General features: G+C 38.9%; 1 protein-coding gene and 1 pseudogene across 2 annotated transcripts; one reads left to right on the top strand and one right to left on the bottom strand.

The window, feature by feature from the left end:
* Nucleotides 1–2,583: 2,583 nt before the first annotated feature.
* LOC138807644 (large ribosomal subunit protein uL23 pseudogene) lies at nucleotides 2,584–3,086 on the bottom strand (annotated as a pseudogene).
* Nucleotides 3,087–19,610: 16,524 nt separating this feature from the next.
* Nucleotides 19,611–71,715, top strand: Hif1a (hypoxia inducible factor 1 subunit alpha). Of its 2 annotated transcripts, none has more exons than XM_070032190.1 (15): nucleotides 19,611–19,932; nucleotides 45,910–46,100; nucleotides 48,675–48,820; nucleotides 48,904–48,988; nucleotides 53,132–53,244; nucleotides 54,091–54,293; nucleotides 59,189–59,295; nucleotides 60,789–60,936; nucleotides 62,334–62,554; nucleotides 63,123–63,409; nucleotides 64,329–64,439; nucleotides 64,547–64,977; nucleotides 68,355–68,463; nucleotides 68,893–69,019; nucleotides 70,382–71,715. In XM_070032190.1, the coding sequence occupies exons 1-15, from the start codon at nucleotides 19,898–19,900 to the stop codon at nucleotides 70,531–70,533; spliced, it is 2,466 nt and encodes an 821-aa protein (XP_069888291.1). In that variant the 5' UTR covers nucleotides 19,611–19,897; the 3' UTR covers nucleotides 70,534–71,715. The 2 variants fall into 2 exon arrangements, with proteins under 2 accessions (XP_069888291.1, XP_069888281.1); XM_070032180.1 differs by having other exon boundaries at nucleotides 45,907–46,100.
* Nucleotides 71,716–72,089: the final 374 nt, after the last annotated feature.

Genomic DNA, 72,089 nt, shown 5'->3' with positions numbered 1-72,089 from the left:
AGTAGACCTATAACATAAATTTAAGTTTTTTAAAAACAAAAATGTGTAATGATGTCATTGTTTTTAGACTACCATAAACGTGGCAGGGTTGTATCACCCTGTAATCCCAACAATTGAGAAGTATAGGAGGACTGTGATGAGTTCAAGGCCAGTGCAGGCTACATAGTGAGTTCCAGACCAGCCTAGGTTATGAGGCCCTATCTCTAAAACAAATAAACAAAAGACTATCATAAAAGGGGCATGGTAGCACACCCTTAGCTCAGTGCTAAGGAGCTAACGCCAAAAATGCACTGGGGATTTCATTATGTCCTTGGGTAGCAGAGCCAACCTTCTGACCACAAAAATCAAAACAGGGATGGGAAAGTGCAGATTTCTCAAATGGATTTCTGGGAGTGGGGATATATAAGGATATTTCCATTCCACGGTTGTCAATCCCTGTGTCTTCTCCGTTAAGAATATAGAAGCATCATATAATACCCTGGGAGATGGTACTGATTTCAAGGGTATTATTTCCAAGATGCATCTTGTATCTGGGGAAGGAGGTACTGGAGCTTGAACTCAGGGCCTAGGTGCTGTCCCTTAGCTGTTCTGCTCTAGGCCAGGACTCTACCACTTGAGTTATACCTCCACTTCTGGCTTTTTGGTTGTGAATTGGAGATAAGTGTTTCATGGACTTTCCTACTCAAGCTGGCTTCAAACCTCAATCCTTAGATCTCAGCCTCCTGAGTCACTAGGATTACAAGCACAAGCTGCCTATATCTGGCCTCAGATGCATCTTGCGGAGTTTGTTCTCCATCCAGAGGGATGTAGGAGTGATAGAACAGTGGCCCCCATGGCCATGTGCCACAGCTTCCCCCTTCAGATATAAAATATGTCTCCAAGTGAGTGAAAGACTCAATATCATGGTGGGCAGCTCTAGCTACAAGCCTACTCTTTGTCTCATGGTCAGATACTCTCCCTTCCATGGCCCATTAGCCTGCTTTATAGATTTATTTTGCAGAAGAAGGCATGACCTTAAGTGAGAACTCCCAGAGTCTCTTGTGATTTTTCCTTTAAAGACTTGCTATGAACTTCAAAGATTATTTTTTACCACATATCTCAAATACATCCCCCCCTTCTTTTTTTTTGGTCAGTCCTGGGGCTTGAACTCAGGGCCTGGGCACTGCCCCTGAGCTTCTATTGCTCAAGGCTAGTACTCTACTGCTTGAGCCACAATGCCACTTCTGGCTTTTTCTGTTTATGTGGTACTGAGGAATCGAACCCAGGGCTACATGCATGCTAGGCAAGCACTCTACCACTGAGCCACATTCCCAGCCCCAGCCCTCCCCTGCTTTTTTTGTGAGTGATTGTGATATTGCCCACTATTTAAAAAAAAATTTTCAAGTATTTATGGGTTTTCCAAAGTTCAAGTTCATCTGACAAAACCTTATTCCTTCGTGTTTGACATGTATTACTAGGCTTTTTTGGGCATCACATGAACAACACCAGCACTGACTTCATAGAACATGCACAAAGGTATATAAGATCAGTTATGCCAATATGTGGCAAATAAATCATAGTGACTGGCAGACTTTCTCTCCATTACTGCTCTGTCTTGAAGTTTTCGCGAGAAGGCTACATTGGGGGATGTTCTCTGTGTTTAATTCTGTGTGCTCTCCTGGGTGAACTGGATATTTAGAATGAAGTAAAAACCATTTGAAGTTATTATTTAAGTCTACAAAAATCATTTAACCTATGTGCTGAAAAGACCTATTGAAAATATCTGAGTCTATAGTCTAATGCAAAACCCTTTCAACTCAAGATAGTCTCTATGTAGTTCATACTGTGATAGATTGTTGGCTTTGTGTTTTGTAATGTGGTAGTCCTTTTCCAATGGAAACTGGTATACTATTGAGACTTTGGGAGCTTTGAAATGGAAACATCCCAATAAGATAGGAAAATAAGGAGACAAGTGTTTCAAAAAATGTTAAGAAAATTGTATAGTATAAGGCTGATAGTTAAGGATACAAAATAAGGGCAGAAAAACTGGATACTCTAGATACTGAGAAACCTTTGTAAAGCTTGGTTATGGTCATATAGTTCCTGAGATTGTCATATGAATGTAGAATCTGTGATTTCAATAGCAATGAGAAAAAAATCCAGTGTCTTAAAAGAAATGTCATCATGCAATGACTTAATTTAGAGAGGTGTCCCAGCGGTGTGGGATAACATTGAAAAGCAGCTTATTGGCACATTAAAAATGAAATTTTCTGCCAGGCACTGATAGCTTACACTTGTAATACTAGCTACTTAGAGGATATCTGAGATCTGAGTGTTGTGGTTTTAAAATGGCCCTGGTAGAAAGTCCACAAGATTCTTATAGCCAGTTGGCGAGCAAAAAGCCAAAAGTAGAACTGTGGCTCAAGTCCAGACAGACTTGAGTGAAAGAGCTAAGAAATAACTCTCAGCTGTGTCCAGTACCAGCACACACACACACACACACACACACACACACACACACACACAACCTTGAGAATGATTAAATCACAGACAACATCTTTCTTTTTTTTTCTTTTTCTTTTTTTTTTAATTGGTGGGAAAAATGTATATTTATAATTTGCCAGCTTGATTCAGCTTAGATGATTCCAATTTTGTTGGCAACATCTAAAGCATCGTAATCAGGAGCCAGTCGAACATATGCCTTCTTCTCTCCATCAGGTCTGATCAGGGTATTGACCTTGGCCACATCAATGTCATAGAGCTTCTTCACAGCCTGTTTGATCTGATGCTTGTTGGCCTTAACATCCACAATGAACACCAGTGTGTTGTTGTCTTCTGTTTTCTTCATGGCTGACTCAGTGGTCAGGGGGAACTTGATGACAGCATAGTGGTCAAGCTTGTTTCTCCTCGGAGCACTCTTCCGAGGATATTTGGGCTGTCTTCGGAGCCGTAGCGTCTTGGGCCGCCGGAAGGTGGGTGAAGTGCGGATCTTCTTCTTTTTTGTGGCTGTGGAAACCTTTCAGCACTGCCTTCTTGGCCTTCAAAGCCTTTTCCTTGGCTTCGGCTTTAAGAGGGGCAGGAGCTCCCTTCTTCGCTTTCGGCGCCATCTTGGTGAAAAGCAGACAACATCTTTCTAACAGCTGTATTTTCTTGTTTTTTTGGTTGGTCGTAGGGCTTGAACTCTGGGCCTGGGCGCTGTCCCTGCGCTCTTCAGATCAAGGCGAGCGCTCTACCGCTTGAGCCACAGTGCCACTTCCCCATAAATCTTTCTAAATGCAATGGTTTATCTCACTGATGATTGTAAATTTCAAGAAAGGACGTAAATAAAAGCTTTACAAACTAATTATATTACAGCATTTTACTTGTTGCTGCTGCAAAATTTTGGTTTGATAAATCAAAAGTACCATCAAAGAATTCAGTGCTTTGTGTTTCTGAGAGTAAGTTCCAAGGTTAGAAGTACACATAAACTATCAGCAGTTCACACCTAACATCCTAGCTACTCAGGAGTCTGAAATATGAAGATCATAGTTCAAAGCCAGCCCAGGCAGGAAACTCCATGAGACTCTTAACTCCAATTAACCACCAGAAAACTGGAAGTGGCACTAGGCTTAAAGTGGTAGAGTGCAAGCCCTGAGTGAAAATGCTCAGGGACAATGCTCAGGCCCTCAGTTCAAGCCCCATGACTAACCAAAAAAAGCAGCAGCAGCAGTGGCAGCAGAGGAGGAGAAAAAGAAGGAGGAGGGGAGGAGGAGGAGGAGGAGGAAGGATGATGACGACATAAAAGTTTGTAGCTCACTGGGCATTGGTGGCTCACACCTGTAATCCTAGCTACTCAGAAAGCTGAGATCTGAGGACCACAGTTCAAAGCCAGCCTGGGCAGGAAAGTCAATAGTTTTATCTACAATTGATTACCAAGAAAGGAAAGGAAAGGAAAGGAAAGGAAGGAAGGAAGGAAGGAAGGAAGGAAGGAAGGAAGGAAGGAAGGAAGGAAGGAAGGAAGGAAGGAAGGAAGGAAGGAAAGAAGCCAACCAAAACTGGAGCTGTGGCTCAAGAGTGATAACTTTGAACATAGAGCTCATAGACAATGCCCAGGTGCTGAGTTCAAGCCCCAGGACCATAATCAAAAAGAAAAGAAGAAGAAAGTTTGTGGCTTTACCTAAAGGAAATAGGTCCTTTGTTTTGTTTTGTTTTGTTACCAGAAACTGCATTGTGGATCACCTAGTTCAAAAATTGTTACTCTAGATCTTTATCTTTTTTGTGTTACACTAATTAAAACTTTTTAAAGATCACATATCAAATCTAATAGCCTTTTCAGAAAATTTAAACTTGATAACTCTATAAACTTCCTCTATATACAGAAGAAAAGTGAAGTGATTTTCTGAAGGACATGTCAATAAGATCTGTTAAACCTTTTGATACAATGCTTTTTTTTTTTTTTTTTCTGTTTTTCTTTAGCCAGTCCTAGATCTTGAACTCTGGGCCTGGGTGCTGTCACCGAGCTTCTTTTGCTCAAGGCTAGCGCTCTACCATTTAAGCCTCAGAGCCACTTCCAGCTTTATCTAATTTATTTTTGGAGAAAAGAATCTCACAACCTTTCCTGCCCAGGCTGGCTTCAAACTGTGATCCTCAGATCTCAGCCTCTTAAGTAGCTAGGATTACAAGCATGAGCCACAGGTGCCTGGCAAAATAAAATTCATATCATTCCTATTGCTTTTTTTTTTTGGTCAGTCATGGGGGCCTGAGCTCTTTTGCTCAAGGCTGGCACTCTACCACATGAGCTACAGCCACACTTCCCAATTCATTTTTCATAAAGCAAAGGACACATAGATTTAGTATGAGATTAAGAAACACAAATTATTATTTATGCTTATAATTTGCTTTCTTGATAAATTTAGTTAAATGCTATTTCAATTTCAAGCAAAATTAATTTTTGACAAAATGCATAATTGCTATCTTCACTGGAAATATTTTAAAGCAATTTCATGAGAAATGTTTCCAGGTATACAGGAGCTAGCTGAAATCAATAGATCATTCACTGAGAACTAGCTTAAAGATTACTCAGTTTAGGAAGTCAAACTTCTAATCAGAAAGCATTCTTGAGCAGCAAGACTTAAGAACCCAAACTAGAAAAGAATACTCATTATCTTGAATCCCAATATGACCTTTCCCCCAAATAGAAGTCCCCACTTCATTTAGATAGGAACTCCAATTCCCCAATGTATTTCTGAGAATCCCAAAGGAGTATCTCACATGTATTAATTAATGAGTCTAAGGCATTCATTTTCCTAATGATGTCAGGCCTTCGCCACACTGGTGAACTCAAATGTCAGCTGGCAAATTATTTCAATGTTGTTGGCTGTGCTGGATGTAGTGGTACACACACTTATGATCCTAATACTTGGGCGGCTGCGGTAGAAGGATGCAATTTTGAGTCCAATCTGAGCTAGCAATTTTCAGACTAGCTTAGGCTCAAGGCTGGCAAGACTCTATAATAAATAAATACATAAATACATACATACATAGTGTATGTATGTATTGCTTGCCACTGCCACATTCTGTACCAGGTATAGATCCTTAGTCGCTCCAGCTGTCACTCAACCTTTGGGACATTGTAACTGCTAAGCAGTAGTGACTGCTAATGGCAAGCGAAAATGTCTTACCGCTTTTGTATTATACTATGTTAGAGGGTTCCACCACAATATTTTTTGGGGGGAAGGAGTATTAAAACCTTTCGTTTAGGCACTAGGAATGTGTCATAGGGGTAGAGTGCTTGCCTAGTATGCATGAGATCCTGGGGTCAATTCCTCAGTACCACATAAACAAAAAATAATAATAAAGAAATTTAATTTTTTGAACATTTTAGTTAAAGATTTTTAGTATAAAAATAAACAAATACAAATTACATTATAGTAGCTCAAGGCAGTATTCTACATAACAAAAATTTAAAAAAAATTATAAAGTAAATGTACTAGGATTGAAGAAGCATCATACTTAACATCCAATCCTGCCTGCATGGGTATAAAATAATCTGACCACATGCTTATGCAAAATAGGTTACACAACATTTCTTAAACTCCAAAAGTGTCTTAAACGAAAATCTCCCAAACCAGAATGATTCTCTTCAGGCCTTATCTCTCATGGCTAACTCAAATCCATACCAGGACAAATTGCCTTTGAGATTCATCAGTGTGTTCCCACTAGGTTCTTTATCATCTGTAAGTGTCTATCTATGCCTGAGATTGACTAATTAACATTATTCCATGGTCTTCCCAGAAGGCTTATCAACATCTGTATAAATCAAATCAAATGGGATAGGGCTGGGAAGGTGGCTCAGTGGTAAAGCACTTGCCCTGCATGCATGAGGCCTTGGGTTCGATTCCTTAGCACCACATAAGCAGAAAAAAAAAAAAAAAACTTATGAAAAAAATTTAAAAAAAAATCAAATGGGATAAATGCAAATATATTTTGCTGCAAAGGAAGTTGTTTTTATCTTTCTCTATTAGTATTGGAATTTCACGATGGCCAAGGTGCCCTGGTACATTCTCACAGTAATTGTAAATGTTTTTAGCTTGGACTTTAAAAGTATCATTGTTTAGAAGGGGGAACAACTAAAACACATATTTTAGAGATCTGGACTCTGCTCTTACATCTATCTTCAGTCTTCTGTTTCTGTGCTATGAACCCATTACTTAGTACAGGATAACAAGTACTTTTTCAAGGTTGCTTTGAAAGTAAAACAGGTGATGGGTATGGAGGTGAGTTGAAAATACTACACATTCTATTCTCATGGGAAAAACTTTATAATGCTTAATACATTAAGTGTTTCACAATAATTTTCAACCTATTTAGTTGAAAAGTTATTTACTGGTGTTGTTTTTTCCTGTTGTATTTCTTGGGGTGGGAGCTGTGTAAGATAAGTTATATTTATTTATTTAGCTAGTTCTTCAGAGATACTGGGGATTGAATCCAGGGCTTCATGCATGCTAGGCAAGCACTTCACTATTAAGCTACAGCCTCAGCCCAAGACAAGTAATTTTAGAGGAGTTTTGTCATAAGGGACTTTGAGATTATTTAGCTTAAATTCCTTATTTTTCAGATGCATTACTAAAGATCAGGTAGACCAGGATCAGTGGGCAGGCCAGGAACACCAGATCTATATATGCACATAGAGCTTTTTCACTCATAGAAGAATGTTTTTGAGGGCGTTATTTCTCAAAGATTATTATTTATTTACATTATTCTTTGTTTTCAGAGTGCCTACAGTATTCATGGGGATAGGTTTTTAGAACAGCAACAAAATTATATTATTGAACTCCTTTTGTGTGAGGCTGGATTTGAGATACTACAGATACAACATTTAACTAAAACAGACAAATCATTGCATGATAGAGTTTATCTTCTGTTGAAATTATGGTCATAAGAGCACTATAATATGTGTGTTAAAAGTAACCTAGTTTTTAGCCGGGCATGGTGGCTCATACCTGTAATCCTAGCTACTCAGAAGGCTTTGATCTGAGGATCAAAGTTCAAAGCCAGAGCGGGCAGGAAAGACCATGAGACTCTTATCTCCAATAATCCACTCAGAAAACAGGAAGTGGTACTGTGGCTCAAGTGGTAGAGCACTAGCCTTAAGCTGAAGAGCTGAGGGACAGCACCTAGGCCTAGAGTTCAAGCCCCACCACCAATGAAAGAAAAAAAAATAACCTAGTTTTAAAATATTTTTATTAAGTAATTGTACAAAGGAGTTGTCATTCAACAAAGCAGTTTATGAATACAATGCATCTTGATCAGTGTCACCCGTTTCAATACTATTACTCATCCCTCCCAACCCACCCTTTCCCTCGATTTTCCTAAACTGTGTAGGATATACATTGAATTTTTGACTGCTACTCACCCCTTCCTGCTTCTTCTCTTCATTCATCTACGCCACCCCCCCCAACTTGTACCCAACCCCATTCCCTTTCAAGTACCTGTTTCCTGGTGTTCATTATATTGAAATACAGTTTTGGCCTTTCTAAGGAATTACACTGCTGGAATTCTCTTCTACATCTACTGTATTTCAATGAACACATGTATGTACACTTGCATACCAACCAATGTATTTACTTATATATTTGTAAAACAATTCTAGCTTCCACATACTGAGAGAAAACATCCAACCTCTGTGTCTGATTTTCTTAAGTTTATAGGACACACAACTAACACTCTCATTGGCAATGTATTTCTTTAGTTGGAAGGCGCTCTTGGAATGTTTCTTTACCATCTTGAAGTCATATTCAAGCTTTAGGTTTCCTATATGCTATTTCCAAGTTCTTAAGCCATTTAAGAATACATATAGCTAAGCCAAGCATGATGGTACATGCCTACAGTTCCAAGACTTAGGAAATAGGAAGATTGAGAGTTTGACTCCAGCTACATAGTGAGGATTTGCTTTTTAAAAATAAGTTCAAAAAGAAAGGAAAGAAAAGGAAGAGAAGGGAAAGGGAGTGGTAGAGGGGAGGGGAGGGAAAAGGAGGAGGAAGGAAAGAAGGAAAGACAATATGCATCTCTATAGATGACTACAGACAATATAAGAACCACTTATATATCTCAGTATCTGCCACATTTTCAATGACACATATATAAGTTAGCAGGATTTATTCCTTAGACATATGGCAAACTAGTTGAGCCAGGAAGAGCAAGGAACAAGCTTTCAACATCTATACCTGACCGTTTTATTTCTCATCCACATATTTGAGTGGTGAGAATTCATTCCGTTTTTCTATCCTCCCCAATTCTCCTCCTTTGGGTATGCTGACAATCAGCTACTATATGCATGTTCCTGCTTGAAGTCATGGGAAAAGGATGCGTAACGCTCTAAAAAAAATGAAAATGAGATTCAGAAGTCAATGATCCAGAGACAGAACCAAGAAGATCCACTCAAGTCTATGGTGTAGAGAAAGTCTGGGTGATCAATCATGGATAATTATAGCCTGGTAGGGAAGAGCAAAATAGGAGACTGGCACCTTAAACAAGTGGCAAGGCTATTTATGACAGTGCCATTTCTGATCAACTTCTGGAGGTGTAAATTATGTACAAGAACATACTTTTTGCTTTATATGAGTTTGATATGTTTTGAAATACACTAGTGTATCCATTGGTATACTATTTTGATAGCGTTTTAGGATGATCTTCCATTTTTCTTTTACATATTCTTTGAGCAATTATCCTGGAAGTCTGCTAGCCAAACTTGGGCTTTTGTCTTTGTTTCAGCAGAAATTATCAATGAAGTGCCCACATCAATGAGATCTGGAGGCAAACACTTGACCTTGAATCTAGTTGCCACAGATCTTGCCAAGAGAATCTGAAAGAGGGGTTGGAGAATTATCACACTGCAAGGCTCAGGGACACTCGGCTGCCTGGCCACTGGACAGGTATGGACATAGAAAGAACAGGCCCTTCAAGGATCCACACAAATACAAAAGATCTGCCAAATACAAAACCTTTTAACAACTCACTGATGCTCTTCCTTTATGTCTTGCAATCCCAGAAAAATGGGTAAAAGTTGGGACTGGGTGGGTAGAGATGTAGTCAGAACTTAGAAAACGTGTTTAAAGTAACAATAGAGAATGTCTATAGTTCTCCAAGATCCACCTGTAAGCTTAGCATATAGTACATGTTTCATATTATGATTCCTCAATAATAAAGATAATCCAGTGAGACTCGGGCCTTCTTGGTGCTTCCATGTAAGTTTCATTTACCCAGGAGAGGAGCTAACCTGTCTTTGCAAGTCCAAAGTGTAAAATTAATCAACTTCATGTGACCGACTGTGGTTCTTCGTAGGCAAGTTCTAACTCACTTAACCATAGGCAACTTCATAAGGTTTCCAAATTAAGAGCCAAGCAGCTACTGATTCTGCATGCCCACAAAAAAAAAATCAAAAGGAAAACATTATCCACCCAATATCTGGAAAATATGAATTGCCAATGGCTTAGGGCATATGGAAGGAACACTAAGCTAAGATAAATATTAAGCAACGTAAGATCTTCCTTTTGTTTCTGCTTTAATTATCCTATTAAACTTTTCCCCTAAAAATGCTTATTTTAGAAATCCTCAGGTGAAAATTATATAACTAAAAGTAGAAATTTGGCATCTAGGAGAAAAACAATACTTGAGTATTTTATTCACTAGCTGTTTTAATACTTCTGGGTAGTGATTTTCTTCCTGATTGAAAAAAAAAAATAGTTGCTTTGAAGGAAATGACTATGTCACACAAATAGCTTACAAAAGTAAGCTCGTTTGTCCTTATTTTGAGGTTCTCTCCTTACTTGCCTGCCTGTGTTATGATATGAAAAAAGAAAAAAACTTTCCCTTGCATCACTGAAACAAAGTCAGATGGAAATGCCAAAAAAAATCCTAGAAAATTCACCATCTAGCAAGTGGTTCTTGCTTTGCTGTGTTTTGGACAGAAGTTCAGCAGACTGTATATAGGCCTTAAAGATGGACAGGAAAAAATTTGAATTTTAGCCCCCAAATTATATAATATTAATTTGTACCTCAACCAGTAAAATGCTGGAAATAAAGCTATGACTCAAGGGGTAGAGTGCCAGCCTTGAGTGGAAGTGCCAGTGTCAAAGACAGAGTCCAGGCCCTGAGTTTAAACCCAGGACCAACTCCCAAATAATCATAACTACATAAAATTAATTATAACACTTACACTACTATAATGATTTTGCAGCTGCCTCCTGTAGCTATTGCTCTGAGCTTATTTGTTGCAAAGTGCCACACAATCTTAATATCTCCACATGAACACTTTTTTTCTCTAGCAAATTTTGTATTGCAGTAAAAGTTTCTCACGGTTCTCAAGCATTTTTACCATATAATACACACACACACACACACACACACACACATAACATAAAGTACATGCTAAACAAGTGTCCATATTATCTATAAAACATTCAATATCAGGCTAATAGTCATTAAATTTAGGGGGAGTCAAATATTCATGTGTGTGTGTGTGTGTGTGTGTGTGTGTGTTTGTGCTGGTACAGGGGCTTGGATTTAAGACCCTGCCCTGTTGTTTGGCTTTCTTGCTCAAGGCTGGTACTCTACCACTTGAGTCACATCTCCACTTCCAGCTTTTTACTGGTTAATTGGAAATAGAGTCTCTGGGATTTGTCTTCCCAGACTGGCTTTGAACCTCCATATTCAATGTCCTGAGTAGGATTACAGGCATGAGCCTCCAGCTCCCAGCTATTCTACATGAATTTTTCCCCAGGAGGTGGATATGAGTGTCCATACCCCAAACCCCAGCACTGTTCAAGTATTAACTGTAATAGGTAACAGCAGATACTTTTAGGAAGAAGGAATAGGCAAAGGAAGTCCTATATTTGTTCATTTGCTGTATTTGGAAATGTTTTTAATCAAATACATAGCAAACCCACAGATGCACAAGTGTGATTATATTACTCAACTCTCTTTTGTCCTGAAATTGACACTGCAGGAAGATGACCTATTTTTCCCTGTGCTCATATTTTATACTATGAGCACTTCCTACACACTGTTATCATAATTTGAGCTGCACAAATGAGTGACATGGTCTATAATCCTACTTTCTTGCCGTTTGGTATTTCTACCTCCTTAGTTATTAACTTATGATGTATAATATGATTACAATAACTACTTCATGGGACTATCTTGGTGCTAAATGAAAGAGCATAGCTAAAGTGCATAACAGTGCTTAGAATATAGCAAATACATGCGAAAGGATTGGTTTGTGTTCTGGTTGCTAGTTGTAGAATACAAGGCTTCCCAGATAAAGTATTCCTGCCCCAAAGCAGCTCATTCCCAGCAATAGACAAACCTAAATAACCAAAGGTATATGTCTGACACAAAATAGAATGGGTACTTAACATATATGAGTGATAGAATGATTTATTCTATGTCATCTAAACTTTTTTACCTGTGTGTGTGTGGTGTGTGTGTGTGTGTGTGTGTGCGTGTGTGTGCGTGCGTGTGTGTGTGTGTGTGTGTGTGTGTGTGTGTGTGTGTGTTGGGGCTTAAACTCAAAGCCTTTCATTTGGCTTTTGTCATTCAAGGCTGATGCTTTACTACTACGGCCAAATCTCCACTTCTGGATTTTGCTGGTTTTTGGGAAATAAGTCTCTGTCTTGCTTGAGCCAGCTTCAAACTGTGATCCTCAGTCCATAGCCTCCTGAGTTGCTAGGATTATAGGCATGAGTGACCATTGTCCAGCTGTAACCTAACATATTGATACCATTTCTGATGGGAGATAGAAAGTTGGAAAAGCAGATTCATAAAGTTCTTTCTATTACTGTGCAATTTTATAGGAAGGTTATTTTCTCCTTAGCTACTGAAAAATGGTAATTTTAACAATTTAAAATTCATTTAATGGTTGAAGATGTTGAAATCCTGTAAGTGTCAATGAGGATAGAGTTCTACCATGAACTTCCACAGATGAAACTCTAATCTCTGTTCTCTTCTGGAAAATGTTATGAGAGCTATGGCTTGTGAGAATCTTCCAACTATGTGACTTTTCTCTCTTTCCTTTCTGTTAAAGAAACACATTTCCTTAGGTTTCATCCCTACAACTGTAAACTTTCTGCTTTATTCAGAAAGATACTAAATGACTTTGGAAAAGTGTTAATGAACTTTATTTCTTAAAGTTGTTTTAGATTAGCAAAGAACTGAACACAAAGAGTTCCTATATATTCTTCATTCCTCACTCTACCCCAGTTAACCACCAAAAAGCCAGAATTGGAGCTGTGGCTTAAGTGGTAGAATGCTAGCCTTGAGCAAAAAACAAACAAACAAACAAACTCAAAAAACTAAGGGACAGCACGTAGGCTCTGAGTTCAAGCTCTATTACTGGCAAAAAAGAAAAGAAAAGAAAAGAAAATGTAATGGTATCTTATTTTTGTGCAAATTTATAATTCCCTAATGACACATGATACTGACACATTTTCATATGCTTGTTTATCATCTCTTCTTCCTCCTCCTCTTCCTCCTTCCTTTCTTGCTTTCTTCCTTTCTTTTTTGCCAGTCCTGGGGCTTGTCCTTGGTGGGCTTTGTTCCTGAGCTTTTGTTGCTCAAGGCTACCCTGTACTATGTGAGCCACAGCGCCACTTCCAGTTTTCTCCGAGCAGTTTATTGGAGATAAGTGTCCCACAGACTTTCCTGCTTGGGCTGACTTTAAATTGTAATCCTCAGATCTCAGCCTCCTGAGTAGCTAAGATTACAGATATGAGCCACTAGCACCTGACCTGTATATCTTCTTTAGTAGAGTTTGTTCATTTCTTGTTGTCAATTGTGTATGTGTATGTGTGTCTGTGTATATGTATACCAGTATTGAACTCAGGACCTTGCACGCTGCTTGGTTTTTATGTTCAAGGCTGGCACTCTACCACTTGAACCACATCCCTACTTCTGGCTTTTTAGTGGTTAACTGGAGACTTTTCTGCCCAGACTGGATTCCAACTATGATTCTCAGATCTCAGCCTCCTGATTTGCTAGGATTACAAGTATGCGCCACTTATAAGGCTTATTGTCAAGTTTTAAGATTTCTTTGTATGTCATAGATACAAGACCTTTATGAAAAATGTGTTTTACAAATATTTTCTTTCAGTATATCACTTGCCTTTTCATTCTTTTAGCAGTGTATTTTTCAAAGAAAAAAATTAAGTGTAATGAGCCCAATTTAATAATTTTATTTTATGGATTATGGTTTTTATGTTGTATTTTAATTTCCATGACCAAATCCAACAACAGATGGATTTTCCCTTTTTTTTTTCCAGACGTGTGTGTGTGTGTGTGTGTGTGTGTGTGTGTGTGTGTGTGTGTGTGTTTGTGTGTGTGTGTGTGTATTGGGGCCTGTGAGCTATCCATGAACTTCTTTTGCTTAAGGCCTATGCTCTACCACTTTAGCCACAGCTACACTTCTGGCTTTTTTCTGGTTAGTTGGAGTTAAGAGTTTCACAACTTTCCTGCATGGGCTGGCTTTGAACCGCAATCCTCAGACCTCAGCCTCTAGAGTAGCTAGGATTACAGGCATGAACCACCAGTACGAAGCAGAAATTTCATTTACTTTTCTGTTTTATATTTAGGTCTGTGATCCACATTGACTTAGTTTTTGAGAATAAAGGTAAAAGTCTAAATTGCTTTTTGCTTATGGACTCTAGTTGCCCTAGCACTGCTTGTTGAAAAATATTCTTTCTCCATTGAATTACCTTTGCTTTCTTGTAAAAGACAGATGGCCATTTTTGTGTGAGTCCAGTTCTGGGCTTTCTCATCCGTTCCATAGACCCATTTGTCTACTCTTTTGCCATAATTTTATAATTTCACGATAAAAAGTTTTATAGTAAGCCTTGAAGTTAGGTAGTTTCACTTCTCTGAGTTTGTTCCCCTTCTGTATTAGCTCTTCTAGTTTTTGCCTCTTAAAATAGACTCTAGTTTCTTGAAACCCACACTGAATCTGGAGATCAGCTGAGTGACATAACATCTTTAAAATCTTGAGTATTTTTCATGAATATGAAATACCTCTCCACTTAGATTTCCTTTAGTTTCCTTCATCATAAGAGTTTTGTAGTTTTTCCTTACATAGGTCTTACACATATTTTGTTATAGCCATTTGTAAATATTCCATTTTGGAATGAATATAAGTAGTATTGTGTTTCTAACTCAACTACTGATTGTCTGTTGCTGTATATAGAGATAGACTTTTATATATTAGCTTTATATCCTGCAACCTTGCATTAATAGCTTGTTTAGAGTCATTTTTTGTTTTGTGTTTTATATTGGTTTTAGTCAATTTGTTGGAATTTTCTTTGTTGCCCTTTTCCATTGCTTCTTCTTTTCTTCTTGTCTTCCACTCTTTCTGTCATCTTCTGTTTTCTTTGAGCATTTTGCTCAGGCAAAATGCCTATTTTCTTTCATCTCTTAGTTTTCAAGAAATCTTTTTTAAAAATCTTGTTAGATTCCAGTGGCTGTAATCCTAGCTACTCAGGAAGCTGACCAGTAATAATCATGGTTTGAAGCTAGCTCAAGGCAGGAACTTTTGTCCACCACTGAGCCACCTTCCCAGCCCCTCAGACTTGCTTTTGAATTAAGGATATTTGTACTCTTTTGATGGATAGTATCACTGATTATGGAATTTTTTGCTTGGTAGAGTTTTTCCTCTCTCAGAATTTTGAATATTTCATTCCATACTTTCTTGCCTGCATGACTTCTGAAAAGAAGTTTCATAAAATTCTTAACCTTCCTCTTTGCTAAAACTAAGGTATATCTTCCAGTATTCCCTGACTCCTAATCTCTTCTTTCAAAATTTTCTTCCTTTGCTTTTCTGATTTGAATATGTTCTGCCCATGTGTAGTTTTTCTTTTTCCCCCTCTACTTCCTCTCTCCCCCTCTCTTCTTTTCCCTCTCTCCCTTCCTTTCCTTCCTCCTCTCCCTTTCTCTCTCTCTTTCTTTTTGCTATTACCAGAATTTTAACCCAGGGCTTCTAGCTGGTTGGCTGGCTGACATTGCTGGCTCTTTCTCACTTGAGCTATGCCTGCAGCCTGGCTTTTAGTTTGGAGATGGAGTCTTAGGAACTTTTCTACTCAAGGTACAGTCTTCCACTGTGAGCCACAATCTGCTGGGTCTCAGCCTTCTGAATACCTCAGATTACAGTTGGCCTCCTGATTGAGATTTAAAAAAAAAAATCCCCTTCATTTGTCCTGGATTCTCTGATATTACCCGGTTTATAGTTTGGTTTTTTGTCATTAAATTTGGAGAATTGTCAGCTGTTGTTTTTTTTCTTCAAATATTTCTTCTTCCTTCCATCTTCCCTGATATTTCCATTATAATTAGGTTGTGTCTTTCGCCATTATCCACACATATTTGTGTTGGGCATCCTTTTCCATTTGTTTCATCATACTTTTCTTTGCAGTTTCAGTTTTAGAAACTTATCTTGACATACCTTCAATCTCAGTCTTTCTTGCCTGGGATGTATCTAGTTTATTGACAAGCCCATTGAATGTATTCTTTATTTCAGTTACATTGTTTTATATTTCTATTGCTTCCTTTTTATTAGCCTATGTTAATAGTAAAAGAGAGCTTCAGTGTATCACTTCCCCGTTTTTCTGTCTTAACTGCTATACTATACTTCCATTATCTGTTTTTGTAAACTGACCACTTTTCAGTGTTATAGTGCATTAATTTATTATGTTAGAACTCCCGTTCTCTGTTACATCTGAGTCTGATTCTGGTGTTCATTTTTTTCTCCAGACTTTTTGTTTTTTTTTTTGCCTTTGACAGATCTTGTTGAAGATCAATGTGCCTAATCAGATCACAGGAATGTAGTAGATAGGACTTAAATGTGAAATTCCAGGAGAACTTAGATTACTGTTTAGTATACCAAATAGACCAACATTTCCTTCATTTCTTTGTTTTGGGGGTTTTTGTTTGTTTCTCACATTGTCTTTAGATGTCCTTAAGGAATCCTGAAATAGAGTCAGAGACTTGCATTGTTTTAGTTGTAGTACTCTATCATAGGAGCCCTTCTCCTGTGGTATAAAGTGAAGAGAACAGTCAGCATTCTATAGTTCTTTGACTATATCTCAGACCTTTCATGAGCCTGAGCTCTTTCCCTTCTCTCATGGAGATGGCTGGAGTTGGATATTTTCTCTTTGCCAAATTGGAGGTTTTGGTAAACACCAATTGCTAAGTCTCTGATCAAATAATTTCCTTGAGGGCAGGTTTTACTGAAAGCACAGATTATAAGAACATTTAAGAACTGTTTTCCCCCACCCCAACACACACACACACACACACACACACACACACACACACACGCAGGCACGCACGCACGCACGCAAGCAAGTGGAGACTGTTCAGATTTTCATAGTGAGATACTGAAAGCAAGTGTTTCAAAGGGAAACTTAGAAAAGTAAAAAATAATAGCAAAAACTCAAAGAAAAAGTGTATTTGGTTTTTAATTCTCAAGCTAGTCTTCATTGAACCTCCATTAATTCCTCAATTACCTTTTAAAGTGTGATTGTTATTATTATAACTACAAAGAAGATGAAGAAGAAACTAAGGGGAATATGTCAAGGATCAGTTGCTGACTATGGTTCTTCCTCACATCTGCTATAGTTTAAACTATACTTCTGATGTGTGCTCCATCGTTTTTTGTAGTAATCCATAATTCAGGTCTTAACCTGATTCCTTCTGACTCACTGCCCAATGTCTTACTAAATCTGGGGTAAAAGTCAACAGAGTCACTTTGCAAGTCATCTGGTGAACTACTTAGTAAGTTCTACAATGTTGGTTGTGAAGTGAACCTTGGACACTTACACAGATTAAAAGGTGATTAAATAAGACTGTTTATCAAGATATACTTACAAAGCAGTGACTTAAATGCATTTACTAATAGGTGGTAAAGGGAGTGATTTTAAATTTTTTTCCATCAGAAATTTTGCTCTTTAAGATTTCATTTTAAAAGTTTGCTTGAATTAGGAGATACTTTTTGCATTCATTATTATGTATAACCTCGTTTGTTGAGCCAATTGCCAGTGGCTCGTGCTGGTAATCCTAGTTACCCAGGAGGTTAAAATCTGAGGGTTGTATTTCCAAACAAACCTGGTAATCCTCATCCAGCCAGGGCAGGAAAGTCAAAGAAAATCTTCTCTCCAATTAACCACCAAGAAAAAACTGGAAATGAAGCTGTGGCTCAAATGGTAGAGCCCTAGCCTTGGGCCAGATGGCTCAGGGACAGTGCCCAGGCCCTGAGTTCAAGCCCCAGGACTGGCGCATGTACACACACACACACACACATACACACACACACACACAAAAAAAAACACCTACTGGGTTGAGTAATATCACCTTCTATGTACATAACTATGTGTATACTATTTACACTTGAATAAAGTACCATATTTTATAGATTTTTGTTAAGGGAATTAACTCTGAGCAAATTTAATGAATATGCAACAATATTTTGTAGGCTGAATTATCCTTCTGTGTAAACCTTTTGAAATCATCAAAACTTCTGAATTAGAGCTGATATTACAAAATGTTCATCTTTTGATGTCTTAAACATCAAAAGATACGGCTATTTCTTGCCAGATAGAATTGTTTATGTATTTATTATGAGAAGGAAAATGACTGAAGATCTCTGCAACTATCCTCATGTATGAAAATCAGAATGCTGTAATTAGTTTAAACGTTGAAAACTACATGTGCAGGTATACTAACATAATTGGCATTATTGAATAATTAAAACAGGCTACACTTTATCCAAAGCCCAACTAATCACTTGTCAACAGCCAAAAATGTGCAGATAACAACAAAAATGAAATAAGATGATCACCATCTATTGATTCCTTCCTTTGTGCCATGAATTGTCCCAAATGTCCTACACGTATTTTCTCACTTAATCATCCATAATCCTGTGACATAAATATTAGTTTCTCCATTTTATAAATGAGTAAACTGAGGCACAGAAAGAAAAATAATTTGCTACTATCTGTTCCTACAGTCAAGATCACTCGTCAGCCACCAATGACTCATGCCTGTAATCCTAGGTAATCAGGACGTTGAGATCTGAGGATCCAGGTTTGAAGCCAACCTAGGTACAAAAGTCCGTGATTCTTATCTCAACAAAATACGCAGAAAAAGCCAGAAGTGGCACTGCGGCTCCAATGGTAGGTAGAGCACTAGCCTTTAGCCAAAGAAGCTTGGGCTCTGAGTTCAAGCCCGACACACACACACACACACACACCTGTCTAAAGTCATTTTCCCCACTCTCCTTGCAGTTCTGATTGATGGTCACTTTTTTTTTTCTCTCAGTCTAAGACCAGGACTCGAACGTGGTACCTGATGCTTTCATCTCTTAAAGCCATTTATTTGCAAACGCTTAACATAGCTTCAGATTTTAAGATTTCCCATTGAGAATTTCACTTCCCCTGAGACATTTACAACAAGAGTAATTTATATTTTTATTGACGTTTGGCTCGGTAAGCAAACTCGGAGCGTTCCATTGTTTGCTCCGGCAGAAGGCCGTCCTCGCCTGGCCCGCGGTCGGGTCACCGCCGTGACCCACGCGTGCACAGACACGGCGGGGCTGTGCAGCCGCGCTGCGGGGCCCGCAGAGGCGGGCAGGACGCGGGAGACTCGCACGAGCGCACCAATGGGATGCAGGCCTGAGGCTCAGCAACCGAATCTCTTCTCAGCAGCGCCTCCCCGAGCCAGACGTCGCTTTCCGGAGGAGCAGGCACCCAGACCCCAGACCCCGGCGCCTCGCACCCCCTTTCTCTTTTTCCTCCTCCCCCGACAGCACACAGACGAGCACGTGAGCGGGGCAGTGCGTCCCAGCTGTGCCTCAGCTGACCGCCTCCTGATTGGTTGAGAACAACGTGGGCTGGGGTGGGGCCCGGCCGCCTGCGTCGCTTGCTATTGGCTGTCCGGGCACCCGCCTCCCCCTCAGGTGAGGCGGGCCCGCGGGCGCGCGCATCGGTCTCGGAGGGCGGGGCGCGGGCGCGCGCGCTCCTCCCCAATCCCCTCCCTCCGTCCGTCCCCGCGCGCCGGCGCGCGCCCCCGCCCTCGCCCGCCCCCCGCCGCTGCCTCGGCTACTCAGAGCACAGAGCCGCCTCGTCCGAGGGGGACGCGCGGACCGTCCTCGCCGCCGCCGTGGTGGGCAGTGCTCCGGGCCTGCCCCTGACACGCCGCGGGTGGAGAGGTTGGAGCTCGGACCTGGACCCTCGCGCCCGCCGCCGGCTCCTCCCGCCTCGGGGCGCACGAGAGGCTTCCCGCCTGGCCCCGCCGCCCGCGGACTCGCCTGTCCTTTTCTCTCGGCGTGTGGAGGGAGCCCCGGCGCTTAGGCCGGAGCGAGCCCGGGGGCCGCCGGCCGCGCAGGCATCGCGGGGACCGATCCGCCATGGAGGGCGCCGGCGGCGCGAACGACAAGAAGAAGTAAGTCCTCCTCCCTCCCCGCCGAGCGCCGCGGCCCCCGCCCCAGGCTCCGGCCCCGGCCCCGCGCTCCCGGGCTCCGGCCCCGGCCCCGCGCTCCCGGGCTCCGGCCCCGGCCCCGCGCTCCCGGGCTCCGGCCCCCCGGCCCGGGCTCCGGCCCCGCGCTCCCGGGCTCCGGCCCCGGCCCCGCGCTCCCGGGCTCCGGCCCCCCGGCCCGGGCTCCGGCCCCCCGGCCCGGGCTCCGGCCCCGCGCTCCCGGGCTGGGGGGGAGCGGCGGGCGGCCTTTTTTTTTTTTTTTTTTTGTCTCTGCCTCTCCTCCCCCTTTTTTCCCCTAACCTCGCGGGCAGGGCTCCCCCGCTGTCCACGTCGCCATCTTGTCGTGGGGGGTGGGAGACGCCTGGAAAGGGCTCTCTGGGGTTTGGGGGGGGGGGTCTCCGCCCCGATCGCCCTCCCCCCAGCCCCGGCCCCGGGCCGCGGGGGCCTTTGCGCCGCCCGCCCGGCCCTCCTCGGGTACCCAAGCCTGCTCGGGGATGGGGGTGGGGGGGTGGGGTCCAGAGGGGCTTCGCCCAGCCAGGAAACCCCCGGGCTGAAGAGAAGTGAGCCGGAGCCCGGGCGCCGCCGAGCGCACCCGAAGCTTCCGCTCCTTCCCGCCCCCATCCTCTCCAGTTGTGCGGGAAAACTCGGCCTCCGGGCAGACTCCCGCGCGGCGGGGCCGGCTTCTCGGTGGGCTCCGGGGGCGGCGGGGGCGGGGGAGGCAGAGGCGGGGGGTCTCCTCCCCACCCGGCGGGGCTCCCGGTGGCCCGTGGAGACGGCCAGGTGTCGGTCGATGGGTCGTTGCCTTTGTGCCAGAGGGGTTGGCCTCGCCGGCCTGAAGATGCTAACTTTTTTGTTTTTCAGTCTGCACGTGCAGGTTTTGTTTCGTTTTTGTGCTGGTGCCGTGGCCTTGAAAAACTTGCCTGGGAGTCACACTGACGGTGTGTGTGTGTGTGTGTGTGTGTGTGTGTGTGTGTGTGTGTGTGTGTGTGTGTGTGTGTGTGTGTGTGTGTGTGTGTGTGTGTCACACTGACGGTGTGTGTGTGTGTGTGTGTGTGTGAAATAGCGATATTAACTTGCCTGGGAGTCACACTGACGGGGTGTGTGTGTGTGTGTGTGTGTGTGTGTGTAATAGCGATATTTCCAGCTGAACTTCCAAATCAGACACTTGGTTTCTTTTGGGGGGGAGGGGGGAGGTGGTAATCACCTGTCATGCCAGCGCCCAGACTTTATAAATGCATATCTGCCTCCTTCATTATCTTAGAAATATCTTAGTGAAAATGTCGATAGTGTTGTTACATTTAGGCCATCTTAATGTGGGTTGTTTCTTTTTTGGGGGGTGGGGGGAGAATGTGGTCAAAGGAAATGCAGTGCAGCAGAAAAATGTGGCAAAATTTCTAGGGCTCTGCTTCATTTTTATACCAAAAGAGTACATCCGATGTAATCATTCTGTTAGTACTTAATACAAGTTTATAAAAGACCTTGACGTTTTTGAGTCCAGGGAGCTCAGTTACAAAAGGGTGAAGAATTGTGGGTCCTGCCTGTAGTGTGAAGATCGATTGTCTCAAGCCTGACAAATTTTGCCTACTTAAAAATTTCAACTTTGAGGAAATCGTCTAAAAAAAGAATCGGAGATTTATAGTAAGGGTTGTGGTTAGTTGACTGGCTTTCCTGTTAAGACCTTCAACTCTTCTGGAAGAGATTAATTTCCCTTATCAGTACCTGCAGAAGATAAACGTGTTTATTTTGGTATTTTGTAGATCCCGTGTATTGGATTGGTCTTTATTCAACCGAAGATTAAGCTTTCTGTTTGAATACCCCAGAGAAAGCACTTCAGTTTTTTTTTAATAACAAGTCTAAACTAAACTCTGAGTTACAAGAATTAGTTGCAATTAATTTTGCAGAAGTGATTACAAAGCTTTTGATGAACTGATGAGTCTCATATTGTAAATCTAGGACAGATTATACTGCCAATTTTCTGTCCTTATTATATGTTGAATTATATTTAATGCATGAAGTTACACACAAGTTCCTTTCTGTATACAATTTTATACTCTGATCTTTTTGCCATCATTAGCGTATTAAACACTGCTTTAAAATGAATGAATGAATGAGCCACTGTGGATCAGCCCCAACTCTAAATGAATTTTTAAATTTTCTTTAATTCCTTTTATTATTTAACTATTTTCTCATTGGGAAATTTAGCAACTTTGGGTCAGATGTAAAATGTATTTCTTACTACAAATACTGATATAACTAAAAAATACAAACAAGTGATAGTTACTCAACAATATTGAGTTACTACTTATTAAAGATGTTTTTGTTATTATTTTGAGTTCTTTATTGAAAGATAACTTGAGACATTGAAGAAGGATTATTTACTGCTTGTGATGTTTCTATTTTAAATAAGCTCTCAAAGTCAAGATGGAGGGTTTTCTTTTTTCTTTTCTTTCCTTTTTCTGTTTTTCTTTTTCTAGAATTGCCTACAAACTGAAACCCTGAAGAACAGGAAAATAGAACAGAAAATTCTTGATAGATTTGACATAGGCATTTCATGTTGATTTCTTACTTGGGGCTGGACTTACTTTAAATAGTACATGCATACAGATTTTTTAGGTTTCAAAGGAATGTCAAAAAAGTTGTTCTGGTTCGGAATTCATTCATATCAAGTTCCCAAGACATAGTTGATGGATCATTAATGTATATCTCTGTGAATAAGCATTTTAAAAGTTTCCTTATTTAGCTTTGTCCATTAAAGGTTAACTCATATGTATTACTATACTTTTTCTTGTTATAATTTTCCCCTTTGGAGAATCAGCATGCGTAGTAATTTAAAGCATAAGATATGGAAGCAGATAGACATGGAGTTAAGAGTCCCAGGGTTTCCTCCTGTGAGCTTGGGGAGGTTACTGATGCTTCTGTACCCCCTTTTGAGATGATGATAATAATAACCCTCTTAGCAGTTACTGTGAAGGCTAAATGAGATCATCATTTAGAATATTTAGGTCAGTGTCTGGAATAGGAGCCCTGTTAACACTTTGAGAACTGGACAGTAGGTGTTACAAGTTGTAGTTTAGACTTCCACAGAATTTAACTTTGTTGGCAAATCCTTTCATATGTTTCTCTGAGTTTCTTTTCTCTCTGCCTTATGTACTTCTTACATCCTCAAGTGAAAACACTTAACATTGGACTTAGTTTGAAAAGGGTTTTTTTCCTGTTACAGCAGTTTCTCTGGGTTGGGTTGACATGTTGCATCAGTTTTCTTCAGCTTCTGATCTATGTAGTCCCAACCCCACCTTCTTCACAATTCTTCATCCCAGTGTGTCCTCCCCAGATGGGCCATTTTGAATTTGTTCTGGACCCAAATAATAAATATATATACTGCTCCTGCATTTTCACAAGACATACGCATGGTTTGTAGTTTTAGAACTGGTAGTAACAAGAAATTTTGGTCAAATTTTGGAGTAGATAATCATGAAAGGGTAAGTGTAGAGTAGATAATCATGAATATTAACTTTGAGGGGAGTGTAGTAGAAAAACTGTCCTTTGCTTATGACCACCGCCAGCGTTTAGACCATTAACTTCAGTCTCAAGGCAAGACTTAAGCTTGTTTTTCTGTAGCTCAGTATATGAAATCTATGTTAGTGCACTGTTGTCTGAGAATATTTACTGAGCTCTCAGATTGTTAAAGTGTTCTAGTTTACTCCTGTTGCCTACTGCAGTTTGGAGACTATCCAATCTTCCTGCTTGTTGATTTCCATTGTCTTTGGGCTCTAATGGTGTTTGGGCTCAGAGTTTAGATACTGTAGTTACATTCCATTGTTGTATGTCAAGAATGATGTGTAGGGGGTTGACAAGAATTAGTCTACAGATTTTTTTTTTTACCTTTTTTTTTTTTTTTTTAAAGAACTTAAAATAGTGTATGATGAGTTGGGAATGTGGTCTAGTGGTAGAGTGTTCACCGAGCTTGCATGAAGCCCTGGGTTCAATTCCTCAGTTCTACATAAACAGAAAAAGCTGGAAGTGGCTCTGTGGCTCAAGTGGTAGAGCTCTAGCCTTGAGCATAAAGAGGTTCAGGGACAGTACCCAGGCCCTGAATTCCAGGCCCATGACCAGAAAAAAAAAAGTGTATGATGTTGAGTGCTGAAGTTAAAAACCAAAGACAAAACTACTACTGTGCATTAATGTTAGAGATTTAATTTAAATTATTGTGCTTGTGTCTAAAATTGTTTGTATAGATCTGCTTCCGAACCAGAAGAAAATAATCTAAATTTATATGTGTGGTTGGATTAGTTTCCTGTCAAGAAACCAATTTGATTAACGAGAAGAAAGTGTTTTGTTTTGTTTTGCTTGTTTCCTTTTTATTTTGCATTTGGGGACTAATTACCCTGGTGGTAGATTTTTACCTAGCCTTCTGCTGCTTGTGCTATAGGTGTTTCATATGTTTTCTGATTGATTCTGAAGGGTCAGAAAGAGTTTGGAACTAAGACAAGCCAGTTTTCTTGTTGCTCTGTATATTGGGTAAAGTATAGTGAGAATTTTTAAATTAGAAATTCTGAAAATAAAAAATACTTTATCCCTCTATTGAAACATCAAAAATAACTATTTTATATATACATTGAGGCTGATCTAAATATTTTCTGCTAAAAGTTAGTAAACCTGTCTATTTGCCAAACATGATTCCTTAAAAAACTAATACAATTCAAAATTATCCAAAACGTTAAGCGATTACTTAATGATCTAGGTAGTTTTTGAAGTGATTGTGTGGCTTTTAATTGTTCAAAAAACAAAACAAAAAAACACTAACATAACATTTCCCACCAGCCAGGATTACAAGTATGAGCCACATTGTCAGTCTTAACCATTTCTAAGAGTGAAGTTGAGTAGGGCAATTATATTCAAATTGCTGTACAGATGATAAGTCTTGGGAACTTTTTTATCTCACAAAACTGCAACTTGGCCCATTGAACAACTTCCAGTTTTTCTGTGGCAACCACTGTTCTACTTTATGTGTCCACACATTTGAGTAATCTAGACTCTTCACATAAGTAGAATCACAATGTTTTTGTTCTTTTGTGACTGATTTCATGTAAGATGAAGTCCATCCATATTCTTTAGTGTTGCAGCATGTTGCCTGAATTTACCTCCTTTAAACAACTGAATAATATTCTTTGTAGGAACAAATTTACTTATTAATGACACAGGTCATTACTACCTCTTGTCTCTTGTGCTGTTATTAACATAGTTATGCAAATATCTCTTCAAGGTGCTGCTTTTAGTTCTTTGGATATATATTCAGAAGTAAGGCTACTGGATCATATTGAAACTTTTTAAATTTTTTAAGGAACCACCATACTGTTTTTCAAAGCAGTTATACCATTTTACATTTCCCCCCCAGTGGTGCACAAAAATTCTTAGATACTTATTTTTTCATGTTCCAAAAGTCTGCCCCCCCATGTGTGTGTATGTGTGTGTGTGTATGTGTGTGTGTGAGAGAGAGAGAGAGACAGACAGACAGACAGACAGACAGAAAAAGAGAGAGAGAGAGAGAGAAGTCATTCTAGTAGATTTGTGAAAGTGGTGATTAGGGTTTTTTTGTAGATGATCAGCAAACTTGAAGCTAACTATAAAAGTTTGTCAGTGGAGTCTGTAACACAAATTATGTTAACTCTAAAGTGGGAATTAATTTTTTTCTAATAACTTAGAAGGAATTGGTCCACTGATACTTTTTCAGAAAAAGAAAAATTCAGTTTAAAATAGTTTATACTTTTTCCATTGTTTATAAAGCCCCATTCATTTACTCAATAAATTTGTTTACAAAGATTAATTGAAATGACTCGGTCCTCTTTTTATTCTGGTGATCTCACTGCCTATTTTACAAGAAAATTTTTCATTTTAAATTTTTACTTGGTGTTAGGTACCAATGGCTCAGGTCTGTAATCCTAGCTACATAGGAGGCTGAGATCTAAGGATCCAGGTTTGAAGCCAGCTTGGGCAGGAAAGTCTGTGAGACTCTACTTCCAATGAACCATCAAAAAGCCAGAAGTGGAGCTTTTGGCTCAAGTGGTAGAGTGCTAGCCTTGAGCAAAAGAGTTCAGGTTCCAATATCCAGTCCCTGAGTTCAAGCCCCAGGGTAGGGCTTTTTTTTTTCCCACTTGGAAGCTAGACATCAGTGGCTATTTCTGGTAGCCCGAATTTGTAATCTTGCTACTTGGGAGGCTAAGATAGGATTGTGGTTTCGTGCCAGATCCAGAAAAAGAAAAAAAAAATCCATAAGACTTTTGGTCTGTGGAGCAAAGCCAGAAGCCAGCTGCCTGTCATCCTCAAAAGAAAGGAAGCCTAAAGCAGGCAGATGGCAGTTCAGGAGCACACCTGGGTGGAAAGTGAGGACCTATCCTAAAATCAATGGTGAAAACAAGGGCTGGAGGCAAGGGGGCTTATTAGTATTGTCATTCCAGCCTAGCAAGCTCCAGGGCTTGAATTTAAACCTAGTATGCCAAAAAGCAAAGACATAAAAAAAAAACATTTCATTTAGTTACAATGTTAAACAAAAAGATTATGTCAAGGCATTTTTTAAATTTTCTGTCTCATAAATGGGAAAATGTAGCAGTGTGACACAGCTTACTGTAGTCCTTCACTTGGATGTTCTGAAAGCCACAGTATATATACTTAGACACCTTAAGTTAAAAGTATCTATTAGCACAGCTTTCACATATTTCTTCTTAATAGTTTATGAAGATATTTTTCCAACTGAGAAATAAACATAAGCTTTAAAAGCAGTAAGTTGGAGTCTTCCTTTTTTTTTTCTTCCTTTTTTGGATCCGGTTGTGGGGCCTAAACTCTGGGCCTGGGCGCTGTCCCTCAGCTCTTCAGCTCAAGGCTAGCACTCTACCACTTGAGCCACAGCACCACTTCCGGCTTTTTTTCTTTTTGCTTATGTGGTGCTGGGGAATCGAACCCAGGGCCTCATGCATGCAAGGCAGGCGCTCTAACACTGAGCCACCTTCCTAGCCCCAGTTGGAGTCTTCTTGAAGGTTAAGATATATTACACTTCTTACAAGTCTTTTAAATTAAAATGCCTAGCAAGTTTCTTTAAAGGAATCCTTCCTCCCTTTTTCCATTATAAAATTGGGTGCTTGTTTTCATAGGCAAATCTCATATAGACCAAATTTGAAATGGGTAATATAAAAGGGAATACTGGCACATAGTGAGCCCTTAGTGCATGTTTGAATGGAAAAAAAAAATGAAGTGAGTTACTGGATAAACAAAGAGAATACACAGAACTATTTTAAACGTTTTGTTTGTTTGTTTGTTTTTGGGGTCCAGTCGTGGGCCTCAACTCTGGGCCTGGACGCTGTCCCTCAGCTCTTCAGCTCAAGGCTAGCGCTCTACCACTTGAGCCACGATGCCACTTCTGGCTTTTTTTTTTCTGCTTATGTGGTGCTGAGGAATCGAAACCAGGGCCTCATGCATGCAAGGCAAGCACTCTACCACTGAGCCACCTTCCCAGCCCCTATTTTAAGCGTTTTAAAGGGTGCTTTTAAAATATGTATTGCTGGGCACCGATGGCTCACACCTCTAATCCTAGCTACTCAGGAGGCTGAGATCTGAGGATCGTGGTTCAAAGCCAGCCCGGGCAGGAAAGTCCGTGAGACTCCTATCTCCAATAAACCTAGAAAACCAGAAGTGGCGCTGTGGCTCAAGCGGTAGAGCGCTTGCCTTGAGCTGAAGAGCGCAGGGACAGCACCCAGGCCCAGAGTTCAAGCCTCACAACAGACAAAAATAAATAAATAAAATAAAATATGTATTTATTCACTTGAAGTTACTGGAGTTTGAACTCTGCTTCAACTTGCTTGAGCCACACCACCACTTTTTGCTCTTTATTTTGGATATGGAGTGTAGCCTATTTTCTGTCCAGACTGGCCTCAAGTTGCCATTTTCTGGACTTCAGCCTTCTGAGTAGGTAGAATTACAGATATGAGCCACATGGTACTTTAGGGGGAAAAAAGTGCTCATCATCCATGTGCACCTTTTTGTAGAAATTGAAAAAAGCTCTATGCAAAATTCCAAGCACAAATGTGCTTGAAATTCTTGTGCTGCTTTAGCATGTCTCTTAAAATTTGAGTTCTAATTTCTTGCTACCTTTTAAAAACTATTAGATCAAAGGTGGAGAACATATTTTGTTAAAGAATACAAGTATGTAACATATACTTTGTCTTGGAAGTAATTCAGTATCCTTCCTTAAGGATTTTAAGTGTGCTTCAATTCTGTATGCTCAGAACACTGAATAAAAATGTTTGCTACAGTAGGTATCTGTGTATAGCCCTGGGAAGTTTGCTAGGTAAATGAGTGAAAGTATATTTACCTTTGTGCCAGCTTTAATAAACATTTATTAAGTAAGTGTGATGTATCTGTACGTTCTAGTGGTGAAGTGTATACCTTGCAGAATTGGCTGACAGTTTCCCCTGTATATGATTGGATATTTTACTTCCCTATTCCTATTTCCACTGTTATGAAACCTGGGGGGTGATGAGGAGAGGTCATTAAGACAATATAAATGATACTAGTAATTTTTCAAGTTCTGGTGCTGGTAATACAATAGTGATTGAGATAGAAATCCTAAAAATTTCTGGAGTCACCAGATAGATACATTTAAATACAAACATAGTAAGTTGACAAACTGTCATACCTTATTAACAGCCTTAAGAAAAGCAACTCTATTACAGTGAAGTCAAAAAATTCTGGAAGAACTTAGATATATATACTTTTTAGATCTGTCTTTAGGTTTTTATACAGTCTGTTTTCAGAGAATGCACAAAGAAACAGACACACCCTTGTTTGTAATGTCTATAGAAATATTTAGCATGGCCATACTAACTTTTTTTAAAATTATGTAAATAATTCAGACATTCTCTTAAAATTTCTTAAACTATAAATACAGAGTAAAAGCTGAAAGTCTTCTTAATTTTCACCATTAAAATTACCAGTGCCGGGCTGGGAAGGTGGCTCAGTGGTAGAGCGCTTGCCTTGCATGCATGAGGCCCTGGGTTCGATTCCTCAGCACCACATAAAGCAAAAAGAAAAAAGCCGGAAGTGGCGCTGTGGCTCAAGTAGTAGAGTGCTAGCCTTGAGCTGAAGAGCTGAGGGACAGCGCCCAGGCCCAGAGTTCAGGCCCCATGACCGGACCCCCCCCCAAAAAAAAAATAAACAAAATTAAAATTACCAGTGCCAGCTTGATCAGCAAATCACAGAATGATCAGGTGTGACTCTCTCTGATAGAGACTTTTCATGATATAATTTACCTGGCGTGGTAGCTCATGCCTGTAAAATGCAGCTATTCAGTAGGTTGAGATCTGAGTTCAAACCCAGCCCAAGCAGGAAAGTTTGTGAGACTCTTATCTCCAATTAACCATGAAAAAAAAGCTGGAAATAGAGCTGTGGCTCAGGTAATAGAGTACTAGTTTTGAATAAAGAAAAGTTCAGGATTACTACCCAAGCCATGACTTCAAGCCATGACTTCAAGCCTCCGGACCAGCATGAAAAAAAAAGTTAAACCTGACTGAAGGTTTTACATAAATTGACTTCATTTAATCTTTTTCCTTAAACATTGCATCTTTCCTGGTAGTATAAGAGCTCCTTCCTTTTCTTTATGACAGTAACTGACTTAATCATGCCCAACTGAAGGATATTAAAGATGTTTCTAATGTACTACTGTTACAAACAAGGGTACATTGAATATCTTTGAATATATAACAATATTTGCTTTAAACAGTTAATTCAAAATAATAACAAAACATTAAAATATGAAAAGTATGCTTGCAATTCCACAACTTAAAGATGACCACTGTTAATATTTTTAACTTATTTTATTTATTCCCTATCTTTTTTATATGTGCATAGTTCATTGGCTAAATTTACACTTTTTTTTTTTTTTGGTCGGTCGTGGGGCCTGAACGCTGGGCCTGGGCACTGTCCCCCAGCTCTTCAGCTCAAGACTAGTGCTCTACCACTTAAGCTACAGCACCACTTCCAGCTTTTCCTGCTTATGTGGTGCTGAGGAATCGGTACCAGGGCCTTTTGCATGCAAGGCAAGCATTCTACCACTGAGCTACCTTCCCAGCCCCTTAAATAATTTTTATGAGAATTTTATTTTCAAATTTCCCATGCATGCAAGCCAGAGCATTTTCTGCATTTAAATGCTTTAAAATGGCATCTTAATCCCATGGTATTCAGTTACATGCCTTAGAAGCAGTAGGATTTCTTCATGGTTCCAGTGCTGGAATAGTAGAATCCCTGGATTTGAGCCTCAGTACTAAAGTTTTACCTAACTTCTCTTGTTATATAATTACCCAGTGTTACAGCTTTTTTTGTCTAACTGCCATTTAGTTTACACTTGTAGTGGAAACAATACCCAGGCTGATAGGAGTCCACACAGGAGGCTAAGTGGTGAAGATAGAGGTTGCTAGCCAGTGGCTTGGGCAAATCTGAGAGATTCTTATCTCCAGTTAACCAGAAAAAGCTGGAAATGAAGATACGGTTCTAGTGTTAAGAACAGCAGCCTTGAATGAAAAGGCCAAGCAAGAGCTTTGAAGTCCCTGAATTTAAGCACTAGTACTGGTATGCACAAACACACACACACACACTCAAACTGTCTCTCCCCAAAACTACAGACATTTGTAAAATAATATAAGCTATTGTTGTATTTGGTGATATTCTTTACAGTTATTTGCTTTGTGTTAGCCAGTTTTTCTGACTTTTTAATTATAAATTTAAGTGAATTTCTTAGTTCATAATCAGCAAAAACTTTAAATATTAAGGATTTTGATAGTTTATGACTACCTAATAGTTGGCTTCATTGCATTTTAGAAGGCATTTAATTATGAATATTAGTTTATCATAGAGTGCTAAGACTGGATTCCATGCTTGGGAAATTTGAAAATAAAATTCTCATAAGAACAATCTGAGAGGGGCTGACATGGTGTTAGCATTATTCTGAGGTTTATTCAGCATTTTGATCCACTGAAATTTTCCCTCTTCTTCCCGAATAAATTCTATGCAATTTTGCAGATGTCTTTTTTAAGAATATGGATATGCTTTAAGATAGTACAAATGAATATCATTTAGTGTCTAATGTGAAATTATGGTTTCTCTAATTTTGAGCATGCAAGTCCTACAAATTGTTTAATGTTAAAGTTATAATTTGAAGGCTATCTGATACTCTTTGCTAGAGACCAAATTCATTGAATAAAATTAAATTACATTTGGTAAACATAATCTGAGATAAGAGACTCACAAACCTCTAGGACCTGATTTTTAAAAATCTATGAAGTGGGGCCTGGGAAGGTGGCTCAGTGGTAGAGGGGTTGCCTTGCATGCCTGAGGCCCTGGGTTCGATTCCTCAGCACCACATAAGCAAAAAGAAAAAAGCAGGAAGTGGTGCTGTGGCTCAAGTGGTAGAGTGCTAGCCTTGAGCCGAAGAGCTGAGGGACAGCGCCCAGGCCCAGAGTTCAGGCCCCTCAAATGACAAAAAAAACTAAATTTAAAAATCTATGAAGTGTATACCAGAACATATATTTTGTTTTGATGCTGTGAAGGGACCCTGCTATTGCTCAAACACATGAGACGTTCATTTTGAGACCTATTATTGATTTACATAGAAGGTGAGGGGGAGAGGATCCTCAACTGTAGTGATTTGCTTTATTTATTTAGTTAGTTAGTTGGTCATGCGTCTTGAACTTTGGGCTTGGGTACTGTCCCTCAGCTCTTCAGCTCAAAGCGAGCGCTCTACTGCTTGAGCCTCAATGCCACTTCCTGCTTTTTTTTGTACTTTTTTTAATTGTAAAAATACTGTACAGAGGGGTTACAGTTACATGAGCAAGGTAATGAGTCCGTTTCCTATCGAGCATTGTTGCCTCCTCCTTTGTTTTCCCCTACCATCCCTTCCCTCCCACCTCCACAACTACCGCCTCGGCCCCCCAAAGTTGTAAAGTTCATTTTCAACGTAGTGTCTTGTACAACTCATTGTTACAATGGGTCATCCTGTATCCCTAGTTAAGCATTTTGTTTTTTCCCTTCCCCTCCCCAAATTAGAGAAGTGTATATACAAGATGCAGGGTACAGACATCGAATACAGTGAAAAAAGGGGTTATACCGTGGGGGAGGAACATACAAAGAAACAAAAAAATCACATGGTACATTATAAATACGTTAGAAACAATAGCAAGAAAAAAAAATTGTATCCCTATCTTGGGGTTCATTTCGCTTAACATCATCTTATATGGTCATATGTACGTAGCTTTGACCTTTTCTACTTGTCCTACACATGTACTAGTTATAGCAAGTAAGAGATCTGTGGGATCTGTGTTACTTTGGGTCTGGCTTATTTCACTTAATATAATTTTTTCCAAGTCTTTCCATTTCCTAACAAATGGGGCGATGTCATTCTTTCTGATGGAGGCATAGAATTCCATTATATATATACACCACATTTTCTTGATCCATTCATATACTGAGGGGAGTGATTTGCTTTTTTGTTTTGATTGATCATGTTATTACTATACAAAGTCCTATAGCCACCCTCCATTCCCTAGAGCAGAGTGCCAACTACAGGACCTTCTGTCAGATAACCTTGGAGCCATCTTACCCAATCTGACTGTTCTTTCGACCATCTCATTACAAGCCCTTTCTTGTTTCATCTTAATTTTTTTTTTGGGGGGGGTCCGTCATGAGGCCTGAACACTGGGCCTGGGCACTGTCTCTTTACTCTTCAGCTCAAGTCTAGTTGCTCTACTTGAGGCACAGCACCACTTCTGGCCTTTTCTGCTTGTGTGGTACTGAGGAATCGAACCCAGCGCCTCATGCATGCAAGGCAAGCACTCTACCACTGAGCTACCTTCCCAGCCCCTTAATTTTTCTTTTTGTTTCAGTTTACTTCTATTTTCTCCTCTAATCCTGTCCTCTCTGAAGTTTATTGATAGGAAGAAAGTTATAGGATAAAACTGTCCTTTGATTTTTCTTGGTTTGTAAATTCTGATTCTTTCTAATTTTTCCATAAAATAAACAGCTTTCATAAAGGTTAATTAAGAGCAGGTGTGATGCCATTGCCTCCTCCCACACTCATAGCAGTCATTAGCATCACTTTACCATTGATAGCAGGGTTCTTTTCAGAATTCTACTTAAAGGATCCCAGGCAATTAAACCAGTCATGGCGTTGGCCATACCTGTTTGCCACTCTAGCCATACTATGATACTAACTTACTAATAATTTAAAAATACAATGTTTAGTAGGCACTGATGTGTGTTGTAACAAATGTTATAAAGTTGGAGCTTGATGATTTCCATTGTTTTATAATGACATTGAAGTAGTCATTCCTGTGAGCATATTCAGAATCATTTGCTTTAGCTATTTTTCAAAAGGCTTAATCCAGAGAGAGGTACAGTCTATTTTGGCTTCCTTTTTAAAGGAAAAGTTGAAGCTAGAATCTCAGGTGATGTCCTCAGAACGTAACAGCTGGCTTTGTCTTGACTATTAGTTGATTTATATACTTCTGCTCTGTTTTCTTGCTACATCTGACAAGCTATCTATATCGTTTGAAAGATAGTAACTGTCACCCCCCTCAGCTTCTTCATCCATACAAAATGAAAAGTAACTTGCTCTTTGTTCTTGTATTTAGATAGCAGTTTCCTCAAAGGCAGTTTGCCCTACTTGGACTATTCTTTATTAGCCATGTGAATGGTGTTTCCTGATTACATGAGTTAAGTGTCTTACTGTAGATTGTTTGGTTGTCTTGTAGATTATTAATCATCATCTCCCACACAGAACTCTTGATCCATGCTGGCATTGTAATAATGGGCTGTGTGTTTTTGTTGCAAATGACCTGAATTGGTATTTTACAGTTTTCTATCAAGCATAGTCACTCCACAAATAACTTGTTATTGTTTGGGATATTTAGCGTCTCTTATACTTCTAGGTTAGGGTGTTGAATCTCTACCACCACAAAATAAAGTAAAATATATATTTCAGAGAATTGGGAAACGAAAACTCAGTTACCACATTCTTGGTTGGGTCATCTTTGAGCCCTAGTTGTGCACTTATATTTTTGAGGCAGTGTTATCGTTTCTTTATACAATTTTTCCTTAATATTTTTGTCCTTGAGCTTTCCCTCTGACTTATTCTCAGCAATTATTGTTGGTTCTACATAATATTACTCAACTTACTCAGTTTTATGCTCAACCTAACATAGGATGCTATGGTATGTGTATTTAGTTGTAATAAAACATAAATACTCTTCAAATTTTTCTAGCCTATCCTTATAAAATTTATGTGGCATAAGAATCATCTGAAGGGTTGGGAAGGTGGCTCAGTGGTAGAATGCTTGCCTTGCAAGCATGATGCCTTGGGTTTGATTCCTCAGCAGCACGTAAGCAGAAAAAGCCAGAAGTGGCACTATGGCTCCAGTAGTAGAGCGCTAGCCTTGAGCTGAAGAGCTGAGGGACAGCACCCAGGCCCAGAGTTCAGGCCCCACAACCGACAAAAAAAAAAAAAAATCCTCTGAATGTTTAATTGTATATTGAAGATGTTTATAAATAAAGACTACACTTTTGTTTTTAGATTATTAGTAAATTGTAATATAAATAAAATCTGGGCCCAGAACTAGTTTTGAGCTCTAACAAATCTTTAATCCTTTACATATAAGAGATTAAGCTAGATTGATAAAAATGTGTTTTTGCAGTGTTGAGGTGAAGTCCATCAAACATTATAACTTGTATCACAATCCCCTGGACAAATTCTAAAAAGATAGTTTCTGATTCAGAGTTTAGTCAGTGGTTAACCTGTTGCATAGATATAAATAATATTCCATGATAGAAATTTTTATTCTAATTCTGATTGAGATTAATTTCAAATAAATAAAATACAGAATTTTTAAGATCTGGAATGAGATTAGCATCAGAAACTCAATTCACTGGATTATATTGCTAATTTATCATTACTACCCTTTGAAGACAAGAGTTTTACTAAGTTGCGCAGCTGGCTTCTAACTCCTGACAGTTACGTGTATATCCCTGTTTCTCGCTTTTTGAGGGGGGAGGATTTGGGGATGGTAGTGATGGTACTGCTTCTAGCTAGGGCCTCTCTGAGGCTAAAACGTAGGTACTCAAGCTATGCGCAAGTGGTTCATGCTTGAGATACTAGCTATACTCAGGATGCTGACATCTGAGGGTCAAAGTTTGGAGCCTGCCCATGCAGGAAAGTCTGTGAGACTCTTCTCTGTAGTTAACCCCCAGAAAACTTGAAGTAGTGCTGTGGCTTCAAGCAAAAGTTTAGGGACAGCACCCAGGCCCTGAGATCAAGCTCCATGGACTGGGAAAAACCAAAAACAAAACCAGGTACTCTAAGCTAAGATACATCTCAAGCCTAGACCACATTCAATTTTTTCTGGGGAAATGTGAGTACAGCATCGTTATCGGCTCAGTGGTGAATAAACTTTGCTAATACTGTATTATTGCATCATTCTTGTTTAATCTGTATCTGTGAGCTGTGTGTTATGCATATATTTGTATATGCACATGCACAGAGAAATGGATTCATACTCAGAAGTTTTCATATAATCTTCTCACATGACACATTATGACATCTCATATGAACAAAAATTGATTTTTGTAGACTGACTTTGTCCTGAAATTTGTTAGGTTACTGTTTGTTTTGTTTTGTTCTTACTGACTTTGTTTGTTTGTTTGGGTTTTTGGTTTGGGGGTTGAATCCATACCCTTGCGCATACTAGGCACACATACTTCCACTTGAATTATATTTCAGCCATTTTGTTTTTGAGAGAGTCTTGTTAACTTTTCCTGGCTGGCCTTGTGCTCCCCTTGAAATCACAACCCTTTTGCCACTGACTCCTGAGTAATTAGAATTACAGGTTTTGCATCATAACAACTAACTATATTAGTTTTAGGAAAGACGATTTCTGTGGCTACTGTCCTGTCAGTTAGAAACTGACCTCACTAACTGCTGTTCAACAAAGACAGGCAGTGTAAAGATGCATTTGTCCAATAGCATAAGGCCCCTGGGCCTCATGAATGCCAGCCTGTGCATATTAGGCAGGGCTCTATACCCTCAATCTTCTTATTTTTGAATCGTGCTGCTGTTACCTTTGTCCAGGATGGCCTCAAACTTGTGATACTCCTCCTCCTTCTAACTCCCAAGTACCTGAGATTATAGGTATATCCAGAATTGTGACAACACTTTCTTGGAAAAGACATACATTTTTTTTTACAAGTCTATATCTTTTGTACTTTTGTTCATACTGAGTTTTGAATTCTGGGCCTTAAACTTGCTAGGCGGGCACTCTTTAATTTGTTAAGAATATTAACTACAAAAAAAAGAATATTAACTACAACTCATGCATTTTCCTAACCACATTATATAGGACAAAACAATAAAAGACATCATAAGCTGGTCATGGTGATACAAGCCTGTAATCTCAACACTTGGGAAGCTGAGGCAGGGAGACTGAGCTCCAGGATAGCTTATATTATTACATAGGCAGACTCTTACCTGAAAAGACAAAGGAGAGGCAAAAACAAACAAACAAAAGACCAGGAGTATAGAAGTAATGAGGCAACTAATCTAAACATTAAACCTCTTAGCATATTGGTGTTCCAGTGTTTCAACTCTGCTTGTGCCTGTGAACAGCTTCCTTGGCAAGATCCCTGATAATAAAGGTGTTGTTAGTTACTACTGGTACCCTGCTAAGTGAGTTGTTCTACCTATGGTTACTATTTTTTCACTTAAGGAAGAAGAAAACCTTCTTGTTCTGGTGTTAACCTGACTAGAAGCCTGTGCACATTCATTTCCTCTTATGTGCCAGAAACTCAACTAGATAAATGAGTGTTTTGCTTCTACATATATTAACTGTTATAATCAGTTATTGTTGCAGTTATTGTTATAGTCATAAACATATCTATATTTCAACTGATTGATGGAATTTTAGCATATTAAGTCATGCCTTCAGTGAATTGTTATCAGTATTTGGAAAATACAGTTGAGCAAAACAGATTAAAGTGCCTACATATTTTGTCCATGGTAGGGCTTGAACTCAGAGCCTGGCTGTCTATCACTTTGAGCCACAGCTCCACTTCTGGTTTTTGAGAGATAATTGGAGTTAAGAGTCTCAGAAGAACTTTTCTGCCAGGACTGTCTTCAAACCATGATCTTCAGATCTCAACCTTCTGAGTAGCTAGGATTATAGGCACCAGCTATAAGTATCTACTTTTACCATATTTACATTGTGGTGTAAATGTGGGTTGGTAGACTAGCTAATAAACAAGCAAGATGTGTACCTACAGATGATTAGGTAATTTTGGAGGGTCAAGATGGAGAGAATCGGTGGCTTGGAGTCTCACCTTAAAGGGGCTTCATGGTTACTATGGGAGCAGTGGTCCAAAGGGAACAACTTATAAGATTGTCAGCTTATAAGATTGTAAGGAGAGGATGTGCTGGTGGCTCACGCCTGTAATACTAGCTACTCAGGAGGCTGAGATCTGAGGATCGCGGTTCAAAGCCAGCTGGGGCAGGACAGCGCCCAAGCCCAGAGTTCAAGCCCCACAAAAAAAAAAAAAGATTGTAAGGAGGGAGTAGGTCTAAAGTCTTTGAAGATCAGCAAGGTTACCCCAATGTTCACAGCAAACAAAAGAAGTGGTAGATGAGATCAGAGAGGTAATGGAGCCAAGTCAAGGAGACACATATGGGCTCTTGAAAGGACCTTGGCATTTTCTCTGAATAAAGCACAAAACATTTCAAGTTTGACTTGCTTGTTAAAAGGATTATTCTGGTGGATTATAGGAAAATATTATGAAGTGAGCGAAGACACAGGGAGATGAAAGAATGTACTATTTGAAGGTACATAGTCAGATAAGGTCACTAAATCCAAAGTAGAATGCCTTATTCATTGTACAGACAGTGTTACACTGTTTATTGGTGATATATAACGTTAGAGGAGCACTGATAATGCACAAAACTAATGGTTCCCAAAAAGAATGTTGTGCAGTCAGCTCTACTTTATTGGAAGTCCAAGTCAAACATGTGTACAGCTCTGAGAACACCAGGTTTTGGTTTTGTGTGGGCGTGTTTTTTAAAAGAATACTTACTATGATAATTTGAGAAACTGTAGCAAAAATAATAATATTTACAGTGATCATCTGGTGCCTTCCAAACCTTGTATCATCATAAGCATCTTGGAAAAATTCGGACTCAAATTTGGTAAATCTGCCTCAGATCTATGGGATCAGAATTTTCAAAGGTGGGGTCAAAGGTACTTGAAAGTTGTAAATGTAACACAACTAGACCAGCATTTTGAATAGGGCACTGACTGTTTAAATAAGATTTAGGGGAGCATCCAAGCTCTTCAAATGGTGTTCTGCTTATTACTATATTCCTAGTTCCTTGGCATACTGTATGGTACTAGATATATTCTCAATAAACGTTTATTGAAGGAGCAGTTCAGAAGACCACTCATCTTAGTTTCTGGTTTTCTAAATGAGCTAATAACGTGGAATGCACTTAACATAATATCTGAGATATAATAAGTTCAGTAAGTGTTAGAGGGAGAAAAATCTCATTTTTTTACTCACAGTACTTAATTATTTTGGAAATTGGCTTATGGTTGGCCAGATCTCCTTAAGAAGGCATGCAGATTGCCTTTACCTCCAGTCTTTACCATATAAAGAATTCACTATGACTGAGTGTGGGTGGCACATGGGCAAAATGTCAGCAGTGGGGAGGTGAAGACAGAAGGACAGCAAGATTGAAGCCTGAGATACACAGCAAGACTCTATCTTGAAACAGTAATAAGATTTTTTTTAATTAGTTAAAAGAAGAGTAGCAATTAGTGATATCTTACCACATATTTCAATTATTTTATCTGTACGTAATGTGTAACAAAAATGTCTTGAAACTTAGTTGGACACAGGTAAGAAATACCCAAAAGTGAGGATTTAATCAGAAATTTTTTTAAAAATCAGGAAGTTATTTTTAAAGAGGTTTGGTTGCATAGTATTTAAAGAAAAAAAAAGTATATTTGAAAGGAAATAAATTCTGGAGGAAAATTAATTTCTCATAACAAATGGTTTATATTTATAAGCTACAAAGAGATAAAAATAGAATCAAGGTCTATCAAAGTAAATTGACAGGAGATTGAAGTCTAGAGAACTGTGCACAAGGTAAAAGTTCAAGGAAAGAAGTATATCTTAATGCCAAATTAATACTATATTGTCAAATTACATTGTACCAAAAAAAAAGTTGTTTTCCAAGTTTGTAGTCAACAGTCCTATACAAATAGCAACACAATGCTCATTCAATTGTGTGAAAGTAGATTCTCTTAGGAAACTGTAAGATACCATGTCGAATGTTAATTATAACTTGTATCAACTTGATAAATCTTCCATTTGTTTTCCAGTGGGAAATGATAGAATTAAAGATAAAAATAACTGCCTGAGGGATACCTTTCGATGTTCAGAGACCTTGTTTTTTTGTTTTGTTTTAATTGTTGCCAAATTAAACTTGAGCTCTGGGCCTGGGCACTGTCCTTAAACTTTTGTGCTCAAGACTAGCACTCTACCTTGAGCCATAGTTCCATTTCTGGCTTTTTGTTGCTTAATTGGAGACTAGAGTTTCCTAGGCTTTCCTACCTGGGCTGGCGTGGAACTGCAGTTCTCAGATTTCAGCCTTCTAAATAACTTTAGAAACATTCTTTAGAGTCACCTCCTTAGGGGGAATGCATGGTTATAAAGAAAACTTCAGCCTTTATTCTTTGTCTTAGTATTAGAACTGTAATCTTAGCTACTCAGGAACCTGAAATCTGAGGTTCACAGTTCAGAGCCAGCCTAGACAGGAGAGTCAATGAGACTCTTACCCTCCAGTTAACCACCAGAAAGCAGGAAGTTGCCAGGCACTGGTGGCTCACACCTGTAATCCTAGCTACTCAGAAGGCTAAGAGCTAGGATTTCAGTTCACATCCAGCCTGGTTAAGAAAGTTCATGAGACTCTTTAGTTAACTACCAGAAACCCCAAAGTGGAGCTGTGGCTCAAGTGGTAGAGCACTTAGCTTTGAGCAACAAAGCTCAGGGAAAGCGCCCAGACCCTGAGTTCAGGACCCAGGACACACACACACACACACACACACACACACACACACACACACGCACGCGCACACACACACGCGCGCGCGCGCACACACACACACACACAAACACACACACACGAACTTGATAAGAGCTAGGATTTCAGTTCACATCCAGCCTGGTTAAGAAAGTTCATGAGACTCTTTAGTTAACTACCAGAAACCCCAAAGTGGAGCTGTGGCTCAAGTGGTAGAGCACTTAGCTTTGAGCAACAAAGCTCAGGGAAAAGCGCCCAGACCCTGAGTTCAGGACCCAGGACACACACACACACACACACACACACACACACACACACACACACACACACACACACACGAACTTGATAAAAAGAACATGAGCAAAATGAGGATTGCCACACTGTTGGTGAACAGATAGAATGCAAACAACAATGAATTAAAATGTTAAAGTATCTTGCTTACAGTACAGATAAAGACCGGTATGAGTACATTGGGGGGTGGATTGAATTCCAAGCCTATGACTCTTTCCACATAGTGGTTTGCCATCACCCTTTTAAATTGTGTAGCTTGAATAGCTGAGGGACAGCACCCAGGCCCAGGCTCCTGATCATGAAGCCCTCTAAATAGCTTAGGGTTAAGTTCTAAATTCCAACTCAAAGCCAACCAACCCTTCCTTTGAATTTGTGAAGTCAAATTTTAAACTTTATAATAATAATCTAGACTTACAAAAGTTTGCCTTGGTAGTTAGAATGTGTTGTGGGGGTTTGTTTTGGTCAGCTTGGTTTGGTTTGTTGGTACTAGGCTTTGAACTCAGGGCATTGCACTTGCTAGTCAGATCCTTTTAACACTTGAACCATGGCCCAGCCCCTTGTAGTGTAGGACCTTGTGTGTTTTGCACAGGTCAACCTCAAACCACGATCCTATTTAAACCTCCTATATGTTGGCTGACTGGTGTGCACTGTCACACCCATCTAATTTTGTTGAAATGGAGGAATCTCACAAACATTTTGTCTGGGAAAAGTGGTATCAAACTGTGATCCACATTTCCCCATCTCCCAAGTAGCTGGAAATTACAGGCCTAAGCTACCACAGTTGGGCTAGAGGAGGTAGCACAGTACGGTGTCACAAGCATAAACTTTCACAATATATAGTACCTCATAATGAATAAAGAAAACTGACACACACATTCATGAGTTGGAAGAGACAGTTACAAGTATAGGAAAACTGTTACCTATTTTTTTAAAAAAGGAAGAAAATTAACTAGTATGTTGCTTAAATCTTGAACTTTTTCTTTAGAACACTCCTCCTGTATAAATCCTAACAAGTGACAAAATAAGTTGTACATTCAAAGCCAGAGATTCATTTGTCAAGTGATAGATTTAGGAATACTTAAGCCTTGTTCAGTCTTGTAATCCTCTCTACTCAGGAGTTTGAGATTTGAAGCTAACCGGGGAAGGAAAGTCCATGAAACTCTTAACCTCTAATTAACCACCAAAAGGCCAGAAGTGGAGTTGTAGTTCAAGTGGTAGGGCACTAGCCATGAGCAATAAAAGCTCAAGCCCCAGGATCTACACACACACACGCACGCACGCACGCACGCACGCACGATCAGAAATAAGGCTTGACCATCTGTTAACAATTTTAATGATTGTGTTTGGTCTTTTAGTCACATATATTTTACAATCAGGAATTTTAGAAAGCATTTTGGAACAATTAGACACTATAGATATATGACTTGAATGCATTAGCTTATTATTTGTACACGAGATCAATAAGGTATATTTTCCATATCAAATAATTTCAAGATAGTTTTATGTCTAGAACTGTGATAAATATTTGAAATGGCAAAAACTATTATATGACAAACACTGAGATATTCTACTAGCTTACTCAAGCATCACATCTAGAATAGTAATGGAAATTTGAAAGCAAGAGATTCAGAAGAGTTTTAACTGTATTCTTAACTGAAGAGGCACCTTATACAGATGAGTGCTAGCAGAACTTCACTGGAGCTGTACTTACAACATACATGTAAGGATAATTTAGGAAATACAGTAACTTTCTATGCATGCTGAAACTCAGTTTTTTCTTCTGATCTGCACTTACATTAACAGACAGTATAGGCTTCAGCTGCGTGGAATCAAGGTCTTGTAGTTTCACAAAAACAACTCTTTGTTAGTGCTATAATTCTGTGATAAAGACAGCATTTCTGTGAGTAGACAAGAACCTGGGCTTTGAAATGCTGAAACTGCTGAGACTCTGGAAATTCTAGCACTGTGGAAAGTGTTTTAAGAACTCCCGTAGTCACATGTGAAGAACATCATGCAAAAATATATCTGAGCCATTTAATACGGAATTGTCAGTGTAGCTCTGTGATGGAGGGAGTGCTCAGCATATATGAGGTTCTGCATTCCCTCCCCAGAGGAATAAAAACCTCAAACCTGCACCTTCATTAGAGGCTCAGTAATTTCTCTCTATCTAGATTATATAATAATGTTTTTTCTTTTCTTTCCTATAATAATGGTTTTTGTTGACTTTTGTATCATATCACTAATTTTCTTTTTTTTTCTTTTTTTTCTTTTTTTTGCGGTCCGGTCGTGAGGCCTGAACTCTGGGCCTGGCCGCTGTCCCTCAGCTCTTCAGCTCAAGGCTAGCACTCTACCACTTGAGCCACAGCGCCACTTCTGGCTTTTTTCTTTTTGCTTATGTGGTGCTGAGGAATCAAACCCAGGGCCTCAGGCATGCAAGGCAAGTGCTCTATCACTAAGCCACCTTCCCAGCCCATCGTATCACTAATTTTCTTGAAGCTGTTTGCTTCCAGATTCAGTCACTTTTAGTCATTTTATTCTTCAGTTTTGTTTTGCATTCACTAAAGATTCTGATTTATATTTTGAGGAAAATATTTTCTCATTTGTGCAGGGTCCCTGTTTAAAAATCAAGTAGATCTATTCAATTAAATGTTACTCAATAATGCAAATTACAGTTGTATTATACAAATTATTACGAACAAACCTCATTGTACAAAGAAGAGAGCAACAATAATATGTATATATACAGTGTGGGACAGGCAAAACTAATCTGTGTTTATAGATGTGCACATAATAGTGAGTTGGCAATTGACCAGAAAGGAATCATGAAATTTTAGTTACACTCAAATTCTGATTCCTATAATCTATACTACTTTAAATATACAGTATTGTCTTTTAAACATTTTATTTACCGTGTGTGTGTGTGTGTGTGTGTGTGTGTGTGTGTGTGTGTGTGTGTGTGTGTGTGTGTGTGTGTGTGTGTGTGTGTGTGTGTGTGTGTGTGTGTGTGTGTGTGTGTGTGTGTGTGTGTGTGTGTGTGTGTGTGTACTGTGACTTGAACCCAGCAACTCGTGTCCCTTTTTTGCTCACTACTGGCAGTCTACTATTGAGTAACACCTCCACGTCTGTTTTTTTTTTTTTCTTTTTTTGCTAATTAGAGATAAGAGTCTCATGGGCTTTTCTGTCCATTCTGGCTTTGAACTTCCGTCCTCAGACTTCAGCTTCCCCAGGAAGCTAGTATTGCTATGCTAGGCTTATAGCAAGAGCTGTAGGCAAGAGCCATCAGTACCTAGTGCTCAACTTCATAATTCTAATGACTGCCTTGAAGCTTATTGCCACACCTTGGACAATAATTACTATCCTCGAAGTTCTGGACAATACAAGTATTTTAAAGGTGTAGAGACATTCTGTCACTGTAGTTAGCTTGGTCAGATACCTTAAAAAGCAAATAACAGAGGGGATTAAGATTAGGGGGAATTAACTTGCTTAAAGTACACTGTGCAGGTATGGAATTATTACAGTGAAACTCACTTGTCCTATTAATGTATGCCAATAAAAATACAAGAGAAAAGACAAAAACACTTTCAAATCATTTTGACTTTATAGTTGATGTTTTAACCTGGAAATCCCTATTTCCTCCTTTATAAAATAGAGATGTTATTTAACCAAGTTATAGGTGGTTACATAGGAATATGCATCTAGCAGCATAGTGTTTGGTATATAGTAGGTTTTCAGTAAACACTCACTGTTGAAGAAGCAGCTAAGAACAGACCAGATTTAACCATTGCCTTCAACTCAAGGTAGGGGAAATAGATTTTTGCTAGGCAGTTAAGCAGAGGAAGACATGATTGCTTATAATTTGTGGAAAATCTGATTTTATTCTTAGAAAAATTCCCTAAAGAGGTACCAGTATATAGCTACTTGGGAAGCATAATCAGGAGAATAGTAAATTCATGACCAGCCCAGGCTAACGGCAGGAGACTTTGTCTCAAAAACAAAAATACAGATTGGTGGGTGCCAGTGGGTCATGCCTGTAATCCTAGCTAATTGGGAGGAATCAGCCTGGGCAGAAAAGCTTAAACTGGGCATGATGGGTATGCTCTTATCATTGCAGCTCATGTAATGGAAAGTGTAAAATAAGCAGATCATGGTCCAGGTGTGGGTCAAGACAAAAAGTAAGATTTTATTCCAAAATAACTAATGCAAAAAAAAAAAAAAAAAAAAAGGTGGAAGGGGGGCTGAAGATATGGCCTCTTAGTGGAGCACCTGTCCATCAAACAAGAGGTCCTGAGGGTCAAAGAGTATGGCTCAAGTGGATGAATGCTTTCCTAACATGCCAGGCCTAGAGATCAATCAGTACTACCAAAAATAGCTAATAAAACATATCATCATTGTATTGACAGGTATTTCTTGGTAACCTGTCCATTTAATTTATGGCCATTTAACCAGGTTGTTTTTTTTTCTTGTTGTGCTTATTTGACACCTATTACACCACTAATAAATAAAGGATAGCTAAAGAAGTAGACAACAATAGCTTATTATAAGCCGTTAATATAAATACTTGAAGCTTATGGTCAATATTGCTTGTGTAGTTAAGGGACAGAGGGCGGAAAACATTTTGGTCCTGGAAACAAATACCAATGTGTAAAGCCAGGCATTGTGTTGCACACTTCTAATCCCAGCACTTGGGTAGCTGAGGCAGGATGACTGTAAGTTTGAGGCTAACCTGGGATCTTAGGAAAAACGTGTCAATTAAAAAGAAAGGTGTGTGGTTACTACTGTTCTGACTTCATAGCTACTCCTGTTCTTGTTATGTACAACATTAAGTTGTACATTATCCAAACTTAATTATGGCTTCTCCATACTGAGAATGCTTTTGAGTGACTATGAAAAATGTAGGCTTGGATATACCAGTTACTTTTAAGGGTTATTTTTGTTGGTGGTGGTTGTGAGGCTTGAACCCAGGGCCTGGCTGCTGTCCCTGAGCTCTTTTACTCAAGGCTAGTGATCTACCACTTTGAGCCACAGCTCCACTTCCAGTTTTCGAGTGGTTAATCGGAGATAAAGAGTCTCACAGGAACTTTTCTGCCTGAGTTGGCTTCAAGCCTTGGTTCTCAGATCTCAGCCTCCTGAATAGCTACGATTACAGGTATGAGCCACTGACACCCAGTTCTACTTTTAAGCTTTGAACTAAAATAAATAAAAGCATCTTTGCCAATTTGACGTGCCAGGAAGGAGGAACAAATTGCTTTGGTTTGTTTAAAGCTAGGTCATGGACCTCTTGTGAGCATTGTTTATGTCTGCAGTAATCCAAAATTTGTATAACTATCTTGTGTATAAGTAGTCATCTTCTAGTCAAATACATATTTAAACTACATGATATTTTGTAATCATCTAGTAAGCATAAACAGGTAAAATTAATTTTATTCAAACTAAGACAGATTAACTTATCTACATTTTTTTGGTCTTTTCTTCCTACTTTGTCTTCTTCTGTTAAGTAGGATAAGTTCTGAACGCCGAAAAGAGAAGTCCAGAGATGCAGCCAGATCTCGGCGAAGCAAAGAGTCAGAAGTATTTTACGAGCTTGCTCATCAGCTGCCACTTCCCCATAACGTGAGCTCACATCTGGATAAGGCTTCTGTTATGAGGCTTACCATCAGCTACTTGCGTGTGAGAAAACTTCTTGATGCTGGTAAGTAAGTTCTAAATACAAGGGCATCATAGGCCTAAGAATGAGAAAATAGAAGTATTCATTATTTTTAGCAGGTGGTCGCTATGGTTAGCTTTTAATACCCAATATGTTATGGTGTTTAATTAAAGTTATAATTAAAATTTTTAATCATTACTATTTTTATCAAATTTTATTTTTCTTCCTAAGTTGCTCTTAGAAACAGTTTTCTTTGCATTGTTAAGTTTTGTTTTATTCTCTTGAATATACTCTGGTGTTACACGAAGTGAGCCACATTTAAAAGGACAAAGACATGTTTTCTCTCATGGGAATTCTAGCCAAAAGATAAACATATACACATATACATGTACTTATGTGAGCATGTGTGTATAAAACTCTGATAGTAACAAAAGGACATAAGAAAGAGGAAGAGAAGAAAATGAAGGTGGGTTAATGATATTGAAATAAAATAGAAGTATAAAGGGAGACATGGCAAGAGCAATATAGAGGGGCTTAATGTAACTGAAGGGCTTGTGCAAGTGTGGAATATCATGGTGAAGACCCTTCCTACAATTAATATTCACTAAAGAAAATGACAGGATTGTATAACTGTTTCTGTTAGAAGACTGGGCACCAATGGGACTGAGAAGATGAATTAAGTATGTTACATGTATGAATGAAAATAGAACAGTGAAACCTAAAGAGATTAAGAAGAGGAGAAAGGTGATGAGGGAGAATGATAGGGTTTGACTGATCATTGGACATTGCTTGTACATATTGTACAACCAATATATGTTTAAAAAATACTTTCAATTCTTCAATAAGACATCTTTTTAAAATAATACTCTTTTAAAGTTTGGTTCAGAATTTTTTGTTGTTGTTGTTGGTCGTGGGGCTTGAACTCTGGGCCTGGGCGCTGTCCCTCAGCTCTTCAGCTCAAGGCCAGCGCTCTACCACTTGAACTACAGCGCCACTTCCTGGTTCCGAAATTTTTGAGAGATTAACTTTCTTTTGTTCCTCCTGCATTCCTTTGAAGACCTAATTCTTTTTATTTTTTTTAATTTAATTTTATTTTATTTGTGAACATACTGTACAGAGGAGTTACAATTACATGGGCAGGATAATGTGTACATTTCTTACCAAGCATTGCAGCCTCCTCCTTTGTTTACCCTTCACATCCCTTCCCAGCCTCCCCCCTCCCCCCTAATCCCAATCCTTCTCCTTCCCCCCCCTTCACCCCCCCTCCTCCCCCCACACCGACGTTGTAAAGCTCGTTTTGGACATGACAACTTGTACTTCTCATTGTTGCAACAGGTCCACCTGTATCCTTAAACAACTGGTTTTTCCCCATCTCCTCCACAAGTTATACTGACAACAAATATAGTGAAAGCAGGGGTTATACTGTGGGGGAGGGACATACAAAGCAACAAAGAGATAATCTTATAAATGCGTTAGAAACACATGCATGAAAGAAAAAAACATTAAAATACACATCTAAGGGTTCATTTTCCTGACATCACATTATCTGACCTTTTCCGCTTGACTCATACATATACTAGATATTACAAATAAGGGAAACCATGGGACCTATGCTTCTTTGGGCCTGGCTTACTTCACTTAATATAATTTTTTCCAAGTTTTTCCATTTCCTAACAAATGGGGCAATGTCATTCTTTCTGATGGAGGCATAGAATTCCATTGTGTATATATACCACATTTTCTTGATCCATTCATCTACTGAGGGGCATCTGGGTTGGTTCCATATCTTAGCTATGGTAAATAATGCTGCAATAAACATAGTTGTGCTGGTAGCTTTAGTGTGGTCTTGTTTGTAAACATTTGGGTAAATGCCCAAAAGTGGGATTGCTGGGTCATAGGGGAGTTCTATGTGAAGTCTTTTGAGGAACCTCCATACTGCTTTCCAAAGTGGTTGAACAAGTTTACATTCCCACCAACAATGAAGTAAGGTTCCTTTCTGTCCACATCCCCTCCAGCATCTGTTGTTGTTAGAGTTCTTGATTTTTGCCATTCTAACTGGAGTGAGGTGATATCTCAATGTTGTTTTGATTTGCATTTCTTTTATGGCTAGGGATGTTGAACATTTTGAAGACCTAATTCTTAACACTTCTTTTTTCAGTGATTTGCCTGGCTGCATTACTTTAAATAATTATGAAAAACAGTTGGCAAAATCTAATTTTAGCATTCTTACTTCTGGCTGTGATTCTTTTCTGTATTAAAATAAAAGCTGGTTGCTGGTGGTTCACACCTGTAATCATAGCTTTTTAGGAGGCTGAAACTTGGAAGATTGAAGTTTGAAGCCAACCCAGGCAGAAAAGTCTGAAAGACTCCACCCCTAGTTAACCAGCAAAATGCTAGGCTGTTGTCATTGCTCAAGTGGTAGAGTGCTATCTGTGAGCTTGAGGCCTTAAGTTCAAACCCCAATACCAAGAACCAATTTTTTTTTAAGTTGGAGAAGGGAAAATTAAATTATACAGAAAAATAACTGCTGTAGATATTAAAGAAATTATATAGAAAGAAAACATTATGTCACTTACGTATAAATCCTAAATTATTTTCCTCCTCTTATGTGCTCTTTAGGTGATCTGGACATTGAAGATGAGATGAAGGCCCAGATGAACTGCTTTTATCTGAAAGCCCTGGATGGCTTTGTTATGGTGCTAACAGATGATGGCGACATGATTTACATTTCTGATAATGTAAACAAATACATGGGGTTGACTCAGGTAAAACACCCGTATTGAATAGCTCTTCTGAATGTTTTGTGATTTTTATCATGTAGATCTAATTTTTTTAAATATATTTACAGTTTGAACTAACTGGACACAGTGTGTTTGATTTTACTCATCCATGTGACCATGAGGAAATGAGAGAAATGCTCACACACAGAAATGGTGAGAAGAAAAGTGTATTATTTGATTTAATGTGACAGGTAGTTTTTCTTAATCTTGAAGTTTGTTATTTACTAATCTCAGAGAAAACATTATTTTACATTTAATAAAACGTTAAGGCTATTCTTTAAAACTTACTCTGTTTTAGGAATTTAACAAAGGACATCACTTTCTTTAACCCACAGAATTTTATACACACATAACAGATAAAATAGAAAAGAATATCAATATCAAGACCAGGAAAGTTACTGATTAAATTCAGTATTACAGCCTCAAGAGACCATAATATAAATTGCAGGCAATAGCATTTTGGAGATAGTAATCCAGAGATGTCAACAATGACTAAGAACCTCTAAGAACACTTTATTAAATTGAGACTATGTCGTATTATGAAGTATAATGAAAGACCACACAACAAAAGCAACAAGACCTATAAGATTTTTGAAAGGTACCTTGGCTTGCATTTGTGTCTTCTAAGGGTACTGACTATAATCAAACTTTGTTAAGTTACCATAGTGAAAATTTGTTACTATGCTCTAACATCTTCACTAATCCCTGGCTTCAGTTTATTAGTTTGCTTCTGTATGAAACAGCTTCTAACTTTATAATGCTTTTTGAATAATTTTTAAGGTTTCTTTTTTTCCACTCTAGTTTTAGTAATAATAGCCCACCTGTGTTGAGAGGACAGTCTATGCCAGAACACTATTTTCTGCATTTTATAGCTTTTAAGTTTTTTTTATGAACAACCCTGTAAAGTTACTGTTAATGGTTTCTATTTTGCTCTAGAAACTGAAGCACCAAGTTACTGAGTAGCCAACATTAATTGGTTAACAAATGACATATTTTGGTTTGAACTCCGTAGGCTGCGTCAGAGCCCGTACTTTTTTGTACCCAGAGTCTTTGTGTTCTTGAGCTCTTGTTACATTCTACTGTCATTTTTATATCAGCACGTGCTTTCTCTGCTTTTTAATTTCATATTGGTTTTTACTGTGACATTGGAAAACAAAAAAATATGTATTTTTTGTAGAATTCTATAAGAAGGAATATTCACTGAACAAAGATCTGTTTTTTGCCAGTGAGTTGAATATGTGTTCTCATATTTAGACTTGAGATTGCCATTAATGCCCAGTGCTTCCCTGAGACTGTACTATAGTGGATGAGTATTAAGAAATGTTGATTTGTTATCTAAAGCAAGTATAGCCAACTTAGTATTATCTACGTGTATGTTTTCAAGCAAATACATTTTTTTAAACCCATAATTTTAAAAAATCATTTCCAGTATAGTTGATGAATTTGTGAGGCTTTGTGGAGAAACTTGAACATCACATTATCTGCATGCCCCCGGTCCAAGGCATTTACATTATGAAGTGCTGAAAATATCTCAAGGAGGTCACATGATGTGAATCTACTGCTACCACAACTCTCATCACAGACATTCCTTCAGGCCTGTACCCTCACCAAGTCCAGAATGATTCTTGTGGCATCTTTTTAAAGACTCTTGATGTTAATGGGGAGAGCTGAACCCAACCAACTTGCTTCAGTATCCGGGCTACCCTAACTTCCTTAGTTCTGTTACTATATATGAGTGTAAAATAAAACTAATCTCATTAAGTAGTTGAGCTTTTCTAGCTTACTATACTTGAATTTAAACTTACTGACTTGTTTCTTTTCCTCTTGAGTATTCTTTAAATATACTACCCTTAAATTTTCCAGATCTTAGCTAGGCACAGTGGCTCATGCTATAATCTTAGCTGTTTAGGAGGCTGAGATTAGAGGCCTGTGATTTGGGACTAGCCTGGGGGGAAATTTATTTTTTTTTCAATTTGTGAGTAATCTAGTTGTTACTGACCTGAGCCAGGCCCTGGTTGCTCATACTTGTAGCCTAGGTACTTCTGAGTTCAAATCTGAGGTCACCATTCAAAGCTAGGCCAGGCAAGAAAGTCCATGTGACTCTTGCCTCGAATTAACTACCCACCCTCAAAAAAAAGGAGAAAAAAAATAGCCGAAATAGAGAAGATGCTCAAGTGGTTGAGACTAGCCTTGAGCAAAATCAAAAAACAAAAACACCTCAGGACAGTGCCAAGGCCTTGAGTTCAAGCCCCAGGACCAGCCCCAAAACAAAAAGAGACTGTTAACGATTGTTTCCACTTATCATCTCAGCTATAGCATTTAGTGTAGGAGCATTGTGCTCCAGGCTTGCTTGCAAAACGTGAGTCTATCTCAAAAATAACTAAAGCAAAAGGGCTGGAAGCATGTCTCAAGTATTAGAGCACCTGCCCAGCAAAGCACAAGGTCCCGAGTTAAAATCCCAGTGCTGTTCCCCACAAAATTTCCAGATCTCTTTGTATCCTTCTTTCCCCTCCTACAACTGTTTCTGGCTTAGCGTTTGATTACCATTATTGTATTCAAATGATCTTTTTTTTTGGGGGGGGTGGTCTGGTTGTGGGGCCTGAACTCTGGGCCTGGGTGCTGTCCCTCAGCTCTTCAGCTCAAGGCTAGCGCTCTACCACTTGAGCCACAGCGCCACTTCCAGCTTTTTTCTTTTTGCTTATGTGGTGCTGAGGAATTGAACCCAGGGCCTCAGGCATGCAAGGCAAGCGCTCTATCACTGAGTCACTTTCCCAGCCCCTAAATGATCATATGTATATTAAATCATAACAATGCCAACTTAATGTTCCTTCAGTTTATAATTGTGCTTCCCAACTCAGAATTTTTTTTAAAATGTCACATAGTTAGGCTGAACTTGTCATTTGGGAAACCGAGGCCCTCTATAGTAATAACCCTAACCTTCCTTCTAATTTTGTCTTATTACTCTGATTTACCCAAACAGGTGATATTTTTCCTTACCTTTGTGCTTCTCAATCTTTTCCTTCTGCTAGAATACCCCTCTAACCCATCTCTATGTACTGAACTTATCATATTCTGAGACATTCTTGATTTCCCCTGATGAGGACTCATATTTTTTAAAGCACTTAAAAGTCTTGAGTATTTAACTTTGCATTATATTGTTGCTGTTGACCCTACTCTGTATACAATATGTCTAACTTCTCCAGTAAAGGCATGTTTCTAATTATTCACATTATCACCTATAATACACGTTTCAGACTTTTTCCCCCCAGTCCTGGGACATGAACTTAGGGCCTGTGGGCACTGTTCCTGAGCTGCTTCTGCTCAAAGCTACCATTCTACCAACTTGAACCACCACGCCACATCCAGACTTTTCTGTGTAGTTTATTGGCAATGAGAGTCTCATGGACTTCCCTGCCCAAGCTGGCTTCAAACCATGATCCTCAGATCTCAGCCTCCTAAGTGGCTAGGATTACAGGTGTGATGTAAGCCACCAGTGCCTGGCTCATTCCAAGCCTTTAATACTGGAATGAATTTTTTTATTTGTTTTGAATCAGAGTAAGCACTGAAGAAATCAAGATGATATTTAATCACCTGAATGTATTTTCATTTTAGTTGTGAAGTGTGGAATGAGACTCCATAGACTTGAATTTATCTATTTCTGATTTTGCTTTATGTCTGTAATTTTATTTCTTTTGACCTGGGAATCAAACCTTTGCTAGGCAAGGATCCTACTACTGAGTTACATCCATATTTCCTATTTGTAGCTGCACCGCCATGACTGGTATATTTCTAGTCCTTTGTTCCCCCCAGAGGAATAAAGTAGAAACAATTTCCTGCCTGCTTTACAGGATGATTTAAGGAAAAATTACACATACTCTTTGTTACTAAAATTAAAGTAGTGTTATAAAATAGTTGCTCATTATAAATTGAGCAATCACATTTGATAAAAGGACAGAAAGAGTTTGCTTAATTTCTTTTTTGGGAAATGAACCAAGTCATACCATTCTCCTCTTTTTATAGGGTTTAACCAGGTTTACTGGCTTGGATGATTTAACTGTTACTTAACTGTCACAAACTCTTTTCTCCAACCAACTGGAGAATCCCAACAGTCTTGTTTACAGTACTTCTAAGGAGAGGGTATCAGGCTTTGTGGGTGTGTTGGAATAAGTAAAAGGGATATATATGAATTACTAAGTTAATGCTGGGACTGAAGTTAAACAGCATGTAGCTGTTTGGTACTTGGCTATCTTATTGTATACTTAGCTATGAGTTAAAATGTTCTCCTGTTTTTACTAGGCCCTGTGAAAAAGGGTAAAGAACAAAATACACAACGAAGCTTTTTTCTCAGAATGAAGTGTACCCTAACTAGCCGAGGGAGAACTATGAACATAAAGTCTGCAACATGGAAGGTAAGAAAACTTTAAAATTATGAGAGGAGCCAAGCATGATGGTATATACCTATAATCCCAACTACTAGGGAGCATAGATAGGAGGATCACTGTTTGAGGCCAGCCAGTCAAAAAAGCAAGACCCCACTTCAGTCAATAAGGTTGGTTCAGTGGTGTATACCTATGATACCAGTTCCATGGGCGTAGGCATAGGTACAGACATCATCATGGTCTGAGGCCAATCCCAGGTAAAAATTCCAAGACTCTACTCAGCAAATAACTTCAGCAAAAAGGGCTGGGAACATAGCTCCCTAGAACACCCTGCTGACTTCAAACCCAAAAACATGTATGGAGGAAAATTTTCCTTGTTTGCAGGCTTTCACTTGTTTGCACTTTCAGCTGATTTATGTGTCATTCCCCCAAATTCAGAACTATCTAGTATTTTTCCAGTTTAAGATACAAACAAATTTTTGAATTTTAAGATTTGTATGCTCAAGCCAGCTTAATCCATTGGCTTTGCCAACCATCTAGTGTTGAATACTGCTAAGAATTTAATTTTGTATTCATCGTATGATTTCTTTACTCAGTATTGAAACAGTCATCAGAGCAAAATATCAACCAACTCCAATGACCAGATGTACCCAAAAAAAAAAAAAATCAATCCAGGCTTATACAAAGAGGATTAAAAAAAAAAAAGTAATCTCTGGTACCAAGGGAATCCTGGGGAACATATTTATAGACTTTCAAAAATGCACTCAATGATAGTAAATTTTGTCAAAGCTTGTCACGTCAGACTCTACTACTTACCTCTGTAGTTTTGTTCTAGCACTGAAAATTTCAAAAGCAACATTGTTTTCTTTTGCATAGGTACTTCACTGCACAGGCCACATTCATGTGTATGATACCAACAGTAACCAGCCTCAGTGTGGATATAAGAAACCACCCATGACCTGCTTGGTGCTGATTTGTGAACCCATTCCTCATCCATCAAACATTGAAATTCCTTTAGATAGTAAGACTTTTCTTAGTCGACACAGCCTGGATATGAAGTTTTCTTATTGTGATGAAAGGTAAATTAGTTATGCAATGTTAATGTGACAACTACAGCCTTTTAAAATAGCCATCATAGTTAAGACTCAGCAGTAAATTTTATGCTTTCATTTATTTGAATAGTTTGATACATCTGGAACCCATCGATACTAAATTTAGCCACTTTTTTTTTTTTTTTTTTTTTTTTTTTTTTGCTAGTCATGGTACCTGAACTCTGGGCCTGGGCACTGTCCCTCAGCTCTTCAGCTCAAGGCTAGTGCTCTACCACTTGAGCCACAGCACCACTTCCAGCTTTTTCTGCTTATGTGGTGCTGAGGAATCGAACCCAGGGCCTCATGCATGCAAGGCAAGCACTCTATCACTGAGCCACCTTCCCAGCCCCTAAATTTAGCCACTTTTATTAAATATTTTCTATGAACTGTGAACATTATCAGGTGCTATACAAGAACTGTTAAGATGAGGCTGCCTCATTTAAAATGAGAGAGTAAATTTCAAAGCTTGTTGGCTAGATAGCTGTTTTAAGTCATTTGTTTAACATACATTTTCCAAAACACGTCGACGACTACCCCTGGTTTCTACTGCCATTTTCCTTTCTGTCACTATTGTGAAATTGCCAACTTGACAGACATTGTTCTATTCTACAAAGTATTTCTGTTGCTGAACTGTGCAATGACTGCTCCTACAATATTATAAACTGCTGCTCCTCTCATATCTAACTCGTTAATATACCACTGCAGATGAAGGTCATCCATCACATTACCATATCCATACTCATTCAGTCTCTATGTCCTAGAAATTACTATCAGCATGTATCTCTCCATTTCCTCTTTTTTACCCTTGCCATCCTGCCTCTTAGTTCATCACCTCATTATTACCTTTGGCTTGATCAGTCGTAATAGTCTCTTCAACTACATTTCTATTAACAGATTTATGCCCTTTTAATCATCCTCATGTGAAGATCAGTTCATGCTAATCTCCTGTTGGAAATGTCTCATTTGCTTCCCAAAACTCTAGGTGTAATATTTTTATTTCTCAAAAGATGTCCATTTTAAGAGGCTGAAAGAAAAAGACTTACACTATAAACTTCTTGGAATGCCAAAGATAGTTATGACCTGGCCCCTGCCTATTTCTCCAAATTAGCTGGGGGGGGGGGGGGGGGCTCGGGACTTGAGACACACTCCATCTGGATGTGGCCTCAGTATCCATCCCATAGCCAGTGAGTTTCATATGCTATTTTCATGCCTACTGTCTTTACTCATGCTTTCTAATATGAGCAAAAGTTGGTTTTTTCGACCTGATACATGCTTACCTTCTAAGAGCTTCTATTCCTCTGTGTAGTTTTCTGTGTTCCTTCAAGAAGATATGTATTTTGTACACAAATATCTCATTTATTGTATGGTTGTGTTGTCTCCCTTTTCCCCCCTTTTGTACTGCTGTATAATAGAATGGTTAAAATGTATAGACTCAGTAGCTAGAATCAAGTTCTGACACATGAATTCTCTGAACATCAGTGTCAACCTTTTCTGTCTTCCTTTTTATTTTTTTTATTTTTTGGTCAGTTGTGAGGCTTGAACTCTCAGGGTCTGGGCACTGTTCCCGAACTATTCTGCTCAAGGCTAGTGCTCTACCATTGTGAGCCACACAGCATCACTTCCTGTTTTCTAGTGTTTATTTGGAGATAATTGTAACCCCTCTGTAAATCATCTTGACAATTTAAAAAAAAAAAGTCTCATGGACTTTCCTACCCAGGCTGGCTTTGAGCCATACTTCTCAGATCTCAGCTTCCTGAATGAATAGCTAGGATTACAGGTTGAGCCACCATTACTCAGCTCAGTTTCAATCAATTTTAAGCACTTAGCCTTAATACAGGTACGAATCCTTTAACCCTTCGGTCAGAGAAATGTTGAACGAGTTTACATAGTGATTTTAAGACTCAGTATCATTATCTGTCTAAGTAAGGGTCAGACTTCAAAAGGCTGTTAAGAGGAGTAAAGGAGTTTGTTGAGGCCTAGTACAGTCCCACTGGTATCAATTTTCTGAAAATAAAGATAGGAAAAGAACTGTTTTGTATTGTGTATTGTTGACACTCAGTGATTTTGGTCATGATGGAACAGAGATGCTTGTCCAACTATTTTGAGGAATTTTGGTTTTTTTTTTCTCTTGGCAAACTTGTAATGATATATTGGGTGAGAAGAGAGGAAAATAATGCAGCAAAAAGAGAAAAGGGAGTGTTTTAACAGACACTTAACTTAATTGTCATGATAGGGGTAAAGAGTAAAGACAGGGAGAGAGTAAGGGAAGAGGTGACATTGTCAAAAAAAAAAAATACTAATTACCAGACAGTGTAACTGTAACCCCTCTGTATATCACCTTTAAAATAACAATTAAAAGATAATTGTATTTTTAAAGACAGCCAGCTTAAAGATAACTGAGAGGAAGACTATCTTTCTCGTCAGAGTTCTTTCTAAGAGTTTCTTGCATCTATAACCCTTGATAACCATGACATGGGAAAAAAATGTGCCTGGTTTTAAGAAAACCTCACATTAAATTGCTAACATACAGACTACTACTATGTGGAATACACTGAGTGATAATCATTCTATACATTTATTTGAGCATCTCCTATGTTCATGGCCCTGATGTACACAAATGAAAAGACCATTACTCCCAGTAAGATGCTTATAGTGAATGAATGGTGCACTGCATGGTTGCTTTAAGATCAGAGTTTTCAGGCTGGGAAGGTGGCTTAGTGGTAGAGTGCTTGCCTTGAATGCATGAAGCCCTGGGTTTGATTCCTGAGCACCACATAAACAGCAAAAGCTGGAAGTGGCGTTGTAGCTCAAGTGGTAGAGTGCTAGCTTTGAGCCAGAGAAGTTCAGGAATAGTGCCTAGGTCCTTCAGTTCCAGCCCCAGGACTGGCAAAAAAAAAAAAAATCATTTCGATCAAATTTTAAGAATTTTTTCTCGTATTTTTAGTTACTATATAATTCTCTAAAGTTAAATTTACTTTACCTTACTTCCTGCAATATAAATAAAGTTGGCTAGGAAAAAAACAATCTGGTGTCCCTTAGTAATGAACAAGATTGAATAACACTTGGAGACATCTGATTAAATCACAGCTTCTTAAGACAAAACATACATGGCCTTCATCTGATCCTGATCCTGCCTGCTTCTCCAGTCCATCTCCCTTCACTTCCCCTCACTAATCACATCAAAATCTGTTACCTACACTAAATTTTTCTCTACTTTTTTTGATGCTGTAAGTTCTTTTTGAAATGGTTACTTTTAAAGTATTCCTTTGTAATGCTGCCATCTAGTGTTAATGTGTTTGGGGATATCATTTTGTAAAGTAATAAGGAGACTGGTTTTGTTTTTGATAAATCAGTTTTCTGTTTTAGAATAAACTTGTGGATGGCATTTCCTGCCTTAAAATGTAACAGCATAAAAGAGTATCTCACATATTTTATTAATAAGAATGTGACACATATCCTTCCTGTAATTGGGTAATTCTGTTTGCTTACTTTAGGATACAGCACAATATCTAACTTTTCCTTATATCTCAGTAAGAAAGTCGTTTAAAAATCGAAAGGCGGGAAGTGGCGCTGTAGCTCAAGTGGTAGAGCGCTCGCCTTGAGTTGAAGAGCTGAGGGACAACGCCCAGGCCCAGAGTTCAAGCCCCACGACCGACAAAAAAAAAAAAAAAAAAAAATCTAAAGGCTTAGGAATCTACTCATTTTTTTCTTCCCAGAAAGTTTTTAGAAGAGAATATTTCTTTTTTTGTTTTTTTTTTTTGTCAGTGGTGGGGCTTGAACTCTGGGCCTGGGCGCTGTCCCTCAGCTCTTCAGCTCAAGGCGAGTGCTCTACCACTTGAGCTACAGCGCCACTTCCGGTTTTCTGGTGGTTTATTGGAGATAGGAGTCTCACGGTCTTTCCTGCCCGGGCTGGCTTTGAACCGCAATCCTCAGATCTCAGCCTCCTGAGTAGCTAGGATTACAGGCATGAGCCACCAGCGCCCGGCTGAGAATATTTCTTTTTAGCATAATGCCAAGAAGATAACTTTGTCTCATGAAGTGAGTTCTCATTGTCTAGGTTCAGAGAGCTGCCAGGGAACCATATGGCTTAACTAGATTAATCTTCAGCCGATTTTCAGTTTGATGTCATTGCTTCACCTGAAATTAAATTTTATTATTTCATGCAACTAATTGTAGGACCTAAGTAAAAGAGGATCTTCTAAAGCCACAACTATTCCTTTATATCCTAATTAGTGTGGATACTCTTTGGTTAATGATCCTAGACTTTTATAGCAGGTTCTGATTCCTGAAAAATAATGTAGATTTATTCTGTATTTTAAAATAAATGTTGGTGACCTTTGAAGTGTTTCATATTTATTAATGTTCTGCATTGTTACCATCAGTATGCATAATAAAATGTAATAATAAAAAAAAAACAGGTTTGGGTAAATGGGATAAAGAGTCCAATATCAAGGATGACTAAACTGGGTGCCAGTGGCTCACATCTATAATCCTAGCTACTTTATAATCCTGTACTGAGGTACAGAGCAGCTTAGCTCAAAGCCAGCCCAGACTGAAAAGTCTATGAGATTCCATCTCTAAAATAACCAGCAAGAAGCAAGGCTGGCAATGTGACTGAAGTGGTAGAGGATCAAGCAAGCAAGTTTCACAAGTGCAAGGCCCTGAGTTCAGACCCCAGCACTACCAAATAAAAGGAGGAATCTTAGAGGACTTGCAGAAATGTGTGATTTTTATAATTATTATAACAAGTTAGTTTATTCTAAGCAAAGAAAGAAAAACTTCATTTTTGACAATTTATTTAGCTTATAGTCATTTACTCTGGAGAACACTTTTTCTTGATCAGTATCTTTTTTTTAACTTCCATGTTTTCCCCCACTCAACAGAATTACTGAATTGATGGGATATGAGCCAGAAGAACTTTTGGGTCGCTCAATTTATGAGTATTATCATGCATTGGACTCTGATCATCTGACCAAAACTCACCATGATAGTAAGTTACAATGAAGGAACTGAGAGATATTCTGATTATTTAACTCTTGTAATCTCTATAGGTAAAGTTAACAACCCTTCCTAGTCTGTTTATAGACTTCTACAGAAGGGATCTTGATGGCTATTTAAGTCTTTGCTTTATATTTATTAAAGTAAATATCCTATAAAAGGTGACTCATGACCAGCACCGGTGGCTCATGCCTCTAATCCTAGCTACTCAGGAAGCTGAGATCTGAGGATCACAGTTCAAAGCCAGTCTGGGCAGGAAAGTTTGTGAGACTCTTACCTCCAATTAGCCACTAGAAAACTGGAATTAGCTCTGTGGCTCAAATGGAAGAGTGCTCGCCTTGAGCTGAAGTGCTAAGGGACAGCGTCCAGGCCCAGAGTTCAAGCCCCACGATGGACCAAAAAAAAAAAGTGACTCATTTGATAATACATAAAAATTTCTGGGGCTGGGAAGGTAGCTCCGTGGTAGAGCACTTGCCTTGCATGCATGAGGCCCTGGGTTCGATTCCTCAACACCATATAAGCAGGGAAAAAAAGCCGAAAGTGGCACTGTGGCTCAAGTGGTAGAGTGCTAACCTTGAGCTGAAGAGCTGAGGGACAGAGTTCAGGCCCATGACTGGACCAAAAAAAAAAAAATTCTGACATTTTAATACAAAGACATTAAAAAGCCAGATACAAATATGAAAGAATAGTTAATCATTTGCAGAATGTCTAAATACTGAGATCAGTGATTGGAACATAGCAGGCATCTACAAAATATTTAGTGAAACATTAAAGGTGATCAACATCGTACACATTGAGCGACAATTACCCTGGACCTAAGATAGTCTGCATTTCACTTAAGTGAATGTTATTTAATATGCTAGAGTAAGGTAAACTAGTCTGTTTAATATGTATGTAACATAACTTCCTGATATGATTAATGATACCCGAATGTCCCTGAAATAGTGTGATTACCCTTGAACTTCAGTGTTTAGGCCCCTAATCTGCAGTAAGGGTCTGAATAGCACCATTATGATTTGTTCACTATCTTCTCCCAAATCCATCATTTAGATTGTCTGAGTTGCTAAGACCACAATATGGTATTAATTTATATTCAGACATGCTAAGCACAACTTTTTGGAGTGTCTTGGGTTCTCTGGAAACCAGCAGGAATTTAAGGAAATAACAGTGCCACTTTCTTGAGTGATTCTCTATGGAATCTAGCATTCATCATTTTCTAGTCTGACACTTTCACTGTAATAAGCCACTGAAAGAATTTCCTGCTGTCTCTTATTCCTGACTTTTACTTTATAGTGAAGATTGGTAGGTAGGTATTACTTTGGGGGGATTTATTTTCAGCTATGTTGAAATTTAAAGTCACAATTGCTTCCATTAAGGTTAACAACTATCTCCTTATCTGAAACAGTGATCTACATTCAACATTTATAAGTTTAACAAAAACTTCAGCTATTTCCTCTGTATGATTCTTTTTCTTCTCATTCCTAGTGTTTACTAAAGGACAAGTCACCACAGGACAGTACAGGATGCTTGCCAAAAGAGGTGGCTATGTCTGGGTTGAAACTCAAGCAACTGTTATCTATAATACCAAGAACTCTCAACCACAATGTATTGTGTGTGTGAATTATGTTGTGAGGTAAGCTTAGGAAATAAACATTTTGGTGAGTGCAATTAGTAACCGTGGGTATGCTGTTCCTTTACAGGAAGAGACAAAGTTATAATTATTCATTGAATTTTATCTTTCTGCTACTTTTCTTTATAATTATGCATTTTAATACTGTGATCTAAGTTTCTGGGCCATCTATTTTAGTGATTCACTAAAAACTATCACTTGTTGTCTATTTATACACTTTCATTCCTCTTTTTTTAAAAAGACCTTGGAAAAATGGCCCAATTTAGGAGTTACTTTTCTCTAGCCACACATGTGGCTCTATGCATATTTCAAGGCCAACACTGTTATTGTAGCAGAGAGGATCTTATATGGCCTTGGGATTGTTATGTGTCAGAGCTCCACTAGTCATTAATTCTGGGACCTTGGGGAAGTCCCCTCATTTCTCACAATCCCATTTATGTAGGTGAGATGATAGTACTTCAGAAGGTTATAATAAAGAACAAGTGAAAGTCTGTTAGAGTGCTACAAATGGCTGTAAAACGTTAATATGTGGCTTTGGATCTATTTTAGTAGGCTCGGTAAAAGACTATAGTTACTCTATGAGAAAGAGTATGTGTATTTTATGTTCTAGGACTATCATTAAACCATATCAATTTTATTAGAGATTTCATTGGAAATTTCAAAATTTCTGAATTTGTCATCTTGTGTCTTTGACTGTCATTTTCCTTATCACCAGCTCTCTTCCCAGAGAGTATCTGAAGTTTTACATTAAAATTAGGTGAATATTTAAATTTACCCTCTGTTGTGAATGTTATTGGGTGTTTATTTCATTGGAGTCGGGGGAGGCTTTAACAGGATTCATGCTGCCACTCAGCTTTCTTGCTTATAGCTGGCACTTTACTACTACCATGTGTCCAGTCAGCCTTACAGACTTCTGCCTGGGCTGGCTTTGAACCATGATCCTCCAGGTCTCAGCATTACAGGTGTAACCCATCAGCACCTAGCTCAGTATTGGTGTTTTAAAACACTAAATCTGACAAAGTTACATGAGTGTGTTTCTGAAGGAGTATTAACAAATGTTACTTTTATCTGGGTGCTGGTTGGCTCATGCCTATAATCCTAGTGACTCAGGAGGCTGAGAACTGAGGATCATGGTTTAAAGCCAGCCCAAGCAGGAAAGTATGTGAGACTCTTATCTCCAATTAACCACCAGCCGAAAGTGGCACTGTGACTCTAAAGTGTTTCAGTGCTAGCCTTAAGCAAAAAATCTCAAAGACAGTGCCCAGGCCCTGAGTTCAAGCCCCACAGAGAGAAAAAAAATAGAAAAGTTATTTTTCATAAAGCAGAATTTAAAAGACAAAGTCATGATTTTGTCCATCCTCATCATGTCAGGTGTTCTTACATATCTCTTTTCTTGACAGTGGTATTATTCAGCACGACTTGATTTTCTCCCTTCAACAAACAGAATGTATCCTCAAACCAGTTGAATCTTCAGATATGAAAATGACTCAGCTGTTCATCAAAGTTGAGCCAGAGGATACAGGCAGCCTCTTTGATAAACTTAAAAAGGAGCCAGATGCTTTAACTCTGCTGGCCCCAGCTGCTGGAGACACAATCATATCTCTAGATTTTGGAAGCAATGGTGGGTTGTTTCATTATTTTGTTAACCTCTTAAACTATGATTTCTCAAGTCTTCTTTTAATTCAACTTTGACATTTTTTTGTTAGTAGACATTTGGACATTGCTTATGCTAAATTCCTTATGGAAACATAAGGTATTTTGTAGTAAAATTCTAATGTTCCCCTTACTCCACTGTTTCTGTATCCTGCTGTCAGATACTCTGCACTATTTAGTGGAGCTGCATTACAATAGGTATCATTGTATTAGAGGAAAAACCAGCAGTCTAACAGCAAACATTGAAAATGAACACTGTAATTTCAAAGTAGGTCATGTTTTAATGGGGCCTGCTGGGGCCTGTTTCTGTAGTGTAGCTGTTAACCACATGTGCCTATGTGAAAAGTCCCTAGTTACCAGGTAGACACTTAACAGTTGGCAGCCAGTAAACTGAGTTGGTTAGAGGATAGTGCTAATAAAAAGATTGGAACTGCAGGTGTTGTCAATACTACACTAAAAAGATGATAGATTTATGGTTATAATGTCTGTAAGCTTTTCGTTGCTTGAGTGAACTATATAGAATTTTTCCTCTACAGACACAGAAACTGAAGACCAACAACTTGAGGAAGTTCCATTATACAATGATGTAATGTTCCCCTCATCTAATGAAAAACTGTCAACTATAAACTTGGCGATGTCTCCATTACCTGCCTCTGAAAGTCCAAAGGCACTTCGAAGTAATGCTGACCCTGCTCTCAATGAAGAAGTTGCATTAAAATTAGAACCAAATACAGAGTCACTGGAACTTTCTTTTACCATGCCCCAGATTCAGGATCAGCCAGCAAGTCCTACTGATGGAAGCAGTAGACAAAGTTCACCTGAGGTAGGTACCATGAAAGAAATATTTAATAACTGATTTTTATCTGTCTTGATAATAAGATTCCTACTAATAAAACTATGCTTGGAAGTAAGGTAGCTGTACTGATTAAAACTTGCTAAATGAGGCACAAATACATTTAATAGATGGTAAATAATCCTACTTTTAAGTATTACTTAAAACTGACATAATTGGAATAGATTTGGTATCTAATAGCTTTGTAGAGAATCTGTCCTTTGCTTTAAAATGTTCGGTTATTTACTCACAAAAGGAAGTCTAATAAAAAATATGAGAGTGAGAGAACAAACGTATATGCTTAGAAAGACCTTCTATGGTGTTTTTAGTGAGAATTCTTACCCAGAACTCTTCAAAGGGTAGGCAGGTAAGATTAAATTTTGTCCCCATCTCCAGGAGTAGCTATGAGAGTTTTAGGTAGCCTACTGTAGGAGTAGGAGTGTGTATATGCTGGCAAAATTAGTTACCTGTATAAACTCAAACATGTAACTTTTTAGTTACACAAAATGAAGCCAGGTGTTAGTGGCTCATACCTGTAATCTTAGCTACTCAGTAAATTTATATCTGAGGATCATGGTTTTAAGCCAACCTTGGCAGGAAAGCCTGTGAGACTCTTACTTTCAATTAACCACCAAAGTCCTGAAGTGAAGCTGTGGTTCAAGTAATAGAGACAGACTAGCTTTGGGGGGGGGGGGGGGGAGTGGGGAGACAACATACTCAGGGACAGTACCCAGGCCTAAGTTTAAACTCCAGGATGGCATCGAAAAAAAAAAAAAAAAAAGGAAGAAAGAAAAATTTAATAAATGAATAGCATTTCTTGTGTGTTTTCTAAGATCTAGTTTCAAATTTTACAATAAGAAAAACATGGAAACTTTTTTGGGAAGGGTAATACCTTTAACTCCTTTCACAGCCAAACAGTCCCAGTGAGTATTGTTTTGATGTGGACAGTGTATTCAAGTTGGAATTGGTAGAGAAACTTTTTGCTGAAGACACAGAGGCAAAGAATCCATTTTCGAGTCAGGTATGAACCTATTTTGTATTAATTTTTATTAACTTTTACCTTGAAGTAACTGAGCTTTTCACAAAGTGTGATCATTGTAAAGAAGTGGTACATTTGTTGTTTTCAAGGACACTGATTTGGACTTGGAGATGCTGGCCCCCTACATCCCAATGGATGACGACTTCCAGTTACGTTCCTTTGATCAGCTGTCACCATTAGAAAACAATTCTAGTATGAACACAGTTACAGTCTTCCAGCCGACTCCACTGCAAGAACCTGCCATTAACACCACCACTGCCACTGCAACTGCCACTGCCACTGATGAATTAAAAACAGTGACAAAAGATGGTATGGAAGACGTTAAAATATTGCTTGTATCTCCATCTCCTACCCACGTACCTAAAGAAACTACTAGTGACACAACATCATCATCATCATCTTATAGTGGTACTCAAAGTCGGACAGTCTCACCAAACATAGCAGGAAATGGAGTCATAGAACAGACAGAAAAATCTCATCCAAGAAGCCCTAACGTGGTATCTGTCATTTTGAGTCAAAGGTATTTATATGTAATATTAAAATTACAGTTGTTTTGTGTTTTAGCAAGCATGTGTGGTATTAAGTGGTTTCTAAATATGATCTTAGACGTATACCCTTTAAAGAACATAAATTCATATTACCAAATCTGAATTTAAAGCACTCAAAAACACTATTTCTAGGGCTAGAAGCATGGCTCAAGTGGTAGAGTACCTGCCTATCAAGGGTGAGGCCCTGAGTTCAAACCCATGTATAAATAGTTTTCTCTAAAACAACTGTATCAACTGTCCAGATGGAGGAGGTAAGAGAGGGCTTCCTAACACCTTTAGAAACAAATTTCAGCCAGTTGGTTTTATAAATATGTAAGAACTGTCCCAGGCAAACTTCTTGTTTTAATCAGACCTCTTCATCTCAATAATGCTTTCGTTTTTCATTTCATATTTTACATCATCTATATTATAGGCTACATTCATCTTTTAATTTTATGTCAAGAATCATAGCATGAGCCGGGCACTAGTGGCTCACGCCTGTAATCCTAGCTACTCAGGAGGCTGAGATCTGAGGATTGTGGTTCAAAGCCAGCCCGGGTAGGAGAGACCGTGAGACTCCTATCTCCAATAAACCACCAGAAAACCGGAAGTGGCACTGTAGCTCAAGTGGTAGAGCACTCGCCTTGAGCTGAAGAGCTGAAGGTCAGCACCCAGGCCCAGAGTTCAAGCCCCATGACCGACAAAAAAAAAAAAAAGAATCATAGCATGGTCAGGTGCCAGTGGCTCACACCAGTAATCTTAGCTATTCAGGAGGCTGAGATCTGAGGATCACAGTTCAAAGCCAGCCTGGTCAGGAAAGGCCGTGAAACTATTTATCTCCAATAAACTACCAGAAAAACGGGAAGTGGCACTGTGGCTCAAAGAATCATAGCATGAATTACAACATCATTCCTTTGGGATAAAGTAGTGTTTGAGCAAATACTTGTACTTGACCCAATTTTTAATATTTATTTATTTATTTATTTGTCGGATGCGGGGCTTGGGCGCTGTCCCTCAGCTCTTCAGCTCAAGGCCAGGATACCACTTCAGCTACAATGTCACTTCCAGTTTTCTAGTGGTTTATTGGAGATAAGAGTCTCACAGACTTTCCTGCCCAGGCTGGCTTTGAACGAAGATCCTTATATCTCAGCCTCCTGAGTAGCTAGGATTACAGGCATGCGCCACCAGCGCCCAGCTTTGACCCAATTTTTAATAGGATTTGTGTATCTTAAATTTGAGTCTCTACTTGGAGGAAAGAAGTCTTAGCTACTCAGTGTATCAGCAACAGGAAAGAAGTGCTGCCATAACTATGCTATGGAAGTACTTGGGAGTTGTGGCTCAAGTGGTAGAGTGCTAGCCTTGAGCAGAAAAAGCTAAGCTAAGAAACATTGACCAGGCCCTGAGTTCAAGCCCCATTACTGGTATAAAAATAAATGTTTTAAAGAAATACTTTATAGCTAGCCTGGTGACACATGTCTATAATCCAGTGTTCAGAAGGTTGAGGAAGGCGGATCATGGGATCTAAGGCCAGCCTGGACTATATCGTAAGACCTTGTCTCAAAAATCAAACTAAAAGGAGTTTATATTCATAAGTTTCTACCCCCCTTCACACCTTGAGCTCCATAGGGGTAATGAAGTGATACTAATTCTTAGTTCAGTACCTCACATAGTAGATACTCTATAAATGTTTGAGTGATTAATGAATATAATATAACCAACAATGATTAATAATTTATAGGTCATTTTTTTAGCTATACAGATGGAGTAATTCAGTTTTCCAAAGTCTTTTTTTGGGGGGGAAGGGGGGTCTGGCCGTGGGGCCTGAACTCTAGGCCTGGGCGCTGTCCCTCAGCTCTTCAGCTCAAGGCTAGTGCTCTACTACTTGAGCCACAGCACCACTTCCAGCTTTTTTCTTTTTGCTTATGTGGTTCTGAGGAATCGAACCCAGGGCCTCATGCATGCAAGGCAAGTGCTCTACCACTGAGCCACCTTCCCAGCCCCAAAACCAAAGGCTTGATACCATAACACGGTAGCAATTTTGGAATATTAGTTCCAATATTAATTCCAAACTAAAGATTTAAGAGTTGACCCTTCAAAAATACATGGAAGCTTTTTTCCCTAACACTACATAATTTGCAAAATCAAAACATTGGCCTAAACCACAAGACTTACGCTTTAGAGCAAGGATTAAAAAAGAAATCATTGGCTGGGTGGTCGCTGATAGCTCACACCTATAATCCTAGCTACTCAGAGGCTGAGAGCTGAGGATCAAGGTTCAAAGCCAGCCCAGGCAGGAAAGTCCATGATTCTTATCTCCAATAAAACCATTCAGAAAACCAGAAGGGGTACTGTGGCTCAAGTGGTAGAGCACTAGCATGAACTGAAGAGCTGAGGGACAGCATCTAGGCCCAGAGTTCAAGCCCCACAACCGACCGTCCCCCTGCAAAAAAAAAAAATCATTAAGATGATATGTACATAACAGATGAGTTATGTGGGCGCTGTCCCTCAGCTCTTCAGCTCAAGGCTAGCACTCTACTGCTTGAGCCAAAGCGCCACTTCCAGCTTTTTCTGCTTATGTGGTACTGAGGAATCAAACCCAGGGCCTCAAGCTTGCAAGGCAAGCACTCTACCACTGAGTCATCTTCCCAGCCTTATTGTTGTTGTTTTTAAGATAGTGTCTTACTGTGTAGCCCAGGCTGGCTTCTAGGTTGACAACCTCTTACCTCAGCCTCCCAAGCGCTGAGATTGCAGGTGTATGTCAGCAAGTTCTATTTTAGAAAATAGGGGTTATGTAGGATGCAGAACTTTTTGTTGTTAAAAATTGAGCTTTTTGAGCCGGGCACTAGTAGCTCATGCCTGTAATCCTAGCTACTCTGGAGGTTGAGATCTGAGGATCACAGTTCAAAGGCAGCCTGGGCAGGAAAGTCTGTGAGACTATAATCTCCAATAAACTACCAGAAAACCAGAATTGGTGCTGTGGCTCAGTGTAGTGATAGCCTTGAGCTGAAGAGCTGAGGGACAGCACCCAGGCCCAGAGTTCAAGTCCCACAGCTGACCAAAAAAACAAAAAACAAAAAAAAAAAGATTTTGGGTTGGGGTGGTGTATGTGGGGATGTAGCCCTCAAACACTCACTTGTCTAGTATGTGAGGCCCCACGTTTGTTCCCCAGCAATTCAAAATACAATAAACCAAACTTTTGCCTTTATAATAATAAAACATTTAACAGGCAGGAAAGTTATATATACACTACAGTGTTGGAAACATTAATATTGGGAACTAAGGCATTTTGTAATTTCTTTGAAAGAGCTTTTTGGATTTTTTCAAAAACAATAAAACAACCATATTATATAGAACTTTTTTTCTTTTCCAGAAATACTGTTCCTGAGGAAGAATTAAATCCAAAGATAATAGCTTTGCAGAATGCGCAGAGAAAACGAAAAATGGAACATGATGGCTCACTTTTTCAAGCAGTAGGAATTGTGAGAGCAATTTTTTTCTTTCCTTTCCCTTTTTTTATTTTTTCTTTTCTTGGCACAGTATATTGCATTTTCTCTCTAGCTAATTTGCTGTTCCTGAGTAGCTAGGATGACAAGCATGAGCCACCAGTTTTTAAAAAATATGTTGGATATGTTCTTGGTGTAATTATCAAATAATACAGATGCATTTTGAATAAGAAGTGACATTTCCCATTATTCTACCCTCAACATCACCACTAATCTCACTAAATGGGAAGTGTATAGTAGTATTAATATATGGCAAATGATTTTATCAAAATACTCAGAGAAAGAAAGAATTAAAAGGTAATTTGGGGTAGTATTCAAGAAGCATGTTTTATGTTGGTATCAGTTTTTGATAGTTAAAAAAAATATTCAACACACTAATCTTGAAAGTAACTCTTTTCTTTTTAGGGAACATTATTACAGCAAGCAGATGACCAAACAACTACTACATCACTTTCCTGGAAACGTGTAAAAGGATGCAAGTCTAGTGAACCAAATGGAGTGGAGCAAAAGACAATTATTTTAATACCCTCTGGTTAGTTCATTCTTTCTGCCCTTTACTATTACAACACAAACTGAAATATGCAAAACTTTATCCCAAGTAAGAGTGATTTTTGGTGCTTGGCAAGATTAAAAATAAGCTGGGCACTGGTGGCTTGCACCTAATAATCCTAGCTACACGGAAGAATGAGATCTCAGGATCACAGTTCAAAGCCAGCCAGCGCAGAAAATTCTGTAAGACTCTTTCTCTTTCTTTTCTTTCTTTTTTTTGCTAGTCCTGGGGCTTGAACTCAGGGCCTGGGCATTGTCCCTGAGCTTCTTTTGTTCAATGTCAGCACTCTGCCACTTGAGCCATGGCACCACTTCCAGCTTTTTCTGTTTATATGGTACTAAGGAATTGAGCCCCGGGCTTCATGCATACAACACAAGCACTCTACCACTGAGCCACATTTCTAGCCCCTCTGTGAGACTCTTTTTTGGGGGGGAGGGGTCCAGTCATGGGACCTGAACTCTGGGCCTGGGCACTGTCCCTCAGGTCCCTCAGCTCTTCAGCTCAAGGCTAGCGCTCTACCACTTGAGACACAGCGCCACTTCCGGCTTTTTTCTTTTTGCTTATGTGGTGCTGAGGAATTGAACCCAGGGCCTCATGCATGCAAGGCAAGCGCTGAGCCACTGAGCCACCTTCCCAGCCCCCTCTGTAAGACTCTTAACTCTAATTAATCACCTAAAAACCAGAAGTGAGCAGTGGCTCAATTAGGTATAGCACCTAGGCCCAGAGTTCAAGCTCCATGACCAACAACAACAACAAAAAGATTAAAAAGTAAAGTGTACAGTCATAATAGAGAAATAGCTACTTACGTTTTTTGTTTGTTTTTTGTTGGTCATAGGGCTTGAATACTGGGCCTGGGTGCTGTCCCTGAGCTCTTCAGTTCAAGGCGAGCACTCTGCCACTTAAGCACACTGCCATTTCTAGTTTTCTCATGCTTAATTGGAGATGAGTCTCCAGACTTTTCTTGCCCTTTCCTGCCCAGGCTGGCTTTGAATGACAAACCTTAGATCTCAGCCTCCTGGGTAGCTAGGATTACAGGTGTGAGCCACTAGCCATTTCTCATTTTCTGGTGGCTAATTGGAGATAAGAGTCTGATGGACTTTCTTGTCCTTTCCTGCCTGGGCTGGCTTTGAACTGTGATCCTCAGATCTCAGCTTCCTGAGTAGCTAGGATTTACAGGTGTGAGCCACTGGTGCTCGGCAATGTAAGTGCTTTGACCACAGTATGGGTGGTTTTTTTGTCCAGTAGACTGTTAACACTTCCAGAAGATTATTTGCTTTAGTTTCCCCAATACATAGTACATAGTAGGTGTTTAATCAGTTTAATGAGATGTCTTTGTTTTTTCAGATTTAGCATGTAGACTGCTGGGGCAATCAATGGATGAGAGTGGATTGCCACAGCTGACCAGCTATGATTGTGAAGTGAACGCTCCCATACAAGGCAGCAGAAACCTTCTACAAGGGGAAGACTTACTCAGAGCTTTGGATCAAGTTAACTGAGCTTTTTCATAATCTCATTCCTTCTCTTTTTCCCCCTCCTTTTCTTTTTGGACACTGGTGGCTCATTTACCTAAAGCATTCTATTTATATTTTCTATATCTAATTTTAGAAGCCTGGCTACAATACTGCACAAAACTCAGTTCAGTTTTGATCCCCTTTCTACTTAATTTACATGAATGTTCTTTTTTTAAATATGTTCTTCGATGCCAGATCATGGGCAGCACATTTTCACAGCTCCTTGGGATTTAAACTATTGCATTGCAGTAGCATCATTTTAAAATGCACCTTTTTATTTATTTATTTTTGGCTAGGGAATTTGTCCCGTATCGAATTATTTTTAATAAAATGCCAATATAATTTTTTAATAAAGCAGTAACCTTTCATCATGATCATAGGCTGTTGAAAATTTTTTACTGGTTTCTTTTTTCACACTTTACATAAGTAATGCTTTGCCAGCAGTACATGGTAGCCACAATTGCACAATATATTTTCTTAAAAAAAAATACCAGCAGTTACTCATGCAATATATTCTGCATTTATAAAACTAGTTTTTAAGAAGAATTTTTTTTTTTGGCCTATGAAATTGTTAAACCTGGAACATGACATTGTTAATCTTATAATAATGATTCTTAAATACTGTATGGTTTATTATTTAAAATGGGTAAAGCCATTTACGTGATAGAAAGATATGCATATATCTGGAAGGTATGTGGCATTTATTTGGATAAAATTCTCAATTCAGAGAAATCATGTGTTTCTAGAGTTACTTTTCAGCTCAAAAGAAAACAGTACCCTATGTAGTTGTGGAAGTTTATGCTAAATATTGTGTAATTGATATTAAACTTAAATGTTCTGCCCACCTTGTTGGTATAAAGATATTTTGAGCAGACTGTAAGCAAGAAAAAAAAAATCATGCATTGTTAGTAAAATTGCCTAGTATGTTAATTTGCTCAAAATACGATGTTTGGTTTTATGCACTTTGTTGCTATTAGCATCCTTTCTTCATTTAGGTTTCAATAATTGAGTAATTTTAGAAGCATTATTTTAGGAATACATAGTTGTAGTAAACTTGTTTTTTCTATGTACATTGTACAAATTTTTCATTTCTTTGCTCTTTGTGGTTGGGTCTTACACTAACTGTATTGTTTTGTTACATCAAATAAACACCTTCTGTGGACCAGGCCCCTTTCGGTCAGCTTTTATGTTGAAATAATATTTGCTTCAATACCTTCAGCTTATAAAATTGCTTCCCAATAATTTAAGTAGTTCACGAAAATTACATTGTACCTTTCTACATTTATTACCATGGCCCTAATGTATGCTGTGTCCCATGTTAAATAATAACAAGCATTGTAAAGACTATCTTTTTAGAAATTTGTCGTTTGTAAATTTATGAGCCTATTAAAGTGTAAAACAGAAAGTTCTAATACATTTTTAGTATGAATGGAATGAGTGAAACAAATCACGAAACATTATGATATTGTGTTTTAAAGACTAGTGATTACTCTAAAGATTTTAATTGTTCCCAGGTGAATAAAGTTAAGCCTTAAAAATAA

Source organism: Dipodomys merriami, unplaced genomic scaffold (assembly GCF_024711535.1).
Source record: "Dipodomys merriami isolate MVZ:Mamm:240054 unplaced genomic scaffold, mDipMer1.0.p SCAF_1, whole genome shotgun sequence".
NCBI lineage: Eukaryota > Metazoa > Chordata > Mammalia > Rodentia > Heteromyidae > Dipodomys > Dipodomys merriami.
The sequence above is the reverse complement of the archived record's forward strand: the minus strand, read 5'-3'. Positions and strand labels throughout refer to the sequence as shown.

Coding starts and splice junctions, on each gene's coding strand:
- Hif1a (XM_070032180.1), top strand. CDS start 19,898: ATGGAGGGCGCCGGCGGCGCGAACGACAAGAAGAA. Junction 19,933..45,906: donor GGCGCGAACGACAAGAAGAA/GTAAGTCCTCCT, acceptor TCTTCTGTTAAG/TAGGATAAGTTCTGAACGCC. Junction 62,555..63,122: donor TCTAGATTTTGGAAGCAATG/GTGGGTTGTTTC, acceptor TTTCCTCTACAG/ACACAGAAACTGAAGACCAA.